Source organism: Lathyrus oleraceus, chromosome 2 (assembly GCF_024323335.1).
Source record: "Lathyrus oleraceus cultivar Zhongwan6 chromosome 2, CAAS_Psat_ZW6_1.0, whole genome shotgun sequence".
Taxonomy (NCBI): Eukaryota; Viridiplantae; Streptophyta; class Magnoliopsida; order Fabales; family Fabaceae; genus Lathyrus; species Lathyrus oleraceus.
In genome coordinates, this window is record NC_066580.1 from 180903067 (window position 1) to 180975155 (window position 72089).

Here is a 72089-nt window from a genome sequence, read left to right on the forward strand (position 1 = left end):
ACTTGTTTATGGTATGGAAGTTGTGCTCCTAGTGGAGGTTGAGATCCCATCATTGCATGTTCCGATGGAAGCCAAGTTGACAGAAGTTGAATGGTGTCAGACCAGGTATGACCAGCTGAATTTAATTGAAGACAAGAGATTAATTGACATGGTTCATGGTCAATTATATCAACAGAGAATGAAGAAAGCTTTTGATAAGAAGGTCAGGCCTCGTGTGTTCCGAGAAGGTAACCTTGTGCCCAAGAATATTTTATCTTTCAAACCAGATGCTAGGGGCAAATGGACTCCTAACTATGAAGGTCCATATTTTGTTAAGAGAGCCTTTTCAGGCGGTGCTTTGATTCTTACAACTATGGATGGTGAAGAGTTCACTCGTCCTGTGAATACCAATGCAGTCAAGAAATACTTCGCCTAAAATTAAAAGAACAGCTGGCTAAGTTAAAAATGCGAAAGGGCGGCTTAGGAAAAAATGAGCGTCTCGGTGGATTGAAAACCCAAAAGGGCGATCCAGGCAAAAGTTAGAGACATAAAACAGAAAATTTATCCCGATAGATTGAGTACCCCACCTTGGGAAAATTTATGAAAAAATTAGGGATTATGGCAAGTAACTGCATCCTATTGATCTTCAGTCCTGAGGACATTCTTGAGCAAGACATTTGGTTCTGATTCGTCATTCTCATCAAAGCCAAGAGCATAATGGATGTCAAAATCGGTAGAAGGATTAGTGATCATTGTATTCAATGTAGACTTTTTCCATGTAAATTACCATTCTTCACCTTTTGTAAAGATCTATGGAGTCTTGTCATTTATAGACTACCATTATATTAAATAAAGTTGAGATTTTCATCCAATTGTTTCTACTCTTATTTATCTTTCAGCCAAATAGAATTAAATTTTATGATGATCATTTTTGAAATTGAACTTAAAAATCATTTTATTCTTAAAATAATAAAATCAATTTAAAAGAGCAATCAATTTCAGTAAGGAATATCAACAGTAGTCTAAGAATAGGTAAGTCCTGAAATGTGAAGCATTGATGGTCTTCCCTAAGCAGTTAGTTCAGCAAGTTGGTTTCCCGAGCCGAGTTTTGAGATCGCTTCCCTAGCTGAGCTGTGAGCATGTATTTTCAACAGTTTACATAGATTCAGCACAAGTCTTGTTCTCCCTCAGGTCGCCAACGGAGTTATCCCTGATCCCCGTCAACACTAATTCTTGAGCAGTATTTTTTTGGTCTTCTGCGAGGTTGTCTCCCATATTTGTTCCCTTTCCCTAGTCAGGGTCGAGCCTTTGAGATGGATGGTTTTATGTCCACTTTCCCTTTCTCTAGTTGATGCCTTCATCCTGTCGAGATTAGCCGAGTGTTGTGTCGATGATTCATACCATTGACATTTGTATCATTCATGATTATTTTGTCAACATAATTATCATATATACATATACACATACATATACATTCATAGATTTCATTATTGCATTATTATTGCACTTTGTGACTCATTATTTTTCTGATCCTCTACTATGGTGGTATCCTTTTCCCCACGCAGATTTGGTGTGTTTGTCCTCCCTCAATTGTAGAGTGTCATCCCCTTTAAGCAAAAAGAATTTAACCTCTCTCATTCCCCACTGAGTTATTTCCTCATGGATGGTTATTATTTCAGCTTCCTCCCCAGTCGATTATCTGGATTGAACCACTCCTCTTGAGTTATATCCTCATCGGGTCGGGTCTCTGTTTGACTGTCTCTTTTTAGATCTTACCTAGATAGATGCTTTTAGGTCCCCTGAGAGTCTATTACCCAATAACTAGTAATATTCTTCTCGATTTGCGAGTGCTTTACTCTTACCCATTACCCGGTAACAGTAATCTACTTCCTCTTATTTTCTCCCAGCGGATTCGTTTTATGTTTCCCCAGGTAGTCTATCCTTGATATGTTCATCTTAACCAATGACGGATATTCTTTCCTGTTGAGTCTATCCTTGATATGTTCATCTTAATCGGTGACGAATATTCTCTTTACGGTTTTCTACCAAGTAAAAAGGTAGTTGTAATCCCTATTTTCCATTCCCCAGAGGGTTAATCCTTGGTATGTTCATCTTAATTGGTGACGGGTTTCCTCCTCTTTGCGGTTTTCTGCCCAGTAAACGGTAGTTATAAGTCCTGTTTTCCCTTGTGGAGTCTATCCTAGATATGTTCATCTTAACCGATGACGGATATTCTCTTTTTGGTATTCTATCCAGTAACTGATAGATGTAATTCCTATTTCTCCCCTCTGAGTCTATCCTTGATATGTTCACCTTAACTGGTGACAGATATTCTATCTTTGGTATTTTATCCATTAACTGATAGATGTAATTCCTATTTTTCCCTGACAGTATAACCTTGATATGTTCATCTTAACCGATGACAAATTTTCTTCACTTTTAGTCTATCCTTGATATGTTCACTTTAACTAGTGACAGATATTCTCTCTCTTCGGTCTTCTGCCAAGTAACCAGTAGTTGTAAATCCTATTTGACTTTTCCCCAGCAAGTTGTTCCTTATCAAGTAACCGGTAATGAATACACCTCTTGTTGCCCTCAGCGAGCCATCCTTGATATGTTTACCCTAACCAGTAACGGATGACCTCTTTGTCAGATTATGTTATCTCCTTACCCAGTAATCGGTAATAGATGATATATTTCTGGTACTCCTGTGTTGAAGTTCGTTTTCTTCCCAGTTGAGTTTGAGTGCGTATTTCCTCAGCGAAATCACCATTTTCCTGTTTGGTTCGGGTATTTCAGTTTTGTTCTGATTTACCCGTTTCCCTTGCAGATTTTCTTATTTTTCCCCGGCTGAGTCCTTCCATGGATTTATTTTCATGGAATCCCTCGTGTCCTCCCCAGCAGTTTTAAGTTGTAGCCTGGCCTATGCAACTTTTTATCCCCAAAGTCTTTGTCTCCCCTGTGAGTTTCCCTTAAGGAATGCATGTGGACTTTCAGTCTCTCCAGATTCTTTTCCTTTGTGGCAACATTTTCCCCACAAAGATTATTTTTAACATTCATATCATATGCATGATGAGGTCTCTTAGGGACAAAAATTTGTTTCTATGTTGTTATTTAAGTCCATTCTACTAAGTCGGTACAAATATTTTAACCATCATATCCTCAGCTAGAACGTCCTTAAATAGGGGCAGCTGTAAAACCCCAATTTTGACTCTAAGATCCCTCATGATGTCTCATCATATGCATTAGCATTGGGATCACACCTTGGCATCCTCCTTACCCCTCATTCATTGGGTTTGCGTTGAGAAAGATCACCAAGCATATTTGATTGTATCATACTTCATTTTTATTTGCTTACTAACCAAAATACCAAAAATATGTCAATGTATAATTTGTTGCTTTTGTACGTAGGGTGCATGCTCACCTATGCTCTATCAAGCTCATATCTAGGGTTTAAGACCCTCGATGCAAGGAGTGCAATCAAGAAATGGTTCACATTAGCTATACGCATCATATATGGACCCCCATGATCTTCACATGTTATTTTGATCAAGAAATCATCAAGAGTTGGGAGTTTGTTTGCCTTGGAAACCCTAATTCATTTAGGTATCTTGTGTGACTTCTTCAACAAGTTTCTTCAACAATTGATCAAATATTTCAAGGGATACTTCACATTACATCATCTTATGCATATATGATCCTCTATGAGTCCCAAAGATCAATAGAATGTCAAGCTAGCAAATTGGTTCATGGTGGTTGACCAGAGAAAGTCAACTGGTCAAAACTGGGGTTCCCTAGACCCTATCTCCTACAATTTTTGTCATATGAAAATGATTCCAAGATAAACGTTACTCAAAATGACATTACAAACAACTTTCATGTTGAAGTCAAGAGCTAATATTGCTTGGAAAGTCATTATTTATGGTGAAATATTATAGGTCATTTTGTGTGAACCCTAATTTGGAGGTCAACTTCCCAAGACCATAATTTGCTCATTTTCTATGAGATAAAAGCCATTAAAATTATATGATCAAATTCAATATGTCTACTTCAACTTTGATGTTTGGAGGAAGTTCAAACTAAACTTGCAATTGCAGGTGCCAAGAGGAAACATTATAGGTCATTTTAGGCCAATACCATTGAACAAGTGATATTCCTCAAATTCTAAAATGCATAAATCCTTCATGAAAAATCCAAATGAGGTCAAATTTTTAACCAAATTGAATAGGTTTTAAAGAGCTACAACTTTTATGAAGGAACGTTTCTCATTTGAAGTCCATAGAAAAAGTTATTCAAGGTGGAAGAAGTGAACATTTGACTTGGGACTTAGAAAACTTTCAAATATATTTGATTTCCCAAACTTCCACCTAAAAATTCATAATGATCCAAGCTTCAAATGAAAAAGTGTTAAACATTAAAGTTGTTCCCCTTGATCTCACCTTTCCAAAAAGTCCAAGATCATCGCATTTGGCCAAAGAATGAAGGACTTGCACATGGGTGTAAATTGAAGAACCATTTGGATGATTTCCACTTCCACTTTTCATACACGATTGCATGGCTTTGTAACATGGTTTTAGCATGATTCACATTCAATTATGGACCTAATTGCATCACTTGATGGGCCTCTCACACACCCATACAAGCATGCAAAGAGAATTTTCAAATTTTGGCCAAAATTAGAAGTGTGTGGAAATCAATCTCATGGCTTATAAGTAAGACCCTCATTGATCAGAATTGAGGACCTCATGCCCAAGCTTTGAACCTGCAACCCCAAACCCTCACCATTTAAGGATAAGCTTGAAGATTTTCTTTGAAAATCAAGTTTCAATTCTCCATCTGTTTTGAGATTGAAACTCCAAGAGTCCATACCTCTCATTGATCCTAATCACTTCCAACAAGCATCTGAAGCAAGGCCAAGCACTATTGTAAGCAAGATCGTGCCAGTCTGAAGCTCCATTGAAGGTGAATTTTCAAATTTTCCATCTCTTCGATTCTCCCTCAATTATTCATCATTATTGTTGATTTTTGGTTGTCTGAAGTCCTATCAATGTAGGCAAGAAGATTGAGTTACTTTGAGGTTAAATCGAAGCAACTCAGTTCATGATCCTCAAAATTCAAATCCCTATATCTTTTTATATACTTGGAATTGGAGAAAATTGAGGCCAGATTCGTGCTCCTGAACATTTTTCCTTCAAATTAGTGTATTCACTTTTCATTTTCCATTGAGTTGAGCTTGGACCAGACCGGTGGTGCTCACCAGAGAAGATGACCGGAGCTAGGGCTCCGGTGATGCGCTGGATCAATCCAGGCCATCTGATTTGGTTCTCACGTTTTAATCTCATCCATCCAATTTGATTACCACGCGTGTGACACAGTTGACTGAGGCGTTGGTGGAATGCGCACGCTTGGCCATCAAATCTGCCACCTCAATTAATGAGGGAGATCCGATGGCCCTTATTTTTTTTTTATATTTTATTTTCTGATTTTTCATTTAATCCTTTTATTTTGATTAATTCATATTAATTTCATTTTTAATCCAAAAAATATGGGACTTTCACCAAAAAAATTCTAATATTTCCTCTTTCATTTTCTGAATTAAAATTATTTTTTGAATTAATTTTGATATTTTTCATGATTTAATTGTTTTTGTGCATATTTTTAATTGTTTAAAAATACTTTTGACTTTTCAAAAATTATGAAGTTTTTTGTCTAAGGTCATTTGACCTTGTTTGACCTAGGATATATCTCTTGGCCATTTATTTGGTGTTTTGAAGGGGTTTTAGGTTTTTGATCAAACTAAATTTAATTTAAATGCATTTTAATTTGTTTCTTAATTGATTAATTGTGTAGAAATTATGTTGAGCCATTTTTATTGACTTGTGAAGATTGACTATGTGTTTGAGCCTTGGTCAAGGTTGATTTGAGTTTTGTTGGATTAAAATCATTGGATTTAGGGGATTGATGAAATGTACATTTGATAAATGAATGAATGATTTTAATTTGATAAAATTCCTCCCATGACCAATTTGTGTTTCTCTCATCTCCCCTCTCTCTTAATTTTCAATCCCATTATATCTCATCCCTTTCATTGACCAATGAAGTCTCAATATCTTAAGGATAATTGGTTCATCAATAACTTTGTGTTAGATGAACCAATACAAACTATGGATGAGATTAGGTTCATCCTTTGATATTTTTCTTTTTGAGTGTGGTATGTTTTAGGAATATGGTTCATTATATCATATCTCTAACATGCATTAACACCAAAATTTCTATTGCCCCGCCTCAGATAGTTGTGACTTCTACATAAGTCCAATTATGATTGCTTAACATAGCGCTACATTTTGATCCAAAGGCATAACATTCTAGTAAGTGAGATTGTAAGTCTCCCCCCTTTCATGGTATTGTGTGAAACTTGGCCTTTTTTCCTTCCTTTGGAAGATATCTTGGCTCAAGGATCCATGCTTGTGAATAGAGGGTTGAGTGTTCTCTAAAGAATGACTTAATCAATTGAAAAGCAAAACTCCACTAACATCTAATCAACTAACATTTGACTAACTTTTATTATTCTTGCTTTTAATTTCAAGTAATTTACTTTATGTCATTTAAATTCAAGCCATTTACCATTTCATTTGCCATTTTACATATCATTTAACTTGTTTATGTTTATGCCATTTTCACTTTGCTCACTTGAGCCATATATTGTGTTTGTATATATTTATTTGTACATTTTGTTTATGTTTGTGGTTGTAGGATCTTAAAATACTTAATAAACAACGAAAACTCTAAAAAATGTTTGTGTGGACTGTTGGATTTGATCTTAGCTTTGGACTTAGAATTAGGCAACATTCCCTATGCAAAAGGACTTGGCCAATGCCAATATTTCTGAAACCAAGTTATTGTGATTTGAGCTTTCATCTGATGCAAGTATTAGGATCCACTTGAGTTCATCTGCTATATAGTCTTGATGCAAATGTTACTTTGATCCTGTATCTAAAGCCTTATTATGAGCCAATCAATGAGTATTCCATCTGATACATGGGAAGATTAAGAAGAAGACTATGAAGTTGCTTGCTTGGATGTGGCTATCTTTATTTGATGCCTTACTCTTCATATTTCTACTTTCTTATTGATATTGCTTGATTCTAAAGTCCAAAGGAAAAGTGGGTTTCTATATGCATTCTTGTCTATTGGATTGCATCCCATTGGTTAGATCTTTTCAACACTTAACTTTTAAATTTTTGCTTAGGATTAGTCTTTTCATCTCTTCCCATCTTCTTAAATTTCAAATCTCTCCCCCCTTTTTAAAAATCTTCTTTTCTTGTGATTTCTAAACATAGACTCTTATTGCAAACTAGAAACTGGCCTTATGTTATTGCATTTTTAAACTCTTTCCTTAATCAAACTTGTAAATGAATCTAATCATACTGACTTAAAATTTCAAAAGACAAAAAGAACTAACACCCATTCAAACTCTTTTAGGCTCTTTGTGCCTCTTTTAAATTTAAATTTTTGTTAAAAGCAATTCATTCACTTTGAAATTGATACCACAAACTACGAGGTTTTGATCCCTCATTTTTATGTTAGTACGTAGGCACAAGTCCGAAGGTCTTGTCAAACACAAAATATAATTAATAAATTCTTTTCTCATCCCCACACTCTATTTTCTTCAAACATATTTATACCAAAAACCACATACACACATAAAAAAGAGCTCCCTAGGAGTACCTATGACACTTTGGGTGCTAACACATTCCCTCTGTGTAACCAACCCCCTTACATGTAATCTCTGGTATTTTATTAGTTTTGATTTAAATACTTCTTATCTTTGGGTTTTGTTCGTAATTTTCCCTTTTTCTTTTGAAACAATAAAAGCGCGGTGGCAACTCTGGTTTTATTGACGTTAAGTTTATCCATAGCTTAATGGTCATGAATTTACCGCTACAACCTTCACTGTATAAATCCAACGACAACCTACTAAAGATTTCCCATTGGATAGAGGAACCAGTTCCCAGGTACCATTGCTTTGAAGAGCACACATTTCATCAATCGTTGCTTGCCTCCACTCAGGGTGAGATAATGCTTCATCTAGAGTTTTAGGGATAGAAACAGAAGACAAAGAAGATAAACAAGTATATTGCAAAGGGGAAAGACGATGATAATATAAATCAATATAATATGGAGAAAGATTTTGTGTTTGATGTATACCTTTTCGAAGGGAAATTGAAAGACTGGACTCAGGTTGCAGGATTAGATCCGGTGATTGCGGATGCGTCAGAGGAGACTCTGCAATGACCTCAGGGAAAACTATGACCTTAGGGATAGGGACGACGGGCATTACGTGACGATGTTGATATGTTTGAAGTGGTCGAGAAGTTTGTGTGTGTGGGGGGGGGGGGGGTCAAGAGCCATAGATTGATGCGGGATAATGATAGGAGGGACATTAATAACTACCAAAAAAGGTGTGGGAGTACTTTCTTGAATGGGTTCTAGAGTTACGTGACTGGACTCAAAATATGGAACAAACTCGAAGAAGGTAACATCAGTTGATACGAGGTATCGATGTAGAGTATGTGAATAACAATGATAACCTTTTGGGGATTGATGATAACCAAGAAAGACAAACTTTAGTGATCGAGCTGATAGTTTATCAAGACCATGAGAGAGATTGTGTACAAAACATGTGGACCCGATGACTCGGGGAAGAATTGGGTGAAGTGAGGAATTGGAAAAAAAGATTGAATGAGGGATATTATTATTAAGGACATATGATGGCATGTGATTTATAAGGTAACATGATGTTAGCACATCATCCCCCCAAAACCGAAATGGAACATTACCATGGAGAAGTAGGGTCCGAGTGGTTTCTACAAGATGCCGATTTTTGTGTTCGGCTACCCTGTTTTGTTGAGGTATGCGAGGGCAAGATGTTTGGTGGAGAATACTATTGTGTGACATAAAATTTTGAAATTGTTGGGATAAACATTCACGAGCATTGTCACTTCTTAAGGTACGGATAGACACACCGAATTAACTTCTTATTTCTTGATAGAATTGTTCATAGATAGAAATAATTAATATCTATTCTTCATTAAAAACAACCACGTACAACATTAAAAATCATCAATAAAGGCGACAAAATACCTAGACTCAAGAGTATAGACAATACACGAGGGACCCCAAACATCGGTGTAAACTAAAGCAAAAGGGGGCGAAGCTCGATTATTGACTCGATTGGGAAACTGACCACGGGTGTGTTTTCCTAGCTGACACGACTCACAATGTAAATTAGATACCTTTGATAAAGTTATCACCAACTTATGTAGTTTGGAAAGACTGGAATGACCTAACTGAGCATGAATAGTGAGTGGAGAATATTTGGATGATCATGTCTAGGATGACACTGAGAGGTAATAAAAGCCTTGAGACTAACATTGGACGTCAATCATCCATCCCGAACTCTGATCCTGCATGTTAACATTATTGTTAGTAATGGTGACACTACAATCAAGAGAACGAGTTAAATGACTGGCTAAAAGTAAATTAAATGGAAAATTAGGTACATAGAGAACATAAGTAACATAAAGAGAAGATAGAATTTGAACAGTACTGATCCCTTCAGGTCGGGTTTGAGAATAATTGGCAGAAGTTATATTAGGTAACAGACCAGATATAGAGAGGGATGAGAAAAGATTTTTATTACCGGTAACATGATCAGACGCACCAGAATCAAAGCCCCAAGATCCAAGAGAAGATGATTGAGAGAGATAAGCTTCTAACTTCTGATAATTATGATACCACCTGAGGAAATTATCGTAGTTTGGCGTAAAGTTATGAGGAATAGCCATGAGTATCTGAAGAGAGAAAATATCACGCGAACCGGATGAAAAAGGGTTTGGTTGAACTGGATCACAATTTTCTGCAAGTGGAAAAGAAAATTTGATATCATATCTGAAATAGTTGCCCTATGGAGAGTGGGGTGGTGGAAAAATTGTCGGGATCAGCCGCCAGACATGATGTCACGTGCGGATCAGGTGCTGACACGCGAGGTCCACATAGAGACGTAGGTGGCGCGTTTAGAGGTTTTTGTCGGTGAAAAGTGGGGAACGGCTGGATCGGAGGAGGCAATATAGCGACGATAATAGACGGCCGCAAGAGTGTAGTGGTGACTGGAGAATTTTAAAAATTGATGCCGAAATGAGTCATGATAGTGTATGGAAGGCAAACTAGAGTAATGACACGGTTTGTCAATAAAATAATTTCACTAGAAGACAGTGCGTCAACCGGGTAAAGTACGATGAAAGGTTGTCTCTCAGTAGGCTCTGGATACCATGTTGAAATACAAGAGACTAAGAGACATTTGAATAAACTGTGTGTTTTGAAAAACACTACGAGGACTTTATTATATATAGAGAGATTACAACTAGTTACATGATATAGTCGATGTGGGACTATTCGATATACAAATATTCTTAACAATATATATACAAATATCAACAGAAATAATTTGAAGCTTTTTTGGAGCATGAGAAGCAATAATATAAGACATGGTATACAAGTAGTACATGTAATTTAAAATAAACTTACGCACAAAGAAAGAAGGGAAACAATATTACCTCACGGATGAAAGACGAATTGAGTGATCAATTACACTTATTTTACTTATATAACCAATGATGAAATCCCTTTGTTATCAATTTGATTTTGTTCAATTCGTTTTTAAAATTACAATTGGTACCTATATATTGACGATCTCGCGAATGTATGACAAAATCCCACACAATGATTTTAACTCAAATAACATGCCCTTAAACCAATGCTTATCAGAGAGGACAACTAAGTTATTTAAGATAATAATTGAAAAACTTTAAAAGATAACAAGAATTACTTGTCTAAAAGCGTATAGTCACGTTTTTTGTCAGATTTCCAAGATATTGTAGAAAACTTGTCTTCTCTTGACTTGATGATCATATTTTATCCTTCTCAAGTTCAACCATTTACGGGATATCAATCCATCTTTGGTGACTTTGAGTATGTATTCTAAAGATTCATTTGCATCAAAATAACTTTCTCGATGTTTCTTGGATACAATACATCACAAGTGATGTATTCAACCTCAATAATAGTAAGTATTTTCAAGAAATTATAATATCAAAGATAGTAGTGAAAAGAGGATTTACCTAGACTACCTTTCTCATGGTATAACACTTATTTTTTCAACTTCATATGTCACAACAACCTTCTTCTTTGCCACAATGTCAATGAATAAGGAGATGTTACCTTTTCTATGCCTTGAGCATCCATTGTTAAGATCACATACTCTCTTCTAGGAGTCAAGACATTTTTCCTACAAAGTCAATCAATAGTTCTAGGTACCCAATTTTCATTGGGTCCTTAAGGGTGAGTGAAAACATTGTTGTACTTGAGCAACCATTGAAATACACCTTTAGGAACCCTAAATTTCCTAAATTTTCATTTAGCAATGGTATGACCTTTCTTACATCAATAGTGACAAGTCAAGTGACGATGAGAGTGACTTTCGCTATTAGATTCTCTTTCCACATAATTGTACTTCTTGTACAAAATTGAAGCTACGTGAAAAATACCCGAGCACATCACACTCTCGAAGATACAATAGAGTCTCCATCGAACTTTATTTATTCCCGAAGAAAAGGGAAAACATCAATAAAACTCAAGGGAAGAGAAACGGGTAAGGAAGTCGGTTATGCAAGGGAAAGATATTAGTATCCCTCATATCCGTTGTACTCAATGGGAACCGTTTAGATTGTTCTATTCCCAGGTGGGTGTTACAATCTGAATATATCGCAAAATAATAAAGGGAAAAGGAGAAGACTAAACAAAGTGCTCGGTGAGAATTAGAGTCATCATACCTATGTATCCTTGTATTGCAATAACTAATTCATAGTTATGTAGTTCATAGAACTAATGGTGGGAGATGAAAGAAGTTGTGATAAGGTATGGTTTGAACCAAATGATATTGTTGTTTGAACCCATAGGGTAGGTATATATGAACCAATGAGGAAAACAGGAATATTGGCCGAAAATAAAGGGTTTTGCCTATAAAAGGTTGCAAGGTAAGTAAACAAAAGAAGGGTTTTTGATTCAGATAAAGGCATTGGTTATTGGCCCAAAATTATGTATGAAACACAAAGAAAGAGAGTATTTGGTTCAAAGAGAAAGTATATCACAAAGAAGGTATTGAATGATGGATGATGAAAGATCTGGTTGGTTCCCTAAGGCAGAAGAAGAAATAATAATAAGTATGCTCGCCAAGGATTCAAATCATTGTGCTTATGTATTCTTATCATGCAATGAGAAATTCATAGTTTCGTAGTTCATAGAACTATAGTTCATAGAACTAAGGTGGAACAGAGGAAAGAAAGATTTGACATAAGTGATGAAAAGGTATAAATTGTACCAAAAGACAATGGTATGGTTGGAATTCGTAAATTAATTAATTATGAACCGAAGAGTAAAGCATGCATATTGTCCAAAAATAAAAATAAAGGAAATGTTGTCTATCAATACAAACAACTCTTGGTTCAAAGGTGGGTATTGGTTATTGACCCAAAGGGTATATATGGAATCCCAAGAAATATAGTATTGGCTCCAAAGAAACAATATATCACTGAAGTGAATGATCGTGATATATAATGAAAAGGTATAATTCGAAACCAAAAGATAATGGTATTGTTTGAATCCATAGGGTAATTAACTCTACACTAAAGAGTAAAGCAGGCATATTGGCCAAAAATAAAAGGAAAGGAAATGTTTGTCTATCAAGACAAACAGGTCCTGGTTCATAGGTGGTTGTAGCGGGGTATTCGTTACCTTTAGATTTATTGACCAAATCAAAAGTAAACCATACAAGTCGAGTCGCCACCGCACTTATATTTATCCAAAGGAATGGTTAGAAAGCGAACAAAAATCGAGAAGTTTTATCGAATCAAAAACTAGTAAAAATGTCAGAGATCGGGGTAAGGGGGTTGGTTATGCAATGGGAAGGTTTTAAGCACCCAAAACATCCTAGGTACTCCTAGGGAGCCCTTTTCACACTTGTTGTAAGGTTGGTATTTTGTGAAAATTTGTTTCTGCAAACATGATCGGGGAGATGAGAAGAGAATATACAAGTTATTTACAATTTTGTGTTTGAATGGATAAACCCATTGCCTACGTACCATCTTAAAAAAGATTAGGATCAAAACCTCTTAGTTCGGGGTAAAAATCTCAAAACAAGTTGGTGAATTGATTGGTCCAAAAGCCTTAAGGTCTTTTGTTATCCAAGGGAGAAAACTCAACCTAAAACCACAAACCACCATGTGAGGATAACTTTAACATGCTAGTGAGGGGTTAACCCTATAATAAGCATGGAAGACTCATTGTCCATCACTAAGGATATAGGTGAGTATTACATCTACCTCAAGGATAATTCAAACCTAATAGCTAAAGGTTATGAAAAGTTTTTGATAAGAAAGTGGCCATTGAAACCACAAAAGTATTTGAATGGGTTATATTTACCAATGAAAAGTATTTACAAAATATGGTCAAAGTTGACTTAAAGGTTCAATTCAAAATAAGTGTTATGAAAAGAAAGTTTGAAAATCAAAAGCATAATGCTTAGGTTTCTAATGTTTGAAAACAAGTGTTAATGTTTGCACAGCGGTTTTGGCTTGGGTTAGAGTGGAGAGAAGAAGAAGAATGGCTAAAGTCCTAATCATACAAGAGATGAAGGATAAGAAATAAGACCACAAATGGAGTTCCTTTCTTGGATCATATTGATGATCCAAGTAGCTCCCATCCTTTGGAATAAGCAAGCAGATAAGTATATACGCAAGCAATCAATCAAGCAAGCAAAGTTCTTAGGAATCTTCCAATAGCTCTTGTATCTCTCTCTTTTGAAGCACATGACAAGGGTTCTTCAATTTGGCTCAAATAGGAATCCCTAGCACAAAAGCACACACATCAAAAAGTTCCATGAAGTAAATCAAGAATGGACAAGAGTGAGTTTTAGAGATTTGGTCCTTCTAATCCATCTTCAACATTAAGGCCGTTTTACTCCATTTAGGATAAGGTATGTCCTAGAATCTAAGTCCTTTTTGTCCATTTTTTCATTTGGTCCACAACAATCAAAATAAAAGCACAAGCACAATAATATATACCCAATTATGTGATCAAGTGAGCAAAAGGCAAATTGCATTAACATAAACATGTGCTCAAATGAACAAAGGGCAAAAGCGAATGAATAATATGTACAAGAATAGTAAATTGCATAAATGTAAAGTGCAAGAATTAAATGTTAATGGTTAATGGTTAGTGTGCCATAAGGTAATTTAGCGCTATGTTAAGCAATCGTAATTGGACTTATGTAGAAGTCACAACTATCTGAGACCGGTCAATAATAATGTAGGCAACAACATAAGTTATAGATTTTTATTAGTGAATCAAACTCCTACAACTTGCCATGCCAAAAGAAGATGAGAAATGCTCTTGTATTGATTTAGGTTCTTTGCTTAATTAGGAAGCAACCTATCCTTAATGCAAAGCCATTCACTTGATCAATGATCAAGTTGAATTAGATTTGAATCAAGGAAGGTTAAACCTCTCATGTATCAAGGCTAACCACCAATCTTTAACTCATTGATCAAAAAAGAGAAAGAAGAAGAAGATGATGAATAATAAAGTGCATTAATGGAAATGAAATGAGATAATCAACAAGCATTGTCCAAAGATATATGAAATCAAGGTCAAACAATAGTAAACAGAAGCAAAATGAAGATTAGAAGTCAAGAAACAAATAAAATATTTTTGGTATTTTTCAAAAGTAAAGTAATACTTGAATTAAAATAATAAAGAAAGGTCAAACTTCAAATTCACTTCAAATCAACTTTGAAAAGTCCAAGTGAATTATCCTAAGTTCAACAAGGTCAAACAAAGTTTGACAAAAAATTTCAGCATTTTTGGAAGTCAGAAACTATTTTTAATCAATTAAAAATGCATAAAAATAACCTAATTGAATTAAAATCTCAAATAAATCTCAAATCAATTAATAAATTGATGAGAATATTTTTCATAGATTTATCATTATTCAAAGAGGTTGGAAAAATATTTTTGTATTTTTTGAATATCAAAAACTATTTTAAATAAATTAAAAATAACCAGAAAAGAGAAAATTCCTAAAAAATATCAAATGATAAAACAAAAAATATTAAAAATCCTTTTTAGAAACTAGAAGTTAAAAGAAGAAAAATGCAATTGGTCTCACATTTTTTGGACCAATAATGAAGGAGATATGAATTTTTGAAATGAAAAGGAATTAAAGAAATAAAAACAAAATGAAATCTGAAATTAAAAATTAAAAATTGCAAAAAACAAGGAGCGTTGGATGGAGCTCATTAATTGAGCTGGAAAATCCTTTGGACCACATGCGTGCATCCACCATGCGCTTCAGTCAAAGCATCACACATAACCATTCAATAAGTCATAACATTGAGTGGCTTGGATCAAATATGGAAACACAAATGCACTGTTCAGATTCAATCTGGAGACCAGACGGTGGTGTACACCATCGTCTTCTCCGACCAACTTCTGGCGTCGGCCAAAATTGCAGAGAATAAAAAGTTCACCAAATGCCACGATCCAGGTACCAAATAAAAGCTAGGGTGATGTACATCACCCCTGTACCAACCAATTCAGCTCGAGGCTTCCATAGAAAGAGGAATCGGAGCTTGAATTTTGTGGTGTTCAACTGAAACTTGTTGGATTTTGAAAGTTCAAAGCTCAAAATGATTGCCTCTATGTAGAGGACTTCAGACAACACAGCAACAACAAGAAATATGCAATATATAAAGAGATTCGAAGAAAATAAAATTTGAAGTGAACCTCTGAATTGCAGAGCTTGAGAGCACGATCTCTTGATGTTTAAGCTTGCAGTATGTTCTATGGATCAAGGTGAGCAAGGCTTAGGAACTGTAGATCTAAAAATCAATCAATGATGTTGAAGTTTAGATCTAAAAAATTTGTGAGAAAATGGTAAGTTCCTTTGAGTATGGTTGAGGTATGATTCGTGCAGCATGTAAGGCGCCCTTAGGTTATTGAAATGAGAAGCATTGGCCTTGTATTTATAGCAATTGATGGTTGATATGCATGAACAAAGCATTGCATGGATGGAAAGGGCCTCCATGCATGGGCCTGTACAGGCGCATGGAGGGCCCAATTCCACTTGGATTTGCAAGCTTATCATCAGCAGACATGATTTGGACGTGCAGATGGTGTATAATCAACTCATGCAATGCAATTTCAAATGGTTTCCAAAATTGTACCAACTTGTTCATCTCTTCGAAAATGGCACTTCCCAAACTGAAGCATAAACTTATGGGTAATGGTTGGAAAGATTTTTGCATGAGGATCATTTGTTATGTTGCCAAAACTTCATTTGACATTTGGAAATTGGTGAAAATTGATCATGAAGTGTAAGGTGCAAAACATGTACATGGGAGAATTTCAAAAATGGTCAAACTTTAAGCACTTCTGTTTCAGTGATGCAAGCTCCAAATGACATAATCTTCAACCAAAACGTTGTAGATCTTTTCAAAACAATAAATTTGGACTTAAATTTTGCATCATTTGGATTTTTGATGAAGAAGTTATGGGCACTTGAAGTTGGACTTTTTCACATTTCAATGTTTTTGGTCCAAAGTGACCTATAATGTTTTGCCTTATCACATGTATTTCTTTTAGGATTTTGAAAATTTGTTAAACATAACAAATTAAGTAAACATCTTAAAATTTCCAATTCATTTGATCCCACCTCAAAATCATGAAAAATAAATGAGTTATGTCCTTGGGAAGTTAACCCAAAATTAGGGTTTCAATCAAAATGACCTATAATGTTTTGAAATGGATGATGACCTTAAAAGCTTCAAGTCAATTTTTGATGAACATGAAAGTTGTTCATATGGTTCTTAAACACATTTTTTCTCTTTGGGTCATCTCCATTTGACAAACATATTAAAAGTTAGGTCTCTGTGTACTTCAAAATAGTCAGATGAATTGATTGGTCAACTTCTCAAGTCCAAACCTCATATCTTGATGAATTGATGATTGAGGACACTCAAATAAGCTCAAATATGCATGAAATGATGAATTAAATAACTTACCTTGATTGCATTTGATCATGGGTTGAGGTTGCTTCATGTGCAAGGCACAGTTGATGAACAAATGAATTAGGGTTTCCTTGGGAAACAAGCCTCAAACCCCTTGGTTTGCTTGGATAAAAATGATGATTTGAGATACTTGGGAGACACATTTGATGGATGAGAGCTTTTGGAACCACTTCCATGCTTGCTTTCATCTTCACTTGGCCATATCAATGGGCATAAAATCTCCTAGAAGCTTTGGAACTTGTGACTGCTCAAGCTACAAACAAAAGATGTTAGTGACATATTTTTTTGCTTTTGGTTAGTAAATAAAATGAGAAAAGCAATAATATACAATTCAAGCATGCTTGGTGATCTCAAACCAACTCACAAAAGTTCCCACCCTAGGGTAAGAGCCAAGATGCTTATGATCCTTGAGGCAAGATGCAAATGCAATATCTTGATGCCATGAGGGATCTTAGGGTCAAAATTGGCGTCTTACAGATGCCCCTATTTAAGGTCATTCTAGTCGGAGATATGAAGGTTAAAATCTTCGTCTCGACGAGGTAGAATGGGCTTAAATGATAACAAAGATACGAATTTTGGTCCCTAATGTAGCACCTCAAATTTGCACCTCCCATTTTGTATATACATTTTTATTTTAGGTCATTAACATTGCATTGTCATTGCATAGTCTATCAAGTCATCAGGCAAGACTGGTCAGGAGATTCAACTGTGCAAGGCAACAAGTGTATTTTCTATGGAATCAAAGCCCTAGGGTTGGTACAATGAGTTCATGTGACCCAAGGATCATTTTGAAGTGGTTTGGCCAAGAATTGAAGGCTCAGAGCTCATCAGTCTATGTGCAAATCATCTGAAACCCTAAAAAGTCAACAGAAGTCAACTGTCAGTTCAACTGTGGATTTGGAGGTGGGAGATGGTTAGAGATGCCTCATTCATGTTCAAACAAGTCTCATTGGACATTTCAAACATCAACATTGAAGGATTTGAGGTCAGATCAAAACTTTCCCAAAATAGCAGGTGACCTGTAATTTGAACTTTCCAAAAATGGAAAGGTTTTGGACCAACTTCAACTCAAGATTACATCATTAAGAAAGCTTCAAATGAAATTTTGTCCAACATGAAAGTTGAAGCTCTTTCTCTCCCATTTCCAAAAAGTCCAAGATCATGGATTTCTAATGTGTGGTTGAAGAGATATGGTTCAATCATGGCAAAGTGTGGTTTGAACTTCAAATAAGCATAACTTTCAAACCAAAAGTCCAATTTGAGTGGCTCTTTTTGCATATTGATCCTTGTAACATGTATTTTCCAAGCATGGCATCATTTGGCATGAAATCTCATTTGCATGGCATTGGTTCATTCATGAAGATTTTTGGGGAAAATTGCATAAACTCATTTTGGTGTAACATGAGCATACCAAATCATTTCCAACATGTGAATGGAAGGTTTTTAAGTCATTTTGAACCAAGAACATGCACTATTCACGTGCATGAGGGTGCATGGAGCATAAAATTGATTTTTTGCATAAACACCACAAAGTCCCTAATCTCATTTGCATTTGCTTAAACCATTGCCTAAACATGATTAGCATGGACTATAAAGCCTTAATCCTAACTGTTTCATCACAATTACCAATTCTAGATCTAGAATCACAAAAAATCTCAAAAATTCTCTCTCACTTTTTCTGCAAAATCCTTCAAACATAAACACTTTTGATTGATCAATTCATCATCATGGAGCATATTGGAGCACTTTTGGACGTGTGAGCAAGAGAATTCGTGGTTGTTTTAAGTTCATGTTCATATCTTGAAGCTTCCATGGCAGTTGAGGATTTAGCTTGTTTCTTCCATTGTTGAGCTTCCATTTCATCATCATCTATCTCCAAAAGCATACTGGAAGAGATTTGAGGCGCGGCAAAGCTTGGAAACACGTGGATTCAATTCTGCTCATCAAGAGGTTACATTTTCGACCTCTTTAATTTTGCAATTCGTTATGCCTATCATGTAGATCTTTTAATGGTGATAAACCTGAGCTTTGAATGGAGTGATTTGGTGTTGAATTGAGTTAGATCCATGCATTTCAAGTTTGGATGATAATCTTTATTTCCTTCGATTCGTGTTCATCTTGTTGTTTTTGCATGAATGATGCATGGATTCTTGTTGTATGATGCATGATAAGTTGAATGATGTGCTTATTTTTCATTTCTAGAGCATTTGATTTTTCTGGAAAAATGTTGGATGAAGATCTTCATCATATTCATCATGTTCATACACATTGCCAGTTTTCCTGCGAATTTTCTTGCAAAACGCATAGGCTTACCTGCGAATTTTGTTACGAGTTCATCATAATTACCTGCGGATTTTTTGAATGCATGTGAGCGCGCGTTAGGTTTTCATGGCAAAACTAAGTCGTTTTGGCTTTGGCGCGCTATGTAGTTCAAATGTGTACACGGCTTGAAACCTGCTGAGCGCATTTTTTCCCATTGCCTTGTGTTTTTCATCATTTCTTCATCATTTCATGTCTTGGCTTCACATTTCCATTTCAATTTTTCTCAAACTTCCAAAATTCACATCAAATTGAAAACTCATCCAAAAATTATGAGGTTTTTTGCATCGTGATCCTGATTTTGTCTACTATTTTTTTATCATTAAAATGAAAATTGTGCCTGGCCTGGAAATTATTTTGTCTAAGGAGTTTGAACATGTATGCTTCCTTGACCTTGCCATGCTATATCATTTGTGAAATGCTTGATTCTTATCCAATGCTCATGAAATTTTGCATGCTATAACTAGACATATTTCTTGACATTTTGGTGTTGATTTGGTATTTTTATCATTTACCATTGCTGTTTTATGATCATGCTAAGTTAGGTGTGACAATTTGTGTCACACCTTGTGATGTTCAACTTAATTGATGTGTTTACCATGCCAAATGATCTCCAATTGCCTTGAGTTTTTGTATGATGCATATTATGGATGTTGTGAATGAGCATGAATTTTGTTGGAGTTATTTGATTGATTTCTGATTTAATTGAGATTTTTCATTCTGGTTGGTCACATTTGAGCTTTTAAATTGCCATTGAACTTCATTTGATCATGAAATGCTTGTTCTTTATCCAATGCTTCTGATTTTTTGCATACTATTTCTAGACATGTTGAGTGTTGTTTTGGCTTTGGTTTGAGGCTTTTACCATGATTTATCCCTGTTTTATGCCTATGCTAACTTGGTGTGACAATTTGTGTCACACATGTGCTTGTTGTGCTTGTCTTGACTTATGCTATGTGATTGCCATGCCTAATGATGTCCAATGCCTCTAATTTTTTGTGTGATGATCATGTTGTATGTTCTGTTTACTCATGAATTTTGCCAAGATTATTTGGATCATTTTTTATTTAATGTGCATTTATTGCTTCTGGTGTCACAATGTGGTCACAATTTGCATAGCTTGCCATGTTTGGTTCATAAAATGAATTTGGTTAATGATATTGATATGGGACCTTTTGGAATGTGTTCTTGATTGAATGAAGTTGATTCATGTCAAATTTCATGTTCTGTTTTGAATGTTTGACCCTCTTTTGACCCTAGGTCTTGACCTAGTGGTTTGGACTCACTGTTTGGATTGTGGATTTCAGGTTAAGAAGCACATTACCATGGTTGAAGTGGTTCACTCATTTGGATTGATTAATTGGTTGATGATTGGCTAACCTTGTATTGTTTTGTAGGTTGATGCCAAGTTATTTGTGTTGTGCCCATTGGCTTGTGGCTTGCACATTGGTGCCTAATGCCTTATCTGTCTGATTGTGTGATTGCCTGTTGTCTATTTGATTGTTTGGCTTGTAAACTGATTGGGTTAGACTTTTTTCAGGTACCTAAGTTGCTTTGAGTTCTTTTGAACTTGCTTGTGCTTTGCTTGGTTGCTTAACCATTGAGGTATAACTCTCTGACTTCATGTAGTCTGGAAGACCTGTCCTGTTATGTGGGCAGGCACCTGTCTGAAGCCCTCCTTAAGAGGCAATGCTTGTGTTTGTTTACTTTTGTGCCAAGCAGGAAAAGTCCTCTTATGAGGCAATTGGCAGATAAAAGAGATGTGCAATCCATCTCTTGCTATTCAGTGTGTCATTCACTTTGCTCACACACCTTGTGTTGATGCATTGTGGATAATAGCCCAAGATCTTTGTTGTGTCAGTCATATATGGAGAAGAGTTCCTACTTTCTGAACTCCCACACTTTCATTTGTCTGAAGCTCTCCCAGGCCAGGGATAAGAGCTGTGAGGTCTTACCCTCACTTCCCATTTCATCTACTTCACCCTAACTCTCAATGTTAGGGTTAAGAGCTAATCACACTCGATTCCAGTTGGCTTGTGTTTCACAGCCTAACCTTGTTTGAGCCCAATTGTTTGCATATAGTGTGTGTGCTTGCTTTGTGTGCTTGTATGTATCTGCTTGTGTTGTTTAGGATAGCTTGCTCCCTGTGCAAGTTAGGTAGAAACCTTAACCTAGGACCATGGTGAATTTACATGATAACTATTAGGCTCGAGTCAGTCTCCCTTCTAGTTTGTCATTTCCCAGTCTCTGGTTAGGTTAGTCCTTTTTCCCTGCGTAGGGGAACTACGTCGCCCTGATCCTCATACCAGATGAGGTACGTAGGCAGGAGATGAGATGATCTCTCCGGGCGCCCTTTTCTTTTTCAACCCCTTTGTGTGTGTTGGAGTCCGACGTAAGTCCAGCGATTGGTAGTTGGTTTCCTGTGTCTTGTTTGCTTGTTGGAGTCTGACGTAAGTCCAGCGATTGACAGTTGGTTTCCTGTGTGTGTGTTTGTTGGTTCGGAGTCTGATGTAAGTCCAGCGATTGGCATTTGGTTTCCATGTTTGCCTGTTTGTGTGGAGTCTGACGTAAGTCCAGCGATTGGCAGTCGGTTTCCTGTTTGTGTTTTGTTTGGCGTGTGTTAGCCGAGCTACGAGTGCTCTGATTCTTTCTCTGGTCAGAGAAGATACGTATGCATAGGATGCGACATCCTAGCGAGCACGTTTCCCCCTGTCCCGAACTACGTCGACTCGGATGTCTGTGCCTGACAGACTACGTAGGCCCAGGATGCGATATCCTGCCGAGTTAGTTTCTTTTGTCGTTTCTGTGTCTCTTTCCAGCCAGTGCGTGATGTTTGAGCAGTGTTTGGCAACCTTTATCCTTCCTTTTGTGCGTGGATCCCGTCGAGTACGACGGATGCGTAGGGGTGCTAATACCTTCCCTTCGCATGATTATTATGTTGTGTATATATTTGCATAAATGTTTGCATGCATCATACTATCATTGTGCTGTCTTCTTTACAGGTGGTGCCTCTGATTTGGGGTGGGTGTTCTGAGTGGGGCTAAAACCCAGGCCCGAGTATACACCTAGGATTAGTGTGGTCTCACATTCCTCACATGTTGGTTGGGCATGTTGTTGCGACGTGACATACCACAGGCCGGACGAGGTTCATCTGAGAGAGCTCTTCCATTGTGGAGTATTCCACTTTGGTTGGGTTACCTCTTATGAGCTATTGACTTCGGTGACCGTTCTTTCCCGGATCTTTAGTTTAGATGATCTCAAAAGAGCTGCAACGGCACACCCGAAAGGGCAAACCCGTTGAGTATCTTTGCCCGATTGTCGAGACCATTGTCCGCCTTAGGATGACCTTGTTAGAATTCACCTGTGAGGGGAGGGTTTGATTCTTGCAAGTACAGGTTTCTGCCAGTGATGCTGTGTTGGTGACCTTAAGCCGGATTTATGCATCTTTATTTCTGGACGCCGGAGGTTTGACCCTGGTATTGATCAGAGGGTTCCGTTTATTTCGGATCCCCGGGCTGAATTTGAGGGTACTTGCTCAGATGGTGACTTGGTTCAGAAGTATGGGTTCAGATGATTTCGGGTCTCAGATGACTTTGCGGTTCCGAATTCAGGCCGAAGCTTTGATCCCGTGTTGCGTGATACTCAGCCGACCAGTCATGGCTCCATCATTTGCATCATAGCATGTTTATTTTCAAAAAAAATAATGCATAAGAAAAAGAAAAGTTAACCTGCATACGCATCGCACGCATCATACACATATCATTCTTGCATTACAGGTGTTCTTGATCGAGACTTCTCACTCTGGTTCCTGTGTCAGGCAGGATAGTTGATCAACGACCACACCGCTACTCAACCAGATTGAATCAAAAGAGGAACATGGACCAGGTTCAAGCAGAATTGGCTGAGATGAGGGCTAACATGGCTCAATTTATGACAATGATGCAAGGGGTCGTTCAGGGGCAAGAGGAGCTGCGTGCCTTAGCCCAGAGACAGGAAGTCGTGATTCCGCCGTCCAACCGTGCTTCACCAGTGGGTGTCCCGGTTCATGAGAATGTTGTTGCTGCTGCTCCCGCCAATGACTACGCTGTAGGGGATGAATTGAGGGGTATCAGAATCAACGAACAACCTCTTGCTGCAGAGACTGTTAATGCTAGAGCTACCCGGGCTCCGATTTGTCATCCTGCTCCGCTTGTTGACAGGCAGGAGGATATGTTCACACTCCTCAGTGAAGACGATGATGTAGTGAGGGTTGAAGAGAGGGATCGGAAAGTTGATGCCCTTGCTGAGAAAATCCGAGCTATGGAATGTCAGAACTCCCTGGGTTTTGATGTTACAAATATGGGTTTGGTGGAAGGTTTGAGGATTCCCTACAAATTCAAAGCGCCCCCATTTGATAAGTACAACGGTACTTCTTGTCCTCGCACCCATGTGCAGGCGTATTACCGGAAAATCTCTGCTTACACAGATGACGAGAAAATGTGGATGTATTTCTTCCAGGATAGCTTGTCTGGGGCTTCCTTGGATTGGTACATGGAGCTGAAGAGAGATTCTATCCTAAACTGGAGAGATCTGGGTGAGGCCTTCTTGAGGCAGTCCAAACATAACATGGACATGGCACCGAGCCGGACTCAGTTGCAGAGTCTATGTCAAAAATCTGGAGAGAGCTTCAAGGAGTACGCCCAGAGGTGGCGTGAGTTGGCTGCACGAGTACAATCCCCTATGCTGGAGAGGGAGTTGACTGATATGTTCATTGGTACCTTACAAGGGGTATTCATGGACCGGATGGGGAGTTGCCCATTCGGTAGTTTCTCAGATGTTGTTATTTGTGGGGAAAGGACAGAGAGTTTGATTAAAGCTGGAAAAATTCAAGATGTCGGGTCCTCATCTTCCAAGAGACCATTTGCTGGAGCACCTCGCAGGAGAGAGGGTGAAACCAACGCTGTACAACATAGAAGAAATATAAACAGAGGGCAATATCGCCAGGTTGTTGTTGTAACCATTCCAGCACCTCAACCTCGTCAACAGCAACAACAGAGAGTTCAACAACCGCCACAACAACAACAACAGCAACGTCCGTATCAGCCTAGACAGAGGATGCCTGATCGACATTTTGACCCATTACCGATGACCTATGCTGAGTTGCTGCCTGAGTTGCTCAGATTGGGATTCGTGGAATTGCGTACCATGGCTCCGTTGACAAAAGTACCACCTGGGTATGATGCCAACGTGCGTTGTGATTTCCACTCTGGTGCTCCGGGGCACCACATTGAAAACTGCAGGGCTTTTCATCATAAGGTCCAGGACCTAATTGACGCTAAAACTATCAATTTTTCTCCTGTGCCGAATGTTGTGAACAACCCTATGCCGCATCATGGTGCACACAGAGTGAACAATGTTGAAGATAGAGAAGCTGAAGACTTGGTGGTCAGTGTGGAGGATGTTCAGACTCCGTTGGTTGTTGTGAAAGACCGTTTGTTGAATGGGGGAGTATTCCTGGGTTGTGATCGAGACTGCTCAGATTGTGCTAGTTCAGAGAATGGTTGTGATCAGTTGAGGGCTGGTATCCAGAATTTGATTGACGAGGGCTGTTTACAGTTTTCTCGGGCTGTTAAAGATCGTGGGGTGGTGTCAACCATCACTATCTATTTTAAACCGTCTGAGGGACGTGGCTAGAGGACTGTTAATGCACCTACAGTTAGTGGTACTCCTGTTACCATTTCCGCTTCGGTAACCGTCAGTACTCCAACTACTATTGTTGTGTCTGGTAGAAGACCTGTTGAAAATAGTAGGGCTGTGCCATGGAAATATGACAACGCTTACCGCAACAACAGAAGGGCTGAAAATCAGGTCAGACCGGTGAATCAGTCTCCTGTGACTATTTGTGTGCCTAGTAGAACATATGTGATTGCAAGTCCAGTTGTGGACAATGTTGGGGGACCCGGAGGTTTCACCAGAAGTGGTCGCTTGTTTGCTCCCTAACCTTTGAGAGATAACAATGCTGAGGCACTCGCCAAGGCGAAAGGTAAACAGGATGTGGTTGAGGAAGAACCTGCTCAGAAGGAGGCGCCTGAGGGTTCATTCGAGAAGGACGTGGAGGAGTTTATGAAAATAATTAAGAAGAGTGACTACAAGATTGTAGATCAGTTGAATCAGACTCCGTTCAAGATTTCTATCCTCTCATTGCTCCTGTGCTCTGAGGCACACCGTAATGCCTTATTAAAGATGCTGAATATGGCTTACGTGACTCAAGAGATCTCTGTCAACCAATTGGAGGGTGTCATTGCTAATGTGAGTACCAGGCATGGTGTGGGGTTCACAGATTTAGATCTGACGCCTGAAGGACGTAACCATAACAAGGCCTTGCATATCACCATGGAGTGTAAGGGTGCAGTGTTGTCTCATGTGTTGGTAGACACTGGCTCTTCGTTGAACGTGTTGCCTAAGAAGATCCTGGGTAAGATTGATGTTTAAGGGGTTGTTCTCACTCCGAGTGATCTGATTGTGCGTGCATTTGATGGATCCAAACGGTCTGTTTTTGGTGAAGTCACCTTGCCGGTGAAGATTGGCCCGGAGGTATTCGATATCATCTTCTATGTGATGGACATTTAGCCAGCATATAGTTGTTTATTGGGGCGTCCTTGGATTCACGCGGCTGGGGCAGTTTCGTCAACTCTTCACCAAAAGCTGAAGTATGTCTGGAACGGTCAGATTGTGACCGTGTGCGGTGAAGAAGATATTCTGGTGAGTCACCTATCCTCTTTCAAGTATGTAGAGGTGGATGGCGAGATCCATGAGACTTTATGCCAGGCGTTCGAGACTGTTGCTCTTGAGAGGGTGGCTTTTGCTGAACAGAAGAAGCCAAATGCCTCAATTGCATCGTATAAGCAAGCTATGGAGGTTGTCAACTCTGGTAAAGCAGAAGGCTGGGGCAAGATGGTGGACTTTCCTATCAAGGAAGACAAGTTCGGTATTGGCTATCAACCTCTGCAGGCGGAGCAGGGTGTGCAGACAGGTCCGAGTACCTTTACCAGCGCTGGGCTGATGAATCACGGTGATGTCTTTGCAGCCAGTAGTGAAGATGGTGACAGTGATTGTGATCTGGACAACTGGGTTCGCCCGTGTGCACCAGGGGAGACGATCAACAACTGGACAGCAGAAGATGTGGTCCAAGTTACTCTTCAAACAGAGTAATTTTCTTTTGTTTTTCATTTTGCACAAAACCCTACGTTCTGCCCAAGGCGTAGTGGTTCATTGTAGGGCATCATCATGTTTTTTTTCCAATGATATCATTAATAAAGGACGTTTTGCAAACAATTTTGTGATCCCTATCTTTTTGTTTTTGTTTTTCATTTTTAAAATAAAATAAAAATGGCAATGTTTTTGTTTTTGTGACTTTCTTGAACTCTCTTTTTCTAAAACAAAGCATTAAACCTGCAGAAGTGATCTCACGAAATCCACTATGAACAGTTCTGTTATGGCTCAGTATGATTTCAATAATCCCATCTACCAAGCTGAAGAGGAGAGTGATGAAGACTGTGAACTCCCTAAAGAATTGGTCAGATTGTTGAAGCAAGAGGAGAGGGTCATCCAACCTCATCAGGAGGAGTTGGAGATTGTTAATCTTGGTACTGAGGACGCCAAAAAAGATATTAAGATCGGGGCCGCTTTGAAAGAAGATGTCAAGAGAAGGTTGATTGAGATGCTGAGAGAATATGTGGAGATATTCGCCTGGTCGTATCAAGATATGCCTGGGTTGGATACCGATATGGCTGTTAAAATCAAGGAAGAAGTTCAGAAACAGTTTGATGCAGGTTTTCTGTCAGTAACTACTTATCCCCCGTGGGTGGCCAACATCGTTCCCGTGCCGAAGAAGGACGGCAAAGTCAGAATGTGTGTCTATTACCGGGATTTGAATAGAGCGAGTCCGAAAGATGATTTCCCATTACCTCACATTGATGTATTGGTTGATAATACGGCTCAATCCTCGGTTTTCTCTTTCATGGATGGTTTTTCTGGGTATAATCAGATTAAGATGGCGCCAGAAGACATGGAAAAGACGACATTCATTATGCCTTGGGGCACGTTCTGCTATAAGGTGATGCCATTTGGGCTGAAGAATGTCGGTGCTACCTATCAGAGGGCTATGACGACTCTCTTTCATGACATGATGCACAAAGAGATTGAAGTGTACGTGGATGATATGATTTCGAAGTCGCAAACAGAAGAGGAGCACCTGGTTAATTTGCAGAAATTGTTTGACCGACTGAGAAAATTCAAACTGAGGCTGAATCCGAACAAGTGCACGTTTGGTGTGCGATCCGGGAAGCTGTTGGGCTTCATTGTCAGTGAGAAAGGGATTGAGGTTGATCCAACAAAAGTCAAAGCTATATAAGAAATGCCTGAACCGAAAACAGAAAAGCAGGTTCGTGGGTTTTTAGGGAGATTGAACTACATTGCAAGGTTTGTATCTCACCTAACGGCCACGTGTGAACCAATATTTAAATTGCTGAGAAAGAATCAAGCAATCAGGTGGAATGATGACTGTCAGAAAGCTTTTGATAAGATAAAAGAGTATTTACAGAAACCTCTAATCCTTATACCTCCAGTTTCTGGGAGACCTCTGATAATGTACTTATCAGTGACTGAGAACTCGATGGGGTGTGTATTGGGACAGCATGACGAGTCTGGTCGAAAAGAGCATGCCATATACTACCTTAGCAAAAAGTTTACCGACTGTGAAATCAAATATTCACAGCTTGAGAAAACTTGCTGTGCTTTGGCCTGGGCTGCTCGCCGACTGAGGCAATATATGTTGAACCATACTACTTTGTTGATTTCTAAGATGGATCCAGTGAAATACATCTTTGAGAAGGCGGCTCTCACCGGACGTGTTGCCCGGTGGCAGATGATTTTAACAGAGTATGACATCCAATACACATCGCAGAAGGCCATCAAAGGTAGTATTCTGTCAGACTACCTCGCCGAGCAACCGATCGATGATTATCAGCCTATGATGTTTGCATTCCCTGATGAGGACATCATGTATCTGAAAATGAAAGACTGTGAAGAGCCTCTTGTCGAGGAAGGACCGGATCCTGATGACAAGTGGATGTTGATGTTTGATGGGGCTGTGAATGTGAATGGCAACGGTGTTGGGGTGGTGCTTATCAATCCAAAAGGTGCTCATATACCTTTTTCTGCCAGATTGACTTTTGACGTCACCAACAATGAGGCTGAGTATGAAGCTTGCATAATGGGGATAGAAGAAGCCATCGATCTGAGGATCAAGACTCTTGACATTTATGGAGATTCCGCTCTAGTGATCAATCAGGTCAATGGAGATTGGAATACTAATCAGCTGCATTTGATTCCTTACAGAGATTACACCAGAAGAATATTGACGTTCTTCAAGAAGGTGAAGCTATATCATGTCCCCCGGGATGAAAATCAGATGGCTGATGCCTTGGCTACTTTGTCTTCTATGATCAAAGTTCATTGGTGGAATCATGTGCCACATGTTGCAGTGAATCGACTCGAGAGGCCTGCGTATGTGTTTGCAGCCGAGTCTGTTGTTGATGAGAAACCGTGGTACTATGATATCAAGAACTTCCTCAAGAGCCAGGAGTATCTTGAAGGTGCGTCAAAGAATGACAAGAAAACCCTGAGAAGGCTAGATGGAAGCTTTTATTTGAATCAGGATGATGTGCTGCATAAGAGGAACTTCGACATGGTTCTGCTCAGATGCGTGGATAGACACGAAGCAGACATGTTGATGCAGGAAGTGCATGAGGGTTCGTTTGGTACCCATGCTGGTGGTCATGCAATGGCGAAGAAATTGTTGATAGCCGGTTATTACTGGATGACTATGGAATCCGATTGTTTCAAATATGCTCGGAAGTGCCATAAGTGTCAAATCTATGCTGATAAGGTGCATGTACCACCAAGCCCGCTGAATGTCATGAATTCACCTTGGCCATTCGCGATGTGGGGCATTGACATGATTGGGAAGATTGAGCCTACTGCTTCTAATGGACATCGCTTCATCCTGGTTGCGATTGACTATTTCACCAAGTGGGTGGAAGCAGCTTCCTATGCTAATGTTACCAAACAAGTGGTTGCCCGGTTCATCAAGAAGGAAATCATCTGTCGTTATGGGGTTCCTGAGAGGATCATTACTGATAATGGTTCGAATCTCAATAACAAGATGATGAAAGAGCTTTGCAGAGAGTTCAAGATTGAACATCACAATTCTTCTCCTTACAGACCGAAGATGAATGGTGCTGTAGAGGCGGCGAACAAGAATATTAAGAAGATTGTGCAGAAGATGGTCGTGACGTACAAGGATTGGCATGAGATGCTGCCTTTCGCTTTGCATGGGTATCGTACTTCAGTACGTACGTCGACCGGGGAAACCCCTTACTCCCTTGTGTATGGTATGGAAGTTGTCCTACCTGTCGAAGTGGAGATTCCTTCTCTGAGAGTCTTGTTGGATGTCAAGCTTGACGAAGCCGAGTGGATTCGAACAAGGTTTAATGAGTTGAGCCTTATCGAAGAGACACGGTTAGCAGCTGTATGCCATGGGCAGTCATATCAGAGAAGGATGAAGAGAGCCTTTGATCAGAAAGTGTGTCCTCGAAGCTACCAGACTGGTGATCTAGTTTTGAAGAGGATCCTTCCTCCCGGTACAGATAACAGGGGCAAATGGACTCCTAATTATGAAGGACCATACGTTGTTAAAAAGGTTTTCTCTGGTGGAGCCTTGATGCTTACAACTATGGATGGTGAAGATTTTCCGTCCCCTGTTAACTCAGATGTAGTCAAAAAATACTTCGCGTAAACTGACCCGCTGGACAAAAAGAATAAAAGAGTCCAAGCAAAAAAGGGCATCCCGGCGAACCAAAAAAAAAAAAGAAGAAGAAAAGGTTCGGGCAAAAGTTAGGGATAAAAAGAATGAAAAGAATTTGTACACCCGGTAAGTCGAAAACCCGCAAGGGCGGCTTAGGCAAAAATGGGTATCCCGGTGGATTGAAAACCCGAAAGGGCGATCCAGGCAAAAGAGGGATTAAAGCGAAGACTACAGTCTGAGTTATCTGTACTTCATCACGCTTCATCATCTGTCATCTCGAAGGATGTGATCGGTCCAATCATTCTTCTCAGAAAGCAAGGAAGTTGGGAGGAAAACTGATGATCTGTGAGTTATAACAGAATTGGGAAATAGTGGATGTCGTGTTCACATTGCCATTAGGATAGATTTTGCCTTTTGTGCGCAATTACCTCTTTCTAGGAATTGCTTCCTGATGTATTCGCCTTTTCAGGCCCATGTTCAATCAATAAAAGTCGTTATTTAGATAAACATTGTCTTTATTTTACTGTTTTGTTTGCAAAAACGTCCGAATTTTTGATAAACATTGCATATAAAAACATGAAGGCTAGACAATAATGTGCAGAGAGATAAAACATTTGAAAATCATTTTGAATGTTGAGGACACTTGAGCGCATCTTGTCCATGCAATTCCCTGGTGCATGTTTGTCGTGCTGTTTTGCAGGTTGTTACCTTTTGATCCCTGGCTGAAGCAGATAAGCCACGGTTGATTCCTCAGCAGTGTGAGAGAATGGGGATGTTCCCCAGCAGATGAAGCAAGTTCAAGACTTGTCTCTCCAACATATATTCAAGATCAGGATTTCCCCAGCCGGATTGAGGATGATTCCCCAGCAGGCTTGGAAGTGGTTGTTTCCCCAAGCAAGTCTGAAAGCTATCAGAACTATTCTTATCCCCTGTAGAGACGTCTGTGGATAGTGCCTTCTATCCCCAGCAGAGCTAAGGATTGTTTTATCCCCTAGCAGTCAGGTTTGAAGTACTGATATCCCCAGCGTGGTCGTGAACGCTTGTCCCCGGCAGGATTGTGGATGGCTATCCCCAGCGTGGCCTGGTATATTGTTTCCCCAGTAAAGTTATGCTTTTCCTCAGCAAAGTGGTGAATGCATTCCCCCATTCAGGGCGTGGAATGTTTTTCCCCAGCGGATCCCCCTGGCAGAGGGTTTGTGTTGATGGTTTTCCCCAGCAGGTTCCCCGAGTGGATCAGGTTCAGCGAAAATTATCTCCAGTAGAGTTTGTCCTACGTATGGATGGGTCGTCCCCTATAAGTCGCTATTGGTTGTTTCCCTAGCAGAGTCCCCGAGTGGATTGGGATTTAGCCTTTCCCCAGCAGCAGTGCTATTCTCCAGCATGAGTAAGAAGTCGGTGCTACTCCCCGCAGAGTATTCCTCAGACAGAGTCTCCCCACAGAGTTGGAGTATCTGATCAGTTGGCTCCCCAGCCGGAGTTCATCATTTTGCATTTGGCGTATAGTAATCATTGCATCCTCAAAACACGTAGCATTTCCATTTGATATGGAGCATTACGCCATAGAAAAATTCAAACATATGCATTCATGTGTTAAACCCAATCAGACCATATCCCCGGCAGAGGCGGATCATTGTTCAACATCTGTACATCACGTTTGCTACAGTTGTTCCTGACAGCATTCAGGATTGATAACTCCCCAGAGAGGTTTATTTCCTCACCCGTCCGTGAAAGGAAAGCTTGATTCTCCCCAGTGAAATCCCCAGCAAGGGTTTAGCCTTGCCTTGACGTGATGCAGATGGCATTCTTGTGATACCGGTAAGTGTCATGTCTACACCCGCGTGTGTTCTTTTTTGGTGTCAGGAAACACCATTCTTTCGGTGTCGGTAAACATCGAGTCCACCCCAGTCATCGGTAAATGTATGGTCGTCTTTGTTTGATGTCGGTAAACATCAGCTTCCGATGTTCGTAACATGTTGTTACTTCCCCAGTGAAGTGCTCACCTCTCTGTTGGTGTCGATAAACGTGGAGTTTTTCCTATTCGTCCGTTGACGTATAGTTGTACCCTTCCCCAGTGGTCACCTCTCCGTTGGTGTCGATAAACGTTGAGTTTTGCCCGATCGTCCGTTGACGTTTGGTTATGTTAACTTTTTCCCCAGTAAGTTCACCTCTCCGTTGGTGTCGATAAACATTGAGTTTTTGCCCGATCATCCGTTGACGTCTGGTTGCACATACTATTTCCCAGTCATCGGTAAATGTCTGGTCGTCTTTGTTTGATGTCGGTAAACATCATCTTTCGATGTCGGTAAACATCGAGTCTCATCCCAGTCATCGGTAAATGTCTGGTCGTCTTTGTTTGATGTCGGTAAACATCATCTTTCGATGTCGGTAAACATCGAGTCTCATCCCAGTCATCGGTAAATGTCTGGTCGTCTTTGTTTGATGTCGGTAAACATCATCTTTCGATGTCGGTAAACATCGAGTCTCAGCCCAGTCATCGGTAAATGTCGGGTTGTCCTTTTTTTGATGTCGGTAAACATCATCTTTCGATGTCGGTAAACATCGAGTCTCATCCCAATCATCGGTAAATGTCTGGTCGTTCCCCAGCTATTTGTTTTCTTTCCCCAGGGAAGTGTTCACCTCTCCGTTGTTGTCGATAAACGTCGAGCTTCTCCCGTTCGTCCATTGACGTCTAGTCGAGTCTTTCCCAGTCATTCGTTAATGTCTGGTCACCTCTCCGTTGGTGTCGATAAACGTTGAGTTTTTCCCATTCGTCCGTTGAGGTCTGGTTGTATCTTTCCTTTGATAAAAATCAAAATCCCCAGTAGAGTCGTCGGTAAACGTCTTGTCTGGTTGCTGTTGCAAATATTCTGTATCATATCCCGCGGAGTGCAAATTTCTACGGTTCTTCGGTATTCAATCCTTGTTTACCCTGAAGGTCTGACAGTCGTCGCTCTCATCCGTTCAGGTTCCCAGTTGATTGAATAGGGGCAGCTGTAGCACCTCAAATTTGCACCTCCCATTTTGTATATACATTTTCATTTTAGGTCATTAACATTGCATTATCATTGCATAGTCTATCAAGTCATCAGGCAAGACTGGTCAGGAGATTCAACTGTGCAAGGCAACAAGTGTATTTTCTATGGAATCAAAGCCCTAGGGTTGGTACAATGAGTTCATGTGACCCAAGGATCATTTTGAAGTGGTTTGGCCAAGAATTGAAGGCTCAGAGCTCATCAGTCTATGTGCAAATCATCTGAAACCCTAAAAAGTCAACAGAAGTCAACTGTCAGTTCAACTGTGGATTTGGAGGTGGGAGATGGTTAGAGATGCCTCATTCATGTTCAAACAAGTCTCATTGGACATTTCAAACATCAACATTGAAGGATTTGAGGTCAGATCAAAACTTTCCCAAAATAGCAGGTGACCTGTAATTTGAACTTTCCAAAAATGGAAAGGTTTTGGACCAACTTCAACTCAAGATTACATCATTAAGAAAGCTTTAAATGAAATTTTGTCCAACACGAAAGTTGAAGATCTTTCTCTCCCATTTCCAAAAAGTCCAAGATCATGGATTTCTCATGTGTGGTTGAAGAGATATGGTTCAATCATGGCAAAGTGTGGTTTGAACTTCAAATAAGCATAACTTTCAAACCAAAAGTCCAATTTGAGTGGCTCTTTTTGCATATTGATCCTTGTAACATGTATTTTCCAAGCATGGCATCATTTGGCATGAAATCTCATTTGCATGGCATTGGTTCATTCATGAATATTTTTGGGGAAAATTGCATAAACTCATTTTGGTGTAACATGAGCATACCAAATCATTTCCAACATGTGCATGGAAGGTTTTTAAGTCATTTTGAACCAAGAACATGCACTGTTCACGTGCATGAGGGTGCATGGAGCATAAAATTGATTTTTTGCATAAACACCACAAAGTCCCTAATCTCATTTGCATTTGCTTAAACCATTGCCTAAACATGATTAGCATGGACTATAAAGCCTTAATCCTAACAGTTTCATCACAATTACCAATTCTAGATCTAGAATCACAAAAAATCTCAAAAATTCTCTCTCACTTTTTCTGCAAAATCCTTCAAACATAAACACTTTTGATTGATCAATTCATCATCATGGAGCATATTGGAGCACTTTTGGACGTGTGAGCAAGAGAATTCGTGGTTGTTTTAAGTTCATGTTCATATCTTGAAGCTTCCATGGCAGTTGAGGATTTAGCTTGTTTCTTCCATTGTTGAGCTTCCATTTCATCATCATCCATCTCCACAAGCATACTGGAAGAGATTTGAGGCGCGACAAAGCTTGGAAACACGTGGATTCAATTCTGCTCATCAAGAGGTTACATTTTCGACCTCTTTAATTTTGCAATTCGTTATGCCTATCATGTAGATCTTTTAATGGTGATAAATCTGAGCTTTGAATGGAGTGATTTGGTGTTGAATTGAGTTAGATCCATGCATTTCAAGTTTGGATGATAATCTTTATTTCCTTCTATTCGTGTTCATCTTGTTGTTTTTGCATGAATGATGCATGGATTCTTGTTGTATGATGCATGATAAGTTGAATGATGTGCTTATTTTTCATTTCTAGAGCATTTGATTTTTCTGGAAAAATGTTGGATGAAGATCTTCATCATGTTCATCATGTTCATACACATTGCCAGTTTTCCTGCGAATTTTCTTGCAAAACGCATATGCTTACCTGCGAATTTTGTTACGAGTTCATCATGATTACCTGCGGATTTTTTGAATGCATGTGAGCGCGCGTTAGGTTTTCATGGCAAAACTAAGTCGTTTTGGCTTTGGCGCGCTATGTAGTTCAAATGTGTACACGGCTCGAATCCTGCTGAGCGCATTTTTTCCCATTGCCTTGTGTTTTTCATCATTTCTTCATCATTTCATGTCTTGGCTTCACATTTCCATTTCAATTTTTCTCAAACTTCCAAAATTCACATCAAATTGAAAACTCATCCAAAAATTATGAGGTTTTTTGCATCGTGATCCTGATTTTGTCTATTATTTTTTTATCATTAAAATGAAAATTGTGCCTGGCCTGGAAATTATTTTGTCTAAGGAGTTTGAACATGTATGCTTGCTTGACCTTGCCATGCTATATCATTTGTGAAATGCTTGATTCTTATCCAATGCTCATGAAATGTTGCATGCTATAACTAGACATATTTCTTGACATTTTGGTGTTGATTTGGTATTTTTATCATTTACCATTGCTGTTTTATGATCATGCTAAGTTAGGTGTGAAAATTTGTGTCACACCTTGTGATGTTCAACTTAATTGATGTGTTTACCATGCCAAATGATCTCCAATTGCCTTGATATTTTGTATGATGCATATTATGGATGTTGTGAATGAGCATGAATTTTGTTGGAATTATATGATTGATTTCTGATTTAATTGAGATTTTTCATTTTGGTTGGTCACATTTGAGCTTTTAAATTGCCATTGAACTTCATTTGATCATGAAATGCTTGTTCTTTATCCAATGCTTCTGATTTTTTGCACACTATTTCTAGACATGTTGAGTGTTGTTTTGGCTTTGGTTTGAGGCTTTTACCATGATTTATCCCTGTTTTATGCCTATGCTAACTTGGTGTGACAATTTGTGTCACACATGTGCTTGTTGTGCTTGTCTTGACTTATGCTATGTGATTGCCATGCCTAATGATGTCCAATGCCTCTAATTTTTTGTGTGATGATCATGTTGTATGTCCTGTTTACTCATGAATTTTGCCAAGATTATTTGGATCATTTTTTATTTAATGTGCATTTATTGCTTCTGGTGTCATAATGTGGTCAAAATTTGCATAGCTTGCCATGTTTGGTTCATAAAATGAATTTGGTTAATGATATTGATATGGGACCTTTTGGAATGTGTTCTTGATTGAATGAAGTTGATTCATGTCAAATTTCATGTTCTGTTTTGAATGTTTGACCCTCTTTTAACCCTAGGCTTCGACCTAGTGGTTTGGACTCACTGTTTGGATTGTGGATTTTAGGTTAAGAAGCACATTACCATGGTTGAAGTGGTTCACTCATTTGGATTGATTAATTGGTTGATGATTGGCTAACCTTGTATTGTTTTGTAGGTTGATGCCAAGTTATTTGTGTTGTGCCCATTGGCTTGTGGCTTGCACATTGGTGCCTAATGCCTTATCTGTCTGATTGTGTGATTGCCTGTTGTCTGTTTGATTGTTTGACTTGTAAACTGATTGGGTTAGACTTTTTTCAGGTACCTAAGTTGCTTTGAGTTCTTTTGAACTTGCTTGTGCTTTGCTTGGTTGCTTAACCATTGAGGTATAACTCTCTGACTTCATGTAGTCTGGAAGACCTGTCCTGTTATGTGGGCAGGCACTTGTCTAAAGCCCTCCTTAAGAGGCAATGCTTGTGTTTGTTTACTTTTGTGCCAAGCAGGAAAAGTCCTCTTATGAGGCAATTGGCAGATAAAAGAGATGTGCAATCCATCTCCTGCTATTCAGTATGTCATTCACTTTGCTCACACACCTTGTGTTGATGCATTGTGGATAATAGCCCAAGATCTTTGTTGTGTCAGTCATATGTGGAGAAGAGTTCCTACTTTCTGAACTCCCACACTTTCATTTGTCTGAAGCTCTCCCAGGCCAGGGATAAGAGCTGTGAGGTCTTACCCTCACTTCCCATTTCATCTGCTTCACCCTAACTCTCAATGTTAGGGTTAAGAGCTAATCACACCCGATTCCAGTTGGCTTGTGTTTCACAGCCTAACCTTGTTTGAGCCCAATTGTTTGCATATAGTGTGTGTGCTTGCTTTGTGTGCTTGTATGTATCTGCTTGTGCTGTTTAGGATAGCTTGCTCCCTGTGCAAGTTAGGTAGAAACCTTAACCTAGGACCATGGTGAATTTACATGATAACTATTAGGCTCGAGTCAGTCTCCCTTCTAGTTTGTCATTTCCCAGTCTCTGGTTAGGTTAGTCCTTTTTCCATGCGTAGGGGAACTACGTCGCCCTGATCCTCATACCAGATGAGGTACGTAGGCAGGAGATGAGATGATCTCTCCGGGTGCCCTTTTCTTTTTCAACCCCTTTGTGTGTGTTGGAGTCCGACGTAAGTCCAGCGATTGGTAGTTGGTTTCCTGTGTCTTGTTTGCTTGTTGGAGTCTGACGTAAGTCCAGCGATTGGCAGTCGGTTTCCTGTGTGTGTGTGTTTGTTGGTTCGGAGTCTGATGTAAGTCCAGCGATTGGCATTCGGTTTCCATGTTTGCCTGTTTGTGTGGAGTCTGACGTAAGTCCAGCGATTGGCAGTCGGTTTCCTGTTTGTGTTTTGTTTGGCGTGTGTTAGCCGAGCTACGAGTGCTCTGATTCTTTCTCTGGTCAGAGAAGATACGTATGCATAGGATGCGGCATCCTAGCGAGCACGTTTCCTCCTGTCCCGAACTATGTCGACTCTGATGTCTGTGCCTGACAGACTACGTAGGCCCAGGATGCGATATCCTGCCGAGTTAGTTTCTTTTGTCGTTTCTGTGTCTCTTTCCAGCCAGTGCGTGATGTTTGAGCAGTGTTTGGCAACCTTTATCCTTCCTTTTGTGCGTGGATCCCGTCGAGTACGACAGATGCGTAGGGGTGCTAATACCTTCCCTTCGCATAACTGACTCCCGATCCCATCTCTCTTTGGTCGCGAGACCATGTCTTTTCCAGGTTTACTTCGAGCGTTTCCTTTCCCTCTTTCGGGATAAATAACGCACGGTGGCGGCTCTGTTGTTTTGTTTTCCCGTCGGTTTTTCGCGTAATGCGACCCCTAAGAGACCTCATGATGCAAATGTATGTATTCAAAATTAATACTTTGTGGAGATATGTGTCCACAAAGAATAAAAGAAATCAAAAGAAACTGACAATCCATATGAGTAATATACTCATAAATGGGACAGAGACTCTAGGGACTCTAATGGGGGATAAAGGGAATAAAATGTGTGAGCAGGTCACGACTTAAAACTTGCTGGGGCACGGAAGGATTTCCATGAAAATAAATCAATAGAAAGACTCGAGCTGACGCAGAGATGCATGTATTGGTGAATATGCCAATGCAGCAAAACTATCCATAAAGGATACTTCGGATAAAAATCCGGACTCAGATGGGGAAAATCCACTAAGGGACCTCACTAGGGAATGTTCAAAGAGGACTCATCTGAGGAAACAACAGAATGAGGTATTACCGGTTACTGGGTAATAAGCTCAAGGAGACATGTAATCAAAACACCGGTATGAGGGTGAGAGAACAACACGCTCGGGGAGAATGAATATCTAAGATCGGTATAAGGGTGAGAGATATCAAACATCCAAAATCATCTGAGGAAGACCTAAAAAGGTATATTTTGACTCAAGAAATCTGACTCCACAAGGGATAAAAATTCATAATAGGGAGCAGAAAGGAAGGAACACCAGGGATACCGGTTACTAGGCATATGATAGGTGACCAACCAAGCGTGAATTGGGGGATATTTCCAAGACACTCATCATCCGAAAGGAGGGATGAAAATCAAACTCGATTACAGGATGGACATTCAATTCCATAAGGAAATATGAATCTTACTCGTCTGGGGAAGATCAAAAGACTTCGATTGAAGAGCGCATGAGACATATTATCTATTACCGTCAGAACATAGATAATATACTCGCATGGAAGATTATCCACAACCGGTTACTGGGTTAATAAAGGATAAATCGACCGAAAGTAAAGGACATCGAGATACCGAATACTAGGTATAAAATGATGACCAATCAAAAGGAGAAACAATCGTTACCAATCGAAGGTAAATGAGAGATGACTCGTCGGGGATAAATTGCTTTATCAGAGCAATTATCCAAGAGATATATCACCGGTTACTGGGAGATATACTCGAAAAGGGGAGGAATATCGATACCGAATATTGGATAAAGATAACCAACAAGGAGGGGATTACATCTACCCGATACTAGGTAGAAAACCAAAGAAGAGTAACCGCCATCGGTTAAGATGAACAAAAATAAGGTTAACTCTGCAAGGGGATAAAACTGGGGTTTACAACTGAAATTCTGGTATAGTCAGAGTACAGATGTTCTGCATGAAGTCATGACATCTGATCCAACACTGTTATTAAAAACAGCAAGACAGTTATAACAATTACACTCCAGTACTCAGGTGCACTCAGCCACAGATGTCAAGACATCTGCTAACATACCACCATGGGAAGAAGAACATCCAATTTTGTCCATCTAGTGCAAACACACAGTAGGGATCAAACATAGCCCTTATGATTATTGATCCTGCCCAGTTCTAAGCATGATGTCTCAACATTGTTTTGAACATCATCTGTCACAACATTACAGATGGATAAACTGTAACAGACTAACCAGTCTATCAGTAACAGCAGTCAATAATGAATGTCATAACATTCTGTTTTGCAATCAGACTGCAGGCTATGTGTCAAGTCTATTATTCCCTTCATGAACAGACTAGAAACAGACTGAATTATAACAGACAAAATATAGTGTGCAAAAGGTAAAAATACCAGTAATTGTTAACCCAGTTCGGTACAACATTACCTACTCTGGGGGCATACCAAGCCAGGAAGAAGATCCATTATTAGCAGTATTAATTCAGAGTTAAACTCCCCCGTTTACAACTCCTCACTTAATCCCTACCCAATGCAATCTATACCTAGGCACTCCTAGATAGAAACCTCCAGTTTCCATTCCTATCATTCCAAGTACCATGTAATGTTTAGACAACTTGAACTTGCTTCACAAATTCGTTCAACAACATAACCACTCTTGCCTACAGGCTTTGAGTTACAAATAATCTCATGCTTTCAAGCACTGAGAAACACTTGGTAACCTTCCCACAGGTTGGGAGGTTTACCTCATACACACACCTCTAATTTTTACATTGTTTGAGGCTTACAAAACCTAGGTTACAATCTCCTATTTATAACCTAACCACCCAACTGGATTTGGGCCTTCAAATATCGCAGCAAATCTTCTTCTTTGCTGTTACAGAGCTGGCAGAAATCTTTTGCTCCAATCAAGGTCTTTAATCAATCTTTTAGTTCCTAAAATATCTTCATATTTAGAAACTGTATATTCACCAATATATTCACCAAATCTTCTGATTGAATCTTCAAGATCTTCACATGGGAGTTAGGATATTCACCAGATCTCCTAATTAATCACAAACCAAACCAGAATCAACTGATTCAGTTTGATACACATGTGAGATGTTACAGTCTCGATGTCGTGACATCTTACATGACATGTTGGTCCAGATGTTGAATTTCTTCAATCCAACATATTAAAACAACAGAGGTGATTTCATTATTTGTTTTACAAAATTAATGACAATCCTAAGGTACTAACAATCTCCCCCTTTGGCAAATTTTAGCTAAAACAAATAATCCCAATGTGGGTCTGCACTCCCTCTTTGTCTTTGACAGCCCCAATGCCACCACCACTGTTGGTGTACATGAGGAAGAAGCTGTATAATACACAACTGCATCACAACCCTTCCCCTCAACAGGAGGGCTTCCTGAAGAATATGTAATACTGAGTACATAGGTAATGTAACTCAGATCACAAGACACAACTGATATACCCAATTAGTGACTTTTGTGTATGAATCCATCTTCTCCTTGCTACCAGATGTTGCTTGCTTCTGGTGCATCTTCAGGACAATGTTTCTCTCCCCCTTTTTAGCTAAACATTTACAAATGACACCTTCACAAAACCAGATCCAGGACCAGTATGCCCAGATCTTAACAAACCCCATGGTTTAGAGGGAATGGAATGTCGCTCTTGTGAGAAGATGAGTGCTGATGCATCCTTTAAATAGGCCAGACCATGCTTAGGAATTAACGGTAGGAGAAAATGCTTGGTCAAGATTCATAAATATTTGCTGAGAATCAGTCAGAGAATCACCACCAATATCCCAGGCAATCTTTGAATACCTTTTACAGCTCTTGACTGTTTCCAGAAACAGCAGTTCCAAGACTATTCCATAAATGATGTTAGACACGTTACAAGCTATGTCTTAACATTTGATACTGCTTTTGTCTGCATTCTCCATATATTCTCCCTGTCACCATTCCTTAAGACCACTTTCTCACCTCCAGTGGTAGCATGACACCTAGCACCACACATCCATATTTCCTTTAAATAACTTTCAGCAGGAACATATGATATCTTATGTTAAGACATCACATATGACATCTTGTGAACACTCTGTCCTTTTTGTTCACAAGGCAAACTATCAGCAGTTAAACAACTCAACAGTAGTTTAATCAGCAGCAGAAGCAAAACAATTTCTAGCTATGGCTACTAGTAATACACACATGCACAAGGGTACTTCTCCTCCCCCTAAAACTGTGCAAGAATCAACAGAATTACTAGTTATGGATGCAACTAGTAAGACACACAAATGCACAATGCACCAGGGTACTTCTTCTCCCCCTAAATCTGTGCATTCACCAAAAATCTGTGCATTCACCAAAAACAGCTACTGTAACTCCAGCACCTGTACCAGCCAAAATGTCACACTAACATCTGCTTCAACATCAGCACCTGTGCACCTCTTCCAATTTCCTTATGACTGAAGATTTAGAAGGAAATAACAATATTGTCCAAGGCAATGTCATGACATCAGGTCAGACATTCTTCTGCTCACTCACCCTTGACACATGCCCCATCATCTGACTAACTAACAAGGTTCCATACCTTGTTTTCTGAGAACACATAGACCACAAGCTTGATGATTACTTGCAGTGCAAAGACAGAACTCCCCCTGTCATGAACAACCAATTCTCCTCTTGAAACTTGGAGATGAACATATCCAACACCCCAAGGTTGGACCTTTACAAACTTCCTGATTCAAGGAGAACCCAGACCACTTGATGAATGGAAAACATAAGACGCATCTTCATGTCTTCAAGAGCACGCCCTCTGTTCAACCTTCTTGGATGAACACATCTACACTCTGTGACAATCTCTCTTCTAACCAGAACAGACATCAACATAACACCATCTGATATTCTTCAAATATTACTGAATCACAAGCTTGATCCACAAGAAACCAGACACAACCCTAGCTCTCTCTCTAAACTTCGCTCAGTCTTGGTTGTGCTTTCAAACAGGTTTTCTAAGTCCCCTTTTATAGAGGCATTGGACATCTTGAAAACCCTCAATATATTTTCCAATCAAATCTTTATAACAGCTGTAAAGATCATCCTGGAAAATAAATAAATCTGGTTGAAATCCCTGATAGAATGCGCCAGCTAGCCATATCTTCAACCAACCAATGATTGCCACCAATTGTGCAATCACAAAACACCAGACATTCATACTGAATGTTCTATGTACAGGATGTCATGACATCGGGTCTGACATCTGGAAAAATCCTGCATAATCCAGTTTCCTTTTATAGCAGGTACAGCCATATCAGTTACCATGACAATGAGTATGTCAACTGAAACAACCCTGCAGCATATGTCTTCCATATAAGCTCCAGCAGGTACAACCAATATCAGAAGCCTTGTCTTTGTATGTGGCATTCTGAAACAATCATGCTTGCATATCTTCTTTAACTCCAGCAACAAGCTCCAAGAGATGAAAAGGAAACACCTCATTATGTCTTCAACTTACTACTTTACTGCTCAAAGTAGTTTGTCTCAGACCTTCCTCAAGAATAATCAGCTGCCATAAGCTGATTGTCTTGATCCTACGAACTCACTTCTAAGATAGACCAATTGCCACTGGTTGATTACCTCCTTCATGAATCCTCATAAGAAAAAGTCAAATGCCATTCTTTTGACCTCTCCACGTTTATCAGACTTCTCCTAAAGATATTTTGACCTTCCAAGTGAGACTATACCTTCAAGCTTCTTGAAGTATCCAATCTACAACCCAGTAGACCCTTCTATCTCAAGTTGATGTGCCACTTCACCAACTAAGATTCTGATGTTGAACCAAATGTCATAACCTTGTGTTTTGACATCTAGCTGTTGAATTCAGCTCCTTCTTCTGCCACTTGAAAGAACTTCCTCCCTTCACAGAACAAGAGTTCAATGTTCTCATAGACTTGATTGTGGAACCAAGTTTGAGTAAACATCCTCCATCCTGCAGGTTTGCAGTTAAGTCATCCAAGCACACACCTTGATGAATCCATGCTTCTTCTCCAAAGACCTCAGACACTCTGATGCATGAGTCTTCAGAAGGACCAGTTAGAAACTGTCCCTTCAGCTATACCAATGATTCCACTTTCTCAAGCAAAGCTGTTTCCATGATGTCAAGAATGCTGCCACTTATTCTTAACTCCACAGTGTGCATTAGCCAATGCACTTCCTTAACTAGATCAGAAGTAAACTGATCCAAGAAACCACCATCAGGACTATGATGTTTTCTTCTTCTTGTACACGTCAAGGCTGAACATGTTTCTTGCCAGGAAACCTTTTCAGAGATCATATGCTTTTGCTGCCACCAAAGTGATAGATCATAAACCAATGTACTATCCTTCCTGTGAATCTGCACAGGATCTTGAAGATGAGATGTTCCAACATCTTTTAAAAACATCATTTATCTTGAGCTCCAAGGATAATCAATTAAATACTTGTAGTTGGCACAAGTAGACATTGATCTTAAATCCTTTCCCAATATTCCTTTCAGATACCTCCACCATAAGGATACTTTGAAAGTACTCTTCTAGTGTCAACATCTTCTGCTTGCAAGCACCTCAACAGTTTTGAAAAACTTCCCTAATTAAATTCACGCTTAGGAATGAGAGAGATGAATTCTTCCTTGCAAATGTGTCACACAACTACCAGAACCCATGTGACACAGGTCAACAGCCAACCAGACCCTAGGCTGACCAATACGTGAAGAGGTTAACCAAAACTCCCCCTCAAATTAACAATCATGGAAACTTCACACCAATATCCATGCATTGTACCCAACTGTCTCACCATGACATACATCACCCTTATTGGTGGCAACTAACTCTCTGAGTTAAACCTCTACATACTCCAATCACACCAATAAGACTCCAGGTGACCATAAGTACTGGTGAAAGACAACAACACTCGTCAATAGTAGGTATGCATTTCCAGAGCATACTACCTCAACCAATCTCCGAATCTTCATATTCTCACTCCTTGACAGAACTGCCCCTTCTGAGCGTGGTGTTTGAATTACAAGATTCATGGTCCTAATCCTCCTAAATGATATAGCAATCAGGTTGCCCCATTATTGACTTCTAACATTCAGGGGACATGTCTTCCAACACAACATAGTACTTCCAGGAGCAACTATCCAAGACAGACAACATGAGGTTGCACAATGTCACATTTCAACTAGCTCCACTTCTAGATATCAAACTTCTAAAAGTGACCTTCTTGAGCATACTCATAGTTGACCCTACCCTTGTCAACTTAGCTCCTACCAATGTCTCCTCTTCCAGGTCAGGAGTAGGTTCCAAACACAAGTATCCCTTTGTTTGACACCTAAAAAGATTTGCTCTTCAACCAGCAGTTGCATACTTGTTGAACAACATGTTCTAACATCGCCTAGAACATTAGTTCCACCTCCTTGGAACAAATCCTCCTTGAAAGTCTTCAAGGTCTTCATATACACTACCCAAGAGAGTAAAAGAATCAGTGATCAGGTGATTCTTACCATCCTGAAGTGAGAACGTCATCATGAGTGGACTTGAGGAGACTCAAGTATCTTTGACATCTTCAGTAGATTATGACGAAATCTTGAACACAACCGCCTTTCATCCACATGAGGGGAAACTATATCAGAGTTTGAGTTTTGCCAGGTATTATGCAGCGGAAATCATAATACAACTCAACCTATGACCACACACTTCACCAGATCCGCCTCCAAGAACATACCAAGTTTGAATATGTTTCAATACTAGCACAGCTGTTCCACATAAAGGCTAATTGCCAACCTCCAGAGACAGGTACACATAGTTCCTGTTATGAATAGTCCAACCACCTACTTCAAGGGACCATTCAGGGGAATCACAGAACCTTCCACAGGTTCCAACAACAGTACTGGCATAACTCCTTGCAAGATACCTGAAAGTATCACTCATGGACCTCATCCAGAAACAGAACAGGATGCCTGCTCTGATACCAATTGAAATTCTGGTATAGTCAGAGTACAGATGTTCTGCACGAAGTCATGACATCTGATCCAACACTGTTACTAAAAACAGCAAGACAGTTATAACAATTACACTCCAGTACTCAGGTGCACTCAGCCACAGATGTCAAGACATCTGCTAATATACCACCATGGGAAGAAGAACATCCAATTTTGTCCATCTAGTGCAAACACACAGTAGGGATCAAACATAGCCCTTATGATTATTGATCCTGCCCAGTTCTAAGCATGATGTCTCAACATTGTTTTGAACATCATCTGTCACAACATTACAGATGGATAAACTGTAACAGACTAACCAGTCTATCAGTAACAGCAGTCAATAATGAATGTCATAACATTCTGTTTTGCAATCAGACTGCAGGCTATGTGTCAAGTCTATTATTCCCTTCATGAATAGACTAGAAACAGACTGAATTATAACAGACAAAATATAGTGTGCAGAAGGTAAAAACACCAGTAATTGTTAACCCAGTTCGGTACAACATTACCTACTCTGGGGGCATACCAAGCCAGGAAGAAGATCCATTATTAGCAGTATTAATTTAGAGTTAAACTCCCTCGTTTACAACTCCTCACTTAATCCCTACCCAATGCAATCTATACCTAGGCACTCCTAGATAGAAACCTCCAGTTTCCATTCCTATCATTACAAGTACCATGTAATGTTTAGACAACTTGAACTTGCTTCACAGCTTCGTTCAAGAACATAACCACTCTTGCCTACAGGCTTTGAGTTACAAATAATCTCATGCTTTCAAGCACTGAGAAACACTTGGTAACCTTCCCACAGGTTGGGAGGTTTACCTCATACACACACCTCTAATTTTTACATTGTTTGAGGCTTACAAAACCTAGGTTACAATCTCCTATTTATAACCTAACCACCCAACTGGATTTGGGACTTCAAAAATCGCAGCAAATCTTCTTCTTTGTTGTTACAGAGCTGGTATAAATCTTCTGCTCCAATCAAGGTCTTCAATCAATCTTTTAGTTCCTAAAATATCTTCATATTTAGAAACTGTATATTCACCAATATATTCACCAAATCTTCTGATTGAATCTTCAAGATCTTCACATGGGAGTTAGGATATTCACCAGATCTCCTAATTAATCACAAACCAAACCAGAATTAACTGATTCAGTTTGATACACATGTGAGATGTCACAGTCCTGATGTCGTTACATCTTACATGACATGTTGGTCCAGATGTTGAATTTCTTCAACCCAACATATTAAAACAACAGAGGTGATTTCATTATTTGTTTTACAAAATTAATGCCAATCCTAAGGTACTAACAACAACTACCGGTATGAGGGTAGAAAGCCACAGAAATAGGACTTACAACTACCGGTTACTTGGTAGAAGGCCACAGACTCCGCCAGGGAAAAGATGGACAATTACTGGTTACTGAGCAATCGTTCATCTAAACTGCGGGGAAGTGCAGGGGACAAACAAGAGTGGTCAGTCTAGGAACAAACTAGAGAGACCCAATGAAACAAGACTCAACCCAATGAGGATATAACTCAGGGGAGTAATTCCATCCCAATACATGTTTTGGGAGGAGACTGAAATAACAATCATCCACGAGGACATAACTCAGTGGGGAACATAGAAGAAAGGATAGACACTTTCTGTTTATGGGGATGACTTCTATGTGGAGAGATCAGACACACACATCTGCTTGGGGAAATATGTATCACCAAATAGCAGGAGACAACAATCAAAGATATGTAGGGCAAAAAATGCAACATGAATATCTGAATGTCAAAATTATGCACGTATATGCGTGGTTTATGTATGATGAATGCTGACAAACACACATATCTAACACAACCAGGTCCAAGAATCAATGGACAAACGTCTGGTACTACATCTTAAAAGAGATAACCAGGCCCACTAGAGAACATCCCATCGGATGGGGGCAACAGATACCGGGAACAAAGATCTTTGCAGGGAAAGGAGAACCAGTCACTCCCGCTGTGGAAAGGATTAACACATCTTCCTTAGAAGTTCCAATGCCTAACTGAAATTCTGGCATAGTCAGTATTCAGATGTTCTACTTCAAGTCATGACATCTGATCTAACATTGTACCTATTACAGCAAGACAGTTATTTCACTCTGCACCTTTTCACAGTGTCACGGCCTCTCCTTCTATGTCATCCTAGAATGGAGGGACACCTAGTTATGTGCACATTATCATTCCCTTCTGTTGTTTTCCTACACAGATATCAGCAAGATGTCTCAATCCTGTCTTGGACATTATCTGTTACATTGTTCCAGTTTGTTGGTCATGTACTTGTATTTCCTAAATTAAAGGTTGTAACAAGTTAAACTAATCTCCACTTATTAAGGAGCTAACAAATAGATTATTTGCCAGGTTCATTAATTGTAGCTTAGTTGTTAGTTTCCTAGATTTTAGATCAGCTGGTGAATTCCTGAAGAATAGCCTGAGAAAAATCCTGAAACAGAAAACTAACCATCCAACAATTTAGCATATGCAGTCATGAGTGAATGTCACAACATTCCGTTTGACATCCATGACCAGAACCATATGCTAAGTCTGTTTGGTTCCTGAAAACAGACTGTGCTGAATATGCTGTACTGTGAAAGACCTACCAGTCTATACTTCAGTATCAGCTTACTGGAAGAACTGTCAAGACACCCAGTTTGACAGGTTCACAATGATCTTATGGCCAGGTCTGTGATGCTTTTGAAATCCAGACTTCACAACATACTGAACTGAAATCATCAGCTTATTATACAGTATGTACTGTTGTTGCTGAATGTCAAAACATTCTGCTTGACATTCCAACAGAAGGCTATGTAACAGGTCTGCTATTATCTTGCTGAACAGACTGAATTACATGCTTAGCTTTGGCAGCCATGATTATATCATACAGAAGGAAAACAAACACAGGAAATTGTTAACCCAGTTCAGTCCAACATGACCTACATCTGGGGGCTACCAAGCCAGGAAGAAGATCCACTATTAGTAGTATCAATTCAGAGTTAAACTCCCCCGTTTACAACTCATCACTTAATCCCTACCCAATGCAATCTATACCTAGGAACTCCTAGATAGAAACCTCCAGTTTCCATTCCTATCACTACAAATACAATGTAATGTGCAAACACCTTGAACTTGCTTCACAGCTTCATTCAAGAACATAATCACTCTTGCCTACAGGCTTTGAGTAACAAACACTCTCAGGTTTACCACTGAGAAACACATGGTAACCTTCCCACAGATTGGGAGGTTTACCTTACACACACCCTTAAAAATTCATTCTAAGAGGCTTACAAAAACTAGATTACAATCAGCTATTTATAACCTAATCACCCAACTGGATTTGGGCCTTCAGAAAATTGCAGCAGACTTGTTCTTTGCTGTTGCAACTTCAGCAGAAAAATTCTGCTACAAACAAGGTCTTCAAGTTCCTAATCTCTCTCCATATATATCTCCATATTTATAGCCTATATATATTCTGAATTAGTCTTCAAGGCCTTCACAAGGGAGTTAGGATATTCACCAGATATCCTTGCTGATCCCATGACATATACTGAATTAATCAATTCAGTTTCCTACACATGTGCGATGTCACAGACCTGATGTCGTGACATCGTACATGACATGTTGGTCCAGATGTTGAATTTCTTCAACCCAACATATTAAAACAACAGAGATGATTACATTATTTGTTTTCTAAAATTACTGCCAATCCTAAGGAATCAACAATCTCCCCCTTTGGCAAATTTTAGCTAAAACAAATAAACAATACACCGGACTAAGCATCCCAATTTTGGGAATGCTCTTCATCTCCGTCATTGGCTCCACCACCACAAACACCAATGTTGGTGTACATGAGGAGGTAGAGAAACAAGGCTCAGTTGTTCCAGAACCCTTCCCTTCAACAGGAGAGCTTCCTGAAGAGTATGTAATGCTGAGTACATAGACAATGTAACTCAGATCACAGGGCACAACTGTTCTCTTAACTCAGATCACAAGACACAAGTGGTAATTCAGTTGGTGAATTTTGTGTCTAACCCCAACTTTCTGTTTGTTACCACAGTGATCTGTTTGCTTCTCGACCCCAGGATGTTTCTTTCTCTCCCCCTTTTTAGCTAAACATTTGTAAAGGAAGCCCTCACAAAACCAGATCCAGGCGCAGCTTGCCCAAACCTTAACATACCCCATGATTCTGAGAATGGAGTGTTTTTCTTGTGAGAGGAAGAGGGCTATTGCACCCTTTAAATAGCCCTGCCTGTGCCTAGGAATTTCCGGTAGAAATAAATGCTTGGTCAAGATGCATTTATTTTTGCTGAGAAACAGTCAGAGAATCACCAACAAAATCTCAGACTATCTTTGAATACCTTTTATAGCTCTTGACTGTTTCTTTTCCAAAACAGCCGTTCCAGTGCATGGAAACCATTCCATATATGCAGTCAGACACGTTGCACGCGATGTCTTAACATTCCTGCATTCAGCCAGTATTCAACTTAGTCCTCTGTCATACCTCCAGACACCTAACACTGCTACAGCCAACTTTTCACACTTCAGTTGATGGTTACTCCCCCTGTACCACACAGCTGTAGCCATCAGGCTTATTCTGGTTTATCAGACTTAGCCATATCACCCTCATAATTCCTACTGATTTTAAAATTCAGGAGGAATTAACAGCAATGTCCAGGGCAATGTCATGACATCCGGTCAGACATTCTTCTGTTCACTCAGCCTTGACATACATCACAGCATCCGGATAACTACCTAGTCATCTGGGAACACATAGACCACAAGCTTGGTGATTGCTTGCAGCACAAAGGCACAACTCCCCTTGTCATGGATAACCTACTCTCTTGGAGGTCACACATGATCATATCCAACACCCCAAGGTTGGACCTTCACATACTTCCTGATTCAAAGAGATCCCAGACCACTTGATGAAAGGAAAACATAAGACGCATCTTCATGTCTTCAAGAGCGCACCCTCTGTCCAACCCTCTTGGCTGAACACATCCACACTCTGTGTCAATTTCTCTTCTAACCAGAACAGAAGATCACTTCACAAGATGTTTGAACATCATCTGAGACTTCCTTCACAGCATCACAGGGAGCACTATCTGATAGACTTCAGATATTCCTGAGTCCTCAGCTTGGGCCAGAGGAACCCAGACATACATTGGGATATATACACTCTCATCCCACTACCAGAGACAGTCTTCCATAGATAGCTCAGAACTTCTACCACAAGCTCCAAGAGATGAATAGAGAACACCTCCTTTTGTCTTCAACTTACTACTTTTCTGTTCAAAAGTAATTTGTCTCAGACTTTCCTCAAGACTAATCAGCTGCCTTATGTTGATTACCTTGATTCTTCGAACTCACTTCTGAGATAGACCAATTGCCACTGGTTGATTACCTCCTTCATGAATTCTCATATGAACAGGTCAAATGCTGCTTTTTGACCTCTCCACGTGTATCAGACTTCTCCCAAAGATATTCTGACCTTCCAGGTGAAATTTGAACTTCAAGCCTTTTGAAGTGTCCAATCTACAACCCTGCAGACCCTTCTATCTTAAGTTGATGTGCCACTTCATCAACTAAGAATCTGATGTTGAACCAAATGTCACAACATTGTGTTTTGACATCCAGCTGTTGAATTCAGCTCCTTCTTCTGCCACTTGAAAGAACTTCCTCCCTTCACAGAACAAGAGTTCAATGTTCTCATAGACTTGATTGTGGAACCAAGTTTGAGTAAACAACCTCCATCCTGCAAGTTTGCAGTTAAGTCATCCAAGCTCATACCTTGATGAATCCCTGCTTCTTCTCCAAAGACATCAGACACTCTGATGTATGAGTCTTCAGAAGGACCAGTTAGACACTAACCCTTCAGCTTTACCAAGGATTCCACATCCTAAGGCAAGGCTGTTTCCATGATGTCAAGACTGCTGCCACTTGTTCTTGACTTCACAGTGTGCATAAGCTAATGCACTTCCTTACCTAGATCAGAAATAAACTGATCCAAGTAACCACCATCAAGACTATGATGTCTTCTTCTTCTTGTACATACCAAGGCTGAACATGTTTCTTGCCAGGAAACCTTTTCAGAGATCATACGCTTTTGCTGCCACCAAAGAGATAGATCATACCTCAATGTACTATCCTTCCTGTGATTTTGCACAGGATCTTGAAGAAGAGATGTTCCACCATCTTTAAGAACATCAGTTATCTTGAGCTCCAAGGATAATCAATTAAATACTTGTACTTGACACAAGTAGACATTGATCTTAAATCCTTTCCCAATTATCCTTTCAGATACTTCCACCATGAGAGTGCTTTGAGGATACTCTTCTAGGGTCAACATCTTCTGCTTGCAAGCACCTTAATAGTCTTGAGACTCTTTCCAGATTAGATTCACCCTTAGGAATGAGAGAGATGAATCCTTCCTTGCAAATGTGTCACACACCACCCAGAACCCATGTGACACAGGTCAACAGCCAACCCGACCCTAGGCTGACCAACCGTGAGGAGGTTAACCAAAACTCCCCCTCAACTTAACAATCATGGAAACTCCACACCAATATCCATGCATCATATACATATGTCTCAACATGACATACACTATCCCTACCTGTGACAACTAACTCCTCCACTCACACCAATCAGACTCGAGCTGACCATAAGTACTAGTGAGACAAACAACATCAGTCAATAGTGGATATGCATTGCCAGAGCATATTACCTCAACCAACCACTGAATCTTCATATTCTCACTCCTTGAAAGAACTGCCACTTCTGAACGTGGTGTTTGAATAACACGATTCATGGTTTCAATCCTCTTAAAATGGTACAGCCATCAGGTTACCCCATTCTTGACTGCTAGCATTCAGGGGACTTGTCTTCCTACACACTAGTACTTCAGGGAACAACTATCCAACCCTGATCAAACTGCAGGAATATGCCACACAGTAGGAGATTGCACAATGTCACATCTCAACCAGCTCAACTTTTAGGGATGACCTTCTTGAGCTCACATCCAGTTGACTCTGCTCTTGTCAACTTAGCATACACAGATGTCTCCTCTTCCAGGTCAGGAGTAGGTTCCAAACAGAATTATCCCATTGTTTGGACCCAAAAACATCTGCTCTTCAACCAGTAGCTGCATACTTGTTGAACACCATGTTCTAACATCACATAGAACATTGGTTCCACCTCCTTGGACCAAACCTTCCTTGAAGGTCTTCAAGTTCTTCATATACACTACTCAAGAGAGTAAAAGAATCAGTGATTAAGTGATTCTTACCATCCTGAAGTGAGAACGTCATGATGAGTGGACTTGAGGAGACTCAAGTATCTTTGACATCTTCAGTAAATTTGATGAGATCTTGAACACAGCAGCCTTTCATCCACATGAGGGGAAACTACATCAGAGTTTGAGTTTTGCCATGTATTATGCAGCGGAAATCATAATACAACTCAACCTATGAACACACACTTCACCAGATTGGCCTCCAAGACCATACCAGGTTTGAATGTGATTTAGTACTGGCTCAACTGTCCCACACACAGGCCAATTGCCAACCTCCAGAGACAGGTACACACCATTCCTGTCATGAACAGTCCATCCACCTACTTCAAGGGACCATTCAGGGAATTACAGAACCTTACACGGGTTCCAGCATCAGTACTAACATAACTCCTTGCCAGCTACCAGAAAGTATCACCCATGGATCTCATCCAGAGACAGAACAGGATGCCTGCTCTGATACCAATTGAAATTCTGGCATAGTCAGTATTCAGATGTTCTACTTCAAGTCATGACATCTGATCTAACATTGTACCTATTACAGCAAGACAGTTATTTCACTCTGCACCTTTTCACAGTGTCACGGCCTCTCCTTCTATGTCATCCTAGAATGGAGGGACACCTAGTTATGTGCACATTATCATTCCCTTCTGTTGTTTTCCTACACAGATATCAGCAAGATGTCTCAATCCTGTCTTGGACATTATCTGTTCCATTGTTCCAGTTTGTTGGTCATGTACTTGTATTTCCTAAATTAAAGGTTGTAACAAGTTAAACTAATCTCCACTTATTAAGGAGCTAACAAATAGATTATTTGCCAGGTTCATTAATTGTAGCTTAGTTGTTAGTTTCCTAGATTTTAGATCAGCTGGTGAATTCCTGAAGAATAGCCTGAGAAAAATCCTGAAACAGAAAACTAACCATCCAACAATTTAGCATATGCAGTCATGAGTGAATGTCACAACATTCCGTTTGACATCCATGACCAGAACCATATGCTAAGTCTGTTTGGTTCCTGAAAACAGACTGTGCTGAATATGCTGTACTGTGAAAGACCTACCAGTCTATACTTCAGTATCAGCTTACTGGAAGAACTGTCAAGACACCCAGTTTGACAGGTTCACAATGATCTTATGGCCAGGTCTGTGATGCTTTTGAAATCCAGACTTCACAACATACTGAACTGAAATCATCAGCTTATTATACAGTATGTGCTGTTGTTGCTGAATGTCAAAACATTCTGCTTGACATTCCAACAGAAGGCTATGTAACAGGTCTGCTATTATCTTGCTGAACAGACTGAATTACATGCTTAGCTTTGGCAGCCATGATTATATCATACAGAAGGAAAACAAACACAGGAAATTGTTAACCCAGTTCAGTCCAACATGACCTACATCTGGGGGCTACCAAGCCAGGAAGAAGATCCACTATTAGTAGTATCAATTCAGAGTTAAACTCCCCCGTTTACAACTCATCACTTAATCCCTACCCAATGCAATCTATACCTAGGAACTCCTAGATAGAAACCTCCAGTTTCCATTCCTATCACTACAAATACAATGTAATGTGCAAACACCTCGAACTTGCTTCACAGCTTCATTCAAGAACATAATCACTCTTGCCTACAGGCTTTGAGTAACAAACACTCTCAGGTTTACCACTGAGAAACACATGGTAACCTTCCCACAAATTGGGAGGTTTACCTTACACACACCCTTAAAAATTCATTCTAAGAGGCTTACAAAAACTAGATTACAATCAGCTATTTATAACCTAATCACCCAACTGGATTTGGGCCTTCAGAAAATTGCAGCAGACTTGTTCTTTGCTGTTGCAACTTCAGCAGAAAAATTCTGCTACAAACAAGGTCTTCAAGTTCCTAATCTCTCTCCATATATATCTCCATATTTAGAGCCTATATATATTCTGAATTAGTCTTCAAGGCCTTCACAAGGGAGTTAGGATATTCACCAGATATCCTTGCTGATCCCATGACATATACTGAATTAATCAATTCAGTTTCCTACACATGTGCGATGTCACAGACCTGATGTCGTGACATCGTACATGACATGTTGGTCCAGATGTTGAATTTCTTCAACCCAACATATTAAAACAACAGAGATGATTACATTATTTGTTTTCTAAAATTACTGCCAATCCTAAGGAATCAACACTAACTACAATCAAGCAAAGTCTTGGCTGGAGAATCTAACCACGGATAAAATCCACCGTAGAAGCGACCTTACTGGGGAAATTATCAAAGAGAGGAATGAAACTCTGTGGGGAATGACCACCAATCAAACGTTCCAAAACCTACAAATTTCCTTGCACTGCTGGATAAATCATTACTACCGAGGAGAAGAGAACACTACTCCGATGGGGATGGAAAGATAAACATCTTTATCAACCACTCTGCTCGGGAGGAAACAACAAACGGGCTTTGATCAGACAATTCCACTAGGGAAACACTACTGATGACTGAACCGGGGATTACCTGTAGGCGATCTACTGGGGATACTCTACCGCTGACCATACTAGGGAGTAAAAGTGGGATCAACCCTGCTGAGGATGGTTGAGGAGCATATCTGTTGGAGATCAAAGTAAACAAATCCGCAAGGGAAAAGCTACAAACCAAACTTGATGATAATTCCACTCTTGCTGGGGATTTCCCACTCACTCTAACGGAGAGATTTCTAACTTGAAGTGAGGGAAAACCAACTTCTTCGAAAAGATTAGCATATTCAATTTATCAATCTATAAGGGATTTTAGGTCAATCCACGCAAGGGATGACAACCATATAATTGATAACGTGAATGCTACATCCAGCCTCACTGGGGAGCTAGGAGATTAGGACCAGACTCCCAAACTTTCTAGGGATTTGGTGATGCCTAATCTTCTTCTGCACTTGCAGAGGAGACAATCCTGAAAGATAATGAAGAGGATACAAGTATGCTGGGAATATGAACCACTGTCTTACCCTTTTGGATATCATGCCATCCTTGGGAGAGCACTGAAGACGTCTCAAGTATCCTTTTTGTCATTGTGAAAGTTCACTTTGTTTAAAATACAATTTATGAAAATTTTATTTATTTAAAACAATGATATTTATCAATTAAAACATGCAAAATATTTGTTGAACAGAAACAAATAAGAGTGCAAAGAATTGGATAAAGGCTCAAATTCATTTGATGGAATGGTAGTCTACAAATGGCAAGACTCCACGGATCTTTATAAATTTGAAATTGGTGATATATATTGGAAAAAGGCTACATTGAACATAATGACCATTTCTCCACCAACTCCGAATCCGATGTATTTGAAGCTTCAGTTGACGATGACTGAGTGAGAATCTTTGACAGATGACAATTGTAGAACAAAGTCTTTGTCAGGCAGTTACTTGCCAAATCCCTAATTTTTGCCTAGATTGCCCCAGGGTGAGGTACTCAATCTAGCGGGATACATATTCATTTTTTATGTCTCCAACTTTTGCCTGGATCGCCCTTCCGGGTTTTCAATCCACCGAGACGCTCATTTTTGCCTAAGCCGCCCTTTCGGGTTTTCAACTTAGCGATCTATTCTGTTTTTATGTTAGGCGAAGTATTTCTTGACTGCATCTGAATTCACAGGATGAGTGAAATCCTCCGCATCCATAGTTGTAAGTATCAAAGCACCGCCTGAAAAGGCTTTCTTAACAACATATGGACCTTCATAGTTTGGAGTCCACTTGCCCCTAGAATCGGGCGCGAAAGACAAAACTTTCTTGAGCACGAGGTCACCTTCTCAGAACACACGAGGCTTGACCTTCTTATCAAAGGCTTTCTTCATCCTCTGTTGATATAACTGACCATGGCTCATGGCAGTCAATCTCTTTTCTTCTATCAAACTCAATTGGTCATAACGACTTTGGATCCATTCAGCATCAGCCAACTTGGCTTCCATCAAGACTCGCATTGATGGGATCTCCACCTCTACTAGGAGCACAACCTCCATGCCATAAACAAGGGAGAAAGGGGTTGCCCCTGTTGAAGTGCGGACAAATGTACGGTATCCATGCAAAGCAAATGGCAGCATCTCATGCAATCCTTGTACGTAACAACCATCTTCTGGAAAATCTTCTTGATATTTTTATTAGTAGCTTCAACAGCCCCATTCATCTTGGGTCTATAAGGAGAAGAATTATGATGTGCAATCTTGAACTCGTTACACAGCTCTTTCATCATCTTGTTGTTCAAGTTAGATCCATTATCAGTAATGATCTTATCTGGCACACCATAACGGCATATGAGTTGATTCTTGGTAAACTTCACAACCACTCGCCTGGTCACGTTTGCATATGACGCCGCTTCAACCCACTTGGTGAAGTAGTCAATTGCTACGAGAATAAACCTGTGACCGTTGGATGCTTTCGGCTCTATCATGCCAATCATGTCGATTCCCCACATGGAGAAAGGCCATGGTGATGAAATCACGTTTAGAAGTGTCGGGGGGATATGAATCTTGTCCGCATAAATCTGACACTTGTGGCATTTCTTCACATATTTGCAGCAGCCAGACTCCATTGCCGGCCAATAGTAGCCTCCTTTCAACATCTTTCTAGCCATGGCATGTCCATTGGAATGAGTACCAAATTAACCCTCATGGACCTCAGTCATTAACAGGTCTGCTTCGTGTCTATCCACGCATCTGAGCAGAACCATGTCAAAATTCCTCTTGTAAAGCACATCGCCATTGAGGTAGAAACTGCCTGATAATCTCCTCAAAGTCTTCCTATCTTTCACAGATGCCCCAAGCGGGTAAATCTGACTTTGCAGAAAATACTTGATATCATAATACCATGGCTTATCATCCTTCACTTCTTCCACTGCAAATACATGAGAGGGTCTATCCAAGCGCATCATAGTGACATTGGGAGCCTCATTCCAGAGTCTCACCACGATCATCGAAGCAAGTGTAGCAAGTGCATCTGCCATCCGATTCTCATCTCGAGGAATATGATGGAAGTCAACCTCAGTAAAGAAGGTTGAAATCCTCCTCGCATAATCTCTATATGGGATGAGGCCAGGCTGATTCGTCTCTCATTCACCCTTAATCTGATTAACAACGAGGGCCGAATCCCCATAAACATCAAGATGTTTGATCCTAAGATCAATACATTCTTCCAATCCCATAATACAAGCCCCATATTCCGCCATATTATTCGTGCATTTGAAAGTTAGTCTTGCTGTAAAAGGAAAATGTGTGCCCTGAGGAGTAATAATCACTGCCCCAATACCATTTCCATATTGATTTACAACGCCATCAAACACCATGCTCCATCGGGATCCAGGCTCTGTCCCTTCATCGAGCGTAGGCTAATCACAATCTTTCATTTTCAAATACAGAATCTCCTCATTTGGGAAGTCATACTGAACTGACTGATAATCCTCGATTGGTTGATGTGCCAAGTGGTCAGCCAAGATACTACCTTTAATAGCCTTCTGAGCTCGATACTCAATATCATGTTCAAATAAAAACATCTGCCAACGGGCAATCCTCCTAGTTAAAGCAGGCTTCTAAAATATATACTTGATTGGATCCATTTTGGATATCAACCAAGTCGTATGATTTAACATATACTGGCGTAAGCGCTTGGCAGCCTAAGCCAAAGCACAACATGTTTTCTCAAGCATCGAGTATCGAGACTCACAATCAGTGAACTTCTTACTCAGATAGTAGATGGCACATTCTTTCTTTCCCAATTCGTCTTACTGACCAAGGACACAACCCATTGAGTCTTCAAGAACTGTCAGATACATAATCAAGGGTCTCCCTTCCACAGGCGGAGACAGAATCGGAGGCGCGGACAGATACTCTTTAATACTGTCAAAGGCTTTTTGGCAATCCTCGGCCCAATCATGACGCTGATCTTTCTGGAGGAGCTTGAATATCGGCGCACATGTGGCAGTCATGTGGGATATAAATATGGAGATATAATTCAAGCGGCCAAGAAAACCTCGGACTTGCTTCTCAGTTTTGGGCGCATGCATCTCTTGTATTGCTTTGACCTTGGCAAGATCAACTTCAATACCTCTTTCACTGACAATAAAGCCCAATAACTTGCCAGAACGGACTCCAAATGTACACTTGTTAGGATTCATACGAAGCTTATACTTCCTCAAACGCTGAAAAGGCTTCAACAAGTGCTCTACAAGTTCAACTTCCGTTCTCGACTTCGCAATCATATCATCAACATACACCTCAATCTCCTTGTGAATCATATCATGAAACAAGGTAGTCATAACTCGTTGATACGTGGCTCCGGCGTTCTTCAAACCATGTTCCCCAAGGTGTGATGAATGTTGTCTTCTCCATATCCTCGGGTGCCATTTTAATCTGATTATATCCGGAAAATCCGTCCATAAACGAGAAGACATTGAATTTAGCTGTATTATCTACCAACATATCAATATGTGGTAGAGGAAAATAATCTTTCGGACTAGCTTTATTCAAGTCTCTATAGTCCACACACATTCGGACTTTTCCATCTTTCTTAGGTACGGGCACAATATTGGCCACCCATTGAGGATATGTAGAAGTTACCAGAAACCCTGCATAAATTTGCTTCTGAACTTCTTCTTTAATCTTCACTGCCATATCTGGATGAGTTCTTCTGAGCTTCTGCTTCACAGGCACACACTCAGGCTTCAAAGGCAGGAAATGTTGCACGATATCAGTATCCAGACCAGGCATGTCTTCATATGACCAGGCAAAGACGTCGACATATTCTCGTAGCAACTCAATCAACCCCTTCTTAACAGATTCTTCTAGGAGTGTCCCAATCTTCACTTCTCGAACACAATCCTCAGACTCCAAGTTGACCATTTCCAGATTCTCAAGATGTGGCTGAATGATCTTCTCTTCGTGCTCAAGTAGACGAGTAATCTCGTCAGGAATCTCTTCAACATCATCTTCTTCGGCCTCAAATACAGCGAACTCAAAGTTGGGAGATGGTGTTGGATCATTATGTTCAATGGGTTTGATCAACCTGCATAATGGTTTTGGATATAAAAGAGATTTTAGAATTCAAACAAGGCAAATCATTATGCAGATGAAAAGATTGATTTTATTCTATTTTTAAGGTTTTATGTGATCACCAATTTCATGCAAAAAGCAAAAAGTGAAAATAATTGGAAAAGAAACATTTAACATGAATTTATTGAATGAAAATATCATTGTATTTATCAGCCAACAATGTCATCACTCCTCCTTTTGGCATGGGAGAAAGGATTTTAAACAAAATGAACATTACGTTGACTTATGGACAACTGTTGGAACATCAACAGCGACCCAATTATTGCAGACCCCTCCAGGGATGAAAAAGTTGCCAGAATCCTCCTCTGTATCCTCTTCCACAATAGCAGCAGCTTCCTCGTCTTGGACGGCATGGATGAACCCACCACTCTGAAACAGCCCATGCTTGTTGAAAGTGCCAGAAGAATACCCTATGCCAGCCCGAGATTTATTGTCTTCTATCTTGATCATTTGTCCCAAACCAGTAGTTATGCCATGCTCAATGGCCAACTTAGCATCATTGTAGGATGCAAATGAAGAAGTTCCTTTCTTAGTAGGCTCAGCAATAGATAAAGCTTGGAACGGCGTTCCAACTTCATCCTTAGCATCTATGTAAGAAAAGGAAGACAAATGACTAACCAGGAGAGCCTTCTCTCCTCCTACCACCACCAGCTTTTTGTTCTTGACAAACTTCAATTTTTGGTGTAGGGTGGATGTCACGGCGCCTGCCTCATGAATCCATGGTCTTCCCAACAGACAACTATATGATGGATGGATATCCATGACCTGAAAAGTGATCTGGAAATCACTTGGTCCAATCTTGACTGGGAGTTCAACCTCACCAATCACCGTTTTGCGGGATCCATCGAAAGCTTTCACCACCACTCCACTCTGCCTCATGGGAGGCCCCTGACATGACAATCTAGCCATAGTGGACTTTGGAAACACATTCAGTGATGATCCAGTGTCTACCAGCACATTAGACATGGCATCATCCTTGCAGCTCATAGATATGTGAAGTGCCAAATTGTGGTTTCTTCCCTCCTTAGGGAGATCAGCATCATAAAAACTCAGATTGTTACAAGCGGTAATGTTTGCAACAATACTATCAAATTGTTCTATTGTGATGTCATGATCTACATACGCCACATTCAACACCTTCTGTAGAGCTTCACGGTGTGGTTCTGAGTTCATAAGCAAAGATAGTACAGAGATCTTTGATGGCGTTTGTAGAAGCTGGTCTACAACGTTGTATTCACTCCTCTTGATGAGCCTTATCATCTCATCATAGTCTTCTTTCATTGTGCCATTTTGGCCAGCAGTGACAGGAGTTCTTACAATAGTGGCAGGTTTACTAGCAACAAGTGTCGGATTCTGAGCAATAACAGCATTTCCAACCGGGCGCACAACACAATCAGCAACATCAGCCCTTCTGACATCAGCCTGGGGTTTTGATGGAGCCGAAAAAACACGACCGCTACGGGTCAGGCCGCTGACATCGGCAATATTAACAACAAAAGTAAAGGGCAGGGGCACCTCTTTCCCATCCTCCAATGCCACAACATTCTAGCGATAGGGGACAGCTTTATCGAAAGAATATGGCACAGAGCCAGCTGATTTAATTATCAGAGAGGGAGAAGCCTTCTGTTTACTGCCATCATATCGGATGACAACAGGCTCTGGAATCCGAAATACCGGAGATATCACATTGACTTCATCATCAGCATCGCGATTCTAAAGTATTTCAATTACACCTTCATCCAGCATTTCTTGGATGTCTTTACGGACTTGGCGACATCCCCTATGATTGACAGTGCAAACACGGCATCTGTCATGGTCGTGCTCGTAGTGACTGTATTCATACAACACTATGTGCATCTCGACCAACGTTTGTCGAATATGGCTGACATATTTGACTTTATATTTACCAGGGCAGCCCTGGACCATGTTGACAGAGGATTTCCCATGCTCAGGCAATGAGTTCTTCTTCACGTTGGGACCTACGTCCTCGAAACACAAGATACCACTTCTCACAAGGTCTTGAACCTTGGTCTTCAGCGGGTAACAGTTTTCCACGTCATGTCCGGGGGCACCAGAATGATAAACACAATGTAGCTCGGGCTTATACCACCACTGAGGGTTGGTAGGTATAGTCGGTGGGTCGCATGGAGTAATCAGCTTCCTCTCTATCAAAGAGGGATATAGTTCTGCGTAGGTCATATGAATAGGATCAAAGGTGACCCTCTTCCTCTCATAGCTGGTACTAGTCTGATTGTTGTTTCGAGGCCGGTAGGCCTACTGTTGAGGACGAAGTTGTTGTTGTTGATATTGTTGATGTTGCTGTTGCTGGTTATTATTGTTCTGATAGTGCTGATTGTGTTGATTTTCTCTGAAAATAGGTGCTATGTGAGCCACCTGATGCTGATTATCGGCAGGACGCACGATCTTCCTCCTTACTGAGGGTCTTATGGGTTTAATATGGGAGGTCACAGCATGTGCCTCACCATCTTTCTTCTTTCCAAACGCCCCATATCGTTTGGTAGAAGAGCCTTCTTCTCTGGTTAGGCGCCCTTCCCTGACTCCTTCCTCCAAACGCATCCCCATGTTCACCATCTCGGTGAAATCAGAAGGAGCACTGGCAATCATCCGCTCATAATAAAATGAGCTCAAAGTCTTCAGGAAGATCTTTGTCATTTCTTTTTCTTCCAGCGGAGGCACAATCTATGTTGCTAGCTCTCGCCACCTCTGGGTGTACTCTTTGAAAGTTTCCTTGTCCTTCTGGGACATGGCTCTTAATTGATCCCTATCGGGAGCCATATCCACGTTATACTTGTATTGCTTGGCGAAGGCCTCGCCAAGATCATTGAAGGATCGGATGTTCGCACTATCCAAGTCCATATACCATCTTAGGGCAGCACCGGACAAATTGTCCTGGAAATAGTGAATAAGAAGTTGATCATTGTCGGTCTGAGTCGACATCTTCCTTGCATACATAACCAGGTGGCTGAGAGGGCAAGTATTTCCCTTGTACTTTTCAAAGTCAGGCACTTTGAATTTCAAAGGATTTTGACATTTGCAACTAGGCAAAGTTCAGCAGCAGACTTGCCAAAGAGGTCCTTTCCTCTGAGAGTTTTGAGTTCCTTACGGAGCTCAAGAAACTGATCGTTCATTGCATCTATCTTTTCATAGACATATGGGCCCTCAGACGGCTCAGAGTGGTAGATGGCGTCGTCTACTCTTGGTATAGTATGCACGACAGGAGGTGGAACGACGAGGACCGGGCTAGATGCCGACAGAGAAGTAAATGTGGGGGCAAGACCCTCAGGAACAAGGTTGGCAGGCATCCCCCAGGGAAACCCGGCTGGCATAGAAATTGGTGCAAAGTGGGCGCTGGCCGTAGGCACTATTGAAGAGGCAATCTCAGAGATGACTGTCCTCTGGGGAGGAGTTGAAGGCGTCGGAGACGACTGGCTTTGGGCGGCCATGAAAGACTCCATTAGGGCAGTCAATCTGGCCACTTCCTCCTTGTGTTCACGGTTCTCTTGCTCTAGATGATCCATCAGTCTTGAAGCGTTGGCTCGAGTATAGTACCGGTGAGTCAGCTTATCTTCAAAATAAATGAAGAACACAGAGTTAGACCAATGAACAAGAAGCCTGGAGCAAAACCTGCTTATGCACATGATGCATGCGATGCTTGTGCATATGATTTATTTTTTAATCAGAGGAACTTTAGAGTCCTATTTGCAAATATTGAAAATATTAATTATTTAGACATATATGGAAATATCACATCAATAATATCTGGAAAATATTTTTACACCAAAGAAGTACAGTCTTGGTAACGAAATACAATACAGGAGAGAAGGAAAATTAACATCCTGTGGAACCCTAGAAGCAATCGTCTAAAGCTCTGGAGACTGAAAGATAAGCTGCACGAAGCCTCTTCACCTCCCTCTCATAGGCTGCCTCCATATCCGCCTTCTCTTTGGCGAGTCGATCATACTTCCTCTTCCAAAACTTGGAAGACTGAGGAAGAAGAGAAGTCAACACATCATCAGGCTCATCGATAACCTGATGCTCAAGAAACTCTATCAAAGCATCCTTCTCTCTCAGCTGCTGAAGTAACTCATCTCGTTCACGGATCCAGGCACGTGAGCGGTCTTCTTCTCTCAACACCTCTACTCCTTGGTCAGGGAGGGTTGAAGGCCCAGCCACTACCAAAGGTGTAGGTCTCGGATACTCATAAGGCATGAGGTACTCGGAAGCTGTTAATACCTTAGGATTGGCATTAATTTTGTAAAACAAATAATGTAATCACCTCTGTTGTTTTAATATGTTGGGTTGAAGAAGTTCAACATCTGGACCAACATGTCATGTACGATGTCACGACATCATGACTGTGACATCGTACGTGTGTAGAAAACTGAATTAGCTAATTCAGGTTTAAATTCTGGGATTAGTGAGGATATTTGGTGAATATCCTAACTTTCTTGTGGAGGTCTTAAAGACTCAATCAGAATATATAGTGAAATTCCGGTGTAGTCGGAATTCAGATGTTCTACTCCAAGTCATGACATCTGATCTAACATTGTAACTAATACAGCAAGACAGTTATTAACCACTGTACTAATATGCACACGTTCACAGATGTCACGACATCTCATTCTATGTCACCCTAGAATGGATGAACACCTGGTTCTGTGCATCAGGAAGAAAGACTCAACAGAGATCAATCCTAGCACTCACTTCTGTTGTTTTCTTACACAGTTATCAGCATGATGTCTTACTGTTGATTTTGGACATCATCTGTTACTTTGTTCCAGTGTGTTTGTCTTTTACTTGTATTTTCTGAATTAAAGGTTGAACACGTTTATCTAATTTCCACTTATTAGATTGCTAACAACTAGGCTATTTGTTAGGTTCATTAATTGTAGGTTAGTAGTTGGTTTCCTGGATTTTAGCTCAGCTGTTGAATCCTTGAAGAATAGCCTGAGAAAAATACTGAAACAGAAAAACCAATCATCCTACACTTTAGCACATGCTGTTGGGAATGAATGTCATAACATTCAGTTCAACAGCCAGAACATATGTTGGTTCTGTTATGTTCCTAGAAACGGACTGTGCTAAGTTTGCAGTACTGTAAAAGACCAACTAGTCTCTACTTCAGTATCAGCTTTCAGTATCAACTGTCAAAACATCCAGTTTGACAGTTTCACAATGATCCTTCGGCCAGGTCTGTTATCCTTGAAAAGAACAGACTTAAATAAATACTGAACTGAAATTAACCTGCTTATTATTCAGTATACGCTGTCACTGATGAATGTTACAACATTCTGATTGACATTCAAACAGAAGGCTATATACCAGATCTGTTATCATCTTGATAAGCTGACTGGAATACCAGCTGAGTTATGACAGTAATAAAAACACATGCAGAAGGAAAACAAACACAGGAAATTGTTAACCCAGTTCAGTCCAACATGACCTACATCTGGGGGCTACCAAGCCAGGAAGAAGATCCACTATTAGCAGTATTAATTCAGAGTTAAACTCCCCCGTTTACAACTCTTCACTTAATCCCTACCCAATGCAATCTATACCTAGGAACTCCTAGATATAAACCTCCAGTTTCCATTCCTATCACTACAAATACAATGTAATGTTACCACACCTTGAACTTGCTTCACAGCTTCATTCAAGAACAAAATCACTCTTGCCTACAGGCTTTGAGTTATAAATACTCTCAGCTTTGACCACTGAGAAACACATGGTAACCTTCCCACAGATTGGGAGGTTTACCTCACACACACCCCTAAAAATTCATTCTAAGAGGCTTACAAAAACTAGGTTACAATGTGCTATTTATAACCTAATCACCCAACTGGATTTGGGCCTTCAGAAATCGCAGCAAACTTGTTCTTTGCTGTTACAAATACAGTAGAAAATTTCTGCTACAAATAAGGTCTTCAATCCTAAAATCTCTCCATATATATCTCCTTATTTTGAGCATATATATCTTCTGATTGAGTCTTTAAGACCTCCACATGGGAGTTGGGATATTCACCAAATATCCTCACTAATCCCAGAATATATACTGAATTAATTCATTCAGTTTTCTACACATGTACGATGTCACAGGCATGATGTCGTGACATCGTACTTGGCATGTTGGTTCAGATGTTGAACTTCTTCAACCCAACATATTAAAACAACAGAGATGATTACATTATTTGTTTTACAAAATTAATGTCAATCCTAAGGAATTAACATACAGTTTCTAAATATGGAGATATATATATGGAGATATTTTAGGAACTAAAAGATTGAAGACCTTGATTGTAGCAGAAGTTTTCTGTTGACTTTGTAACAGCAAAGAAGAAGTTTGTTGCGATTTCTGAAGGCCCAAATCCAGTTGGGTGCTTAGGTTATAAATAGCATATTGTAACCTAGGTTTTGTAAGCCTCAAACAATGAAAAATTAGGGGTGTGTGTGAGGTAAACCTCCCAACCTGTGGGAAGGTTACCATGTGTTTCTCAGTGCTCAAAGCTGAGATTATTTGTAACTCAAAGCCTGTAGGTAAGAGGAGTTATGGTCTTGGACGAAGCTGTGAAGCAAGTTCAATTTGTTTAGCATTACTTTGAAATTGTAGTGATAGGAATGGAAACTGGTGGTTTCTATCTAGGAGTTCCTAGGTATAGATTTCATTGGGTAGGGATTAAGTGAAGAGTTGTAAATGGGGGAGTTTAACTCTGAATGAATACTACTGATAGTGGATCTTCTTCCTAGCTTGGTATGCCCCCAGAGTAGGTGATGTTGCACCGAACTGGGTTAATAATTTCCTGTGTTTGTTTTTCCTTCTGCACGTTATAATCCTATCTGTTATAACTCAGCATGTATTGCAGTCTGTTTATCAAGAGAATAACAGACCTGGTACATAGCATACTGTTTGAATGTCAATCAGAATGTTTTGACATTCATCATTGACAGCATATACTGAATAATAGGCAGGTTGGTTTTTCTGCTTCAGTTCAGTATTTATTTCAGTCTGTTCTTCAGGAGGATAACAGACCATGGCATAAGGCTCATTGTGAAAATGTCAAACTGGATGTCTTGACATTTATTACTGTAAGATGATACTGAAGTATGGACTGGTTGGTCTTTTACAGTACAACATTTAGCACAGTCTGTTTTCAGGAACATAACAGACGTAGCATGTGGTATATGTTCTGGTCGTCAAACTGAATGTTGTGACATTCATTCCTGACAGCACATGCTAAATTGTAAGATGGTTAGTTTTTCTGTTTCAGTATTTTTCTCAGGCTATTCTTCAGGAATCCAATAGCTGAGCTAAAATCCAGGAAACTAACAACTGAGCTACAATTAATGAACCTAACAAATAGCCTATTTGTTAGCACCCTAATATGTGGAAATTAGGTTAACTTGCTTAACCTTTATTTTAGGAAATACAAGTACAAGACCAGCAAACTGTAATACATTAAACAGGTGATGTTCAAATTACTATTGAGACATCATGCTGATAACTGTGCAGGCTCAACAGAAGTTAGTGCTATGTTTGATCTTTGCTGAGTCTTTGTACCAGATGGACAGAACTAGGTGTTCTTCCAATCTATGGTAATGTAGTAGCAGATGTCGCGACATCTGTGAATGTGTGCACATTAGTACCATGTGTTAATTGTATAGCTATGTTGTTGTATTAGTAACAATGTTGGATCAGATGTCATGACTTGGAGTAGAACATCTGAACTCTGACTACACCAGAATTTCAATTGGTATCAGAGCAGGCATCCTGTTCTGTTTCTGGATGAGATCCATGGGTGATACTTTCTGGTATCTTGCAAGGAGTTATGTTAGTACTGATGTTGGAACCTGTGGAAGGTTCTGTGATTTCCCTGAATGGTCCTTTGAAGTAGGTGGATGGATTATTCATGACAGGAACTGTGTGCACCTGCCTCTGGAGATTGGCAATTGGCCTTTGTGTGGGACAGTTGTGCTAGTATTGAATCATATTCAAACTTGGTGTGTTCTTGGAGGCTGATCTGGTGAAGTGTGTGTTCATAGGTTGAGTTGTATTATAATTTTTGCTGCATAATACCTGGCAGAACTCAAACTCGGATGTAGTTTCCCCTCTTGTGGATGAAAGGCTGCTGTATTCAAGATTTCATCGTAATCTACTGAAGATGTCAAAGATACTTGAGTCTCCTCAAGTCCACTCATCATGGTAAGAATCACCTGATCACTGATTCCTTTACTCTCTTGGGTAGTGCATATGAAGACCTTGAAGACTTTCAAGGAGGGTTGTTCCAAGGAGGTGGAACTAATGTTCTACGTGATGTTAGAACATGTTGTTCAACAAGTATGCACCTACTGGTTGAAGAGCAGATGTTTTAGGTGTCAAACAAAGGGATACTTTTGTTTGGAACCTACTCCTGACCTGGAAGAGGAGACATCTGTGTGTGCTAAGGTGACAAGGGTAGGGTCAACTGTGTGTATGCTCAAGAAGGTCACTTTTAGAAGTCTAATCTCTAGAAGTGGAGCTGGTTGAGATGTGACATTGTGCAATTCCTGCTGTTTGTCTTAGTCCTGTAGATTGATCAGGGTTGGATAAGTTGTTCCCTGAAGTACTATGGTGTGTTCGAAGACAAGTCCCCTGGATGTTAGAAGTCAATAATGGGGTAACCTGACTACTATTTCATTTAAGAGGATTGGGACCATGAATCTTGTTATTCAAACACCACGCTCAGAAGTGGCAGTTCTTTCAAGGAGTGAGAATATGAAGATTCAGGGTTGGTTGAGGTAGTATGCTCTGGCAATGCACATCCACTATTGACTGGTGTTGTTTTGTTTTCACTAGTACTTATGGTCAGCTGGAGGTTGATTGGTGTGATTGGAGTATGTATAGGTATAACTCATAGACTTAGTTGCCACTGGTAGGGATGGTGTGTGTCATGTTGAGACATTTGTGTACAATACATGGAGATTGGTGTGGAGTTTCCATGATTGTTAATTTGAGGGGGAGTTTTGGTTAACCGCCTGACGTTTGGTCAGCCTAGGGTCTGGTTGGCGGTTGAACTGTGTCACATGGGTTCTGGTTGTTGTGTGACACATTTGCAAGGAAGGATTCATCTCTCTCATTCCTAAGGGTGAATCTAATCTGGAAAGATTCTCAAAACGGTTGAGGTGCTTGCAAGCAGAAGATGTTGACACCTGAAGAGTATTTTCAAAGTATTCTTATGGTGGAAGTATCTGAAAGGATAATTGGGAAAGGATTTAAGATCAATGCCTACTTGTGCCAAGTACAAGTATTTAATTGATTATCCTTGGAGCTCAAGATAACTGATGTTCTTAAAGATGGTGGAACATCTCTTCCTCAAGACCATGTGCAGAATCACAGGAAGGATAGTACATTGGTTTATGATCTATCACTTTGGTGGCCGCAAAAGCATATGATCTTTGAAAAGGTTTCCTGGCAAGAAACATGTTTAGCCTTGGTGTGTACAAGAAGAAGAAGACATCATAGTCTTGATGGTGGTTACTTGGATCAGTTTATTTCTGATCTAGGTAAGGAAGTGCATTGGCTAATGTACACTGTGGAGTTAAGAACAAGTGGCAGCATTCTTGACATCATGGGAACAGCCTTACTTTAGGAAGTGGAATCCTTGGTATAGCTGAAGGGTTAGTCTCTAACTGGTCCTTCTGAAGACTCATGCATCAGAGTGTCTGATGTCTTTGGAGAAGAAGCAGGGATTCATCAAGGTGTGAGCTTGGATGACTTAACTGCAAACCTGCAAGATGGAGGTTGTTTACTCAAACTTGGTTCCACAATCAAGTCTATGAGAGCGTTAAACTCTTGTTCTGTGTAGGGAAGAAGTTCTTTCAAGTGGCAGAAGAAGGAGCTGAATTCAACAGCTAGATGTTAAAACACAATGTTGTGACATTTAGTTCAACATCAGAATCTCAGTTGGTGAAGTGGCACATCAACTTAAGATAGAAGGGACTACAGAGTTGTAGATTGGGTACTTCAAAAAGATCATTCTCATTGCAGTTCTTTGGAGTTGCTGGATGGAGAAGATGTTACATGTCTTAGAGAATCTAAGTTTTGTTTAACATGTAGCTTGAAGTTCAAGTCTCACTTGAAAGGTCAGAATATCTTTGGGAGAAGTCTGATAAACTTGGAGAGGTCAAAAAGTGGCATTTGACTTTTTCATATGAGGATTCATGAAGGAGGTAATCAACCAGTGGCAGTTGGTCTGTCTCAGAAGTGAGTTCGAAGAATCAAGATAATCAACATATGGCAGCTGATTACACTTGAGGAAAGTCTGAGACAAATTACTTTTGAGCAGAAAAGTAGTAAGTTGAAGACAAAAGGAGGTGGTTTCTATTCATCTCTTGGAGCTTGTGGTAGGAGTTCTGAGCTATCTGTGGAAGATTATCTCTTGTAATGGGATGAGAATGTATATATCCCAATTTATGTCTGGGTTCTTTTGGATCAAGCTGGTGACTCAGTGATATCTGAAGATTATCAGCTGGTGTTCTTTGTTATGTGGTGAAGGATGTCCTAACTAATGTTAGAACATTTTGTGAAATGACTTTCTGTTCTGGTTAGAAGAGAGATTGACACAGAGTGTGGATGTGTTCAGCCAAGAAGGTTGAACAGAGGGAGTGCTCTTGAAGACATGAAGATGCGTCTTATGTTTTCCATTCATCAAGTGGTCTGAGTCCTCTTTGAAGCAGGAAGTATGGGAAGGTCCAACTTTAGGGTGTTGGATATGGTCATGTGTTACCTCCAGGTTTCAAGAGGAGAGTTGGTTTTTCATGACAGGGGGAGTTCTGTCTTTGCGCTGCAAGTAATCATCAAACTTGTGGTCTATGTGTCCTCAGATAACAAGGTATGGACCCTTGTTAGTTATTGGGATGATGTGGTGTGTGTCAAGGCTGAGTGAGCAGAAGAATGTCTGACCGGATGTCATGACATTGCCTTGGACAATATTATTAGTTCCTTCTGAAATGTGCAGTCATAAGGAAATATGGGTGTGGTGTAGTAGAATAAGCCCGAGTGTTACAGTTGTGTGGTACAGGGGGAGTAACCACCCACTGATGTCTGTGATTTTGGCTTTAGTGGTGCCAGCTGTCAAACTACTACTGGAGGTACGAAAGTAGTCTTAGGAAGAATACATGAAGAATACAGGCAAAAGTCGCGTTGAATGTTAAGACATCGCGTGAAACGTGTCTGACTGCATATATGGAATAGTCTCCATGCACTGGAACTGTTATTTCGGAAAAGAAACAGTCAAGAGCTATAAAAGGTATTCAAAGATAGCCTGAGATTTTGTTGGTAACTCCATGACTGTTTCTCAGCAAATATTAATGAATCTTGACCAAGCATTTATTCCTACCGTTAATTCCTAAGCACGGGCTGGACTATTTAAAGGATGTATCAGCATTCCTCTTCTCACAAGAGAGACATTACATTCCCTCTAAACCATGGGGTATGTTAAGGTTTGGGCAAACTGCGCCTGGATCTGGTTTTGTGAAGGGTTCATTTATAAATGTTTAGCTAAAAAAGGGGAGAGAAACATAGTCCTGAGAATGTACCAAAAGCAAGCAAAATGTGGTAGCAAGCAGAAGTTGGCTTCAGGCACAAAAGTCACTAACTGGGTATATCACTTGTGTCTTCTGATCTGAGTTAAGAGGACAGTTGTGTCTTGTGATCTGAGTTACATTATCTATGTACTCAGCATTACATATTCTTCAGGAAGCTCTACTATTGAGGGGAAGGGTTTTGATGCAACTGATTCTTGTACATCTACTTCCTCATGTACACCAACTTTGGTGTTTGTGGTGGTGGAGATAATGACAGAGAGGAAGTGCATACCCAAACTGGGATGTAGTGTCTAGTGTAATGGTTATTTGTTTTAGCTAAAATTTGCCAAAGGGGGAGATTGTTAATACCTTAGGATTGGCATTAATTTTGTAAAACAAATAATGTAATCACCTCTGTTGTTTTAATATGTTGGGTTGAAGAAGTTCAACATCTGGACCAACATGTCATGTACGATGTCACGACATCATGACTGTGACATCGTACGTGTCTAGAAAACTGAATTAGCTAATTCAGGTTTAAATTTTGGGATTAGTGAGGATATTTGGTGAATATCCTAACTTCCTTGTGGAGG